The 60948-nt window shown below is 41.2% G+C and overlaps 1 non-coding gene and 3 pseudogenes across 1 annotated transcript; 1 reads left to right on the top strand and 3 right to left on the bottom strand.

Annotated features, from left to right (window-relative positions):
- Positions 1 to 720: 720 nt before the first annotated feature.
- Positions 721 to 16384, bottom strand: LOC114208380 (E3 ubiquitin-protein ligase RNFT1 pseudogene; annotated as a pseudogene).
- Positions 16360 to 17036, top strand: LOC114208379 (ferritin heavy chain pseudogene; annotated as a pseudogene).
- A 20024-nt stretch (positions 17037 to 37060) lies between these two features.
- LOC114208328 (transmembrane protein 92 pseudogene) lies at positions 37061 to 37565 on the bottom strand (annotated as a pseudogene).
- Positions 37566 to 45031: 7466 nt separating this feature from the next.
- On the bottom strand, positions 45032 to 45135 carry LOC114208527 (U6 spliceosomal RNA). The gene has a single exon (XR_003609038.1). It is a non-coding gene; the product is annotated as a U6 spliceosomal RNA (small nuclear RNA).
- Between the last annotated feature and the right edge of the window lie 15813 nt (positions 45136 to 60948).

The following is a 60948-nucleotide window of genomic DNA, read 5'->3' as shown; positions in this document are numbered from 1 at the left end:
TCCATACTGTTTTCCAGAGTGGTTGCACCAGCTTGCATTCCCACCAACAGTGTAGGAGGGTTCCCCTTTCTCTGCATCCCCGCCAACATCTGTCGTTTCCTGACTTGTTAATATTAGCCATTCTGACGGGTGTGAGGTGGTATCTCATTGAGGTTTTGATTTGGATTTCCCTGATGCCGAGCGATGTTGAGCACTTTTTCATGTGTCTGTTGGCCATTTGGATGTGTTCTTTGGAAAAATGTCTGTTCATGTCTTCTGCCCATTTCTTGATTGGATTATTTGTTCTTTGGATGTTGAGTTTGATAAGTAGGAAGAGAGAATCTCAAGCAGACTTCCCACTGAATGTGGAGCCAGACACAGGGCTCCATCTCATGACTCTAAGATCATGACCTGAGTCAAAATCAAGAATCAGACACTTAGGGGTACCTGGGTGGCTCAGTCATTAAGCATCTGCCTTCGGCTCAGGTCATGGTCCTGGGATCGAGCCCTGCTCCCTGCTCACTGGGAAGCCTGCCTTTCCCTCTCCCACTCCCCCTGCTTGTGTTCCTGCTCTCGCCATCTGTCTGTCAAATAGATTAAAAAAAAAAAAAAAAAGACGCTTAACTGACTGAACCACCCCAGGCACCGCTGGAAATATTTTTCTAATTTTTAGCAAAGAAATCTATCCCAGTGACTTTAGTAATAGTCATTGTAACCAAATGCAATTACTATTTTGTGATCTTAATAGTTCATAGGACTTAAGTATGTTTGAAGGTGTGATGAAGTAGCCCCATCTTTCCATTTGGTTATGTGGTTTGAAATCATAGCTCTGACTATTGGACATTCTCTTGATGAAACCATGAGGTAGTGCATTCTTTGGGAAATATATGCTGACGGATGGGAAAAATAATCTTAGGAAATTCTGCTTGACATATTGGTCAGATATCATCTGAACGAGTAACTTTGTGGCTTCGTCATGTAAAAAATATTCACAAAACCTGTCTGAAAGTCCTCATATTTCCAAAAAAAAAAAAAAAGCCAAACAAACAAACTTTAAAACGAAGTAGAATAAAGCTAGTAACATCCCAAGATTCTAGTTATATTACCAAACTCCCTGTGGTTAATAAGGTAATGGAACCAAACAGATATGGGAACAAAATTAATTTATACTGACACAATTCTTCTAAGAATGCATACCAGTAATCCTTGGATTTAGAAGGCATAATGAAAGAAGGTACCAATAAAATAAGGCATTTCAAGGCTATGAAAAAGACTTTCAGAAGGAAGACTGTATTTCCAATAATCCAAAGTACTTCCCAGAAGCTTGAATGACCCAAAATAGGGTTTACAAAGATTAAATTGTAATAAAGTGACTGAAAATGAAAGAGAGCAGAAGAAGATCCAGTTAAGAATACTAGTAACCAAGTGTAGTAAATCTTTGGGCACTTTTTCTTAGAAAAAGCCCGATTTACAGTGCTTTTGTTGGCATGCATTAAAGTTGTTAGAAGCCCAGTTCCAAGAGGAATTACATATATTTCTGAAGCTTGGATTTTCCGCACATCCTTTAGGCATGGAGTTCATCTGGATGGGAACCTCTCAGAGATGAAGGCAAGGCCCTTTTCCATCTTGTTGCAGGAGCACTTTGGGAGTTTGCTGCTGCTGCTGCATTGTCCACAGCTCCTAGAGGGTGGCATGGCCCTTGAATACTTGTACTCTGATCCACGTTCCTTTGCATCAGGACTGTGTTTCCTCTAATGATGAGTGGATGGAAGTCTCGCAGTGGTGTCAGGGACAGTGGGAGACAGTCCTACGTCTTCAGTCAGGGCCCTCACACCCAAACCCCACCACAACTAACTTTGTTAGCCCCAGTGAAAGTAGCAAAGCTAGGTTTCAGTGGGCTTTTGTGTTCAAATGTTTTTTTGCAAAATTGTCTGAAAATTTGGGCTCTAATAGTTTTCATATAGCCTTCCTAGTCAGATCACCAATTTCTGGACACTCAATTGCTGCTTGCAAACTGGCCAATTATTTCCTGAGCTCATTTCTTATAATACTTTGCTTGACATACAAAGTAAAAGTGAGCCCACAGTTATTCTCCTGCCAACCACGTCCCCTAGAGTTACAGTCTCAGTGGGCATGTGGTCTGCTTTCCAAGTTATCCCAGGCAAGTTTACCACAGGTTTTGTTACTGTGTAATTTGGGTGTCCATCTTTACAGCTCTGTGATAGATTCCTTTATAATAAGTCTTGACATCCTCTGACTTTATTTTCCAAAGCTCTTTTGACTATTATATGTTCTTTGCAGCTCTATATGAATTTCAGACTAATCTATTCAATTGCTATGAAAAAGCCTGCTGGGATCAGGAACTGAAGCTGGAGAAGTAGGTGGGAAGGGAGGAGAGGAGAGGAGAGTTGGTGGAGCAGGGAGGTCACTAGGCAATCCTCCTGAAGCCCTGGCCTGGTGGACAGAGCTTGAGGGGTATCTGCTGAAAGGTCCATAAAGAGGATGGTGGAGGTCTGTGCAGGGCTGTGATCTGGTCCTTGTGGTTGCCTCTGTGAGTTTGCAGTTGGGTATCTGGTCATGGGTTGCTGTTGGTCAGCAGGGCAAGCAGATGGGAAGAACAGCTGGACCTTGGAGGCAGAGGAGGGTGCAGAGTGGGAAGAGCAAATACAGATTGGCACCTCTTTGCTTCTCTGCATCTCTTTCTCCTCACCTCTAACCATGATGACCTTTAGAGCATAAAGTGTGCTGCTTCATTTCACTTTCCAAATCATGTGCAAGTTTCTAACCCAGAACCAAACAGGGAAGAAGGTGAAAAAATGTAGTTCCAACTTAGACAGAATAAAACCATTTTCTTTTTCTCTCTGTGTCACTATCTTCATCCGACCAGCCACTAACTCCTCTTGATTCTACATCATTATTTCTGCATTATAAACCATTCCCTTTTCTGCCATTGTTCTTTGTAGTTTAATCGCTCATACATTTTATGTCTGGATTACTGTAGTAGCCTCCTAACTTGTGATTACATCAAATATGGTCATGTAGGTTGTGCACTGTGCAACTTCACAGGTGCCATTCATAGACCAGGCTTAATGGCTCTCCCTAGAGTTGTTCAGGGAACAACATGCAGAACTGTACACAGTTCCATCTCAGGTCTAGTCCCGCTTCCTTCAGTAACTTGGGTCATCCTTTTATTTATTTTTATATTTTTAATTTTTAAAGATTTTATTTATTTGACAGAGACAGAGAGGGAACACAAGCAGGGGGAGTGGGAGAGGGAGAAGCAGGCTTCCCGCTGAGCAGGGAGCCTGACGCGGGGCTCGATCCCAGGACCCTGGGATCATGACCTGAGCCAAAGGCAGACACTTAATGACTGAGCCACCCAGGCGCCTCTGGGTCATCCTTTTAAAAGGCAAAATGGACCCTATCATTCTCCTGCCTAAAATTGTTAGCCTCCCATGACCTTTGGTAAAATTCAGATTCCTTAGCATAGCATACAATCCATTCATGATTAGCAGATGAGCATAGGCTCTGGAATCAGAATTTCTAAGTTGGAATTTTATCCACTTCTACAATATATGACCTTGGGCAAGTCACTTAATCTTAACTGGGCTTCTGTTTCTTTAATTGTAAAATGGGGGAGGAGGGTGAGAATAGTCCTTTCCTCATCAACTTTTGTCAGCATTCATTGAGATGTAAAGATATATTCCTTCTGTAGTGCAGTCTCTCTCCATTGCCAGTGCCCACCCCAACTCTATGTTTGTTCTGCACTGAACTCCTATACTACTAGTTCTCCTTGTTGTGCCCCATCCTGCCTGTGAATCTGAATCACCATAACTGAATCACCCTTTTTCTCTTTCCCTGGCTAGAACCTCCTCATTCTACAGGACTCAGTGACTCATCACTCCCTCCTGGCAGCCACCTCGGATTGCCTCAGCCTCAGTGATGGTTCCCTTGGGCTGTCTCAGTGTCAGTGCTTGATTATACCACAGTGAATTCTCTTTTTCTGTCTCCCCCGCTATACACTATAGACACTCTTCCCTGCTAGACTATAAACTCTAGACCATGTTTTGCTTGAGGGTAGGAACTGTTTTACCTGTCCTTGTATCCTTAGTTCCTAATGTAGCACTGACTAAGTTTTTTTTTTTTTTTTAAGATTTTATTTATTTATTTGAGAGAGAGAATGAGAGATAGCACGAGAGGGAAGAGGGTCAGAGGGAGAAGCAGACTCCCCGCCGAGGAGGGAGCCCGATGTGGGACTCGATCCTGGGACTCCAGGATCATGACCTGAGCCGAAGGCAGTCACTTAACCAACTGAGCCACCCAGGTGCCCAGCACTGACTAAGTTTTTAAGAATGTTTGTCAGCAAGTTCTCAAAAATGTTTATTGAATTAATGGTGAGTGATGAGGGCTCTAACAGGTATTGTTATACTCTATGGAGAGAGATAAAGATGATGGAATATTTTGGGACAATGCATAATAGCAAGAATTTTAGAATTCTGAAGGTTAGTGATTTGGTAGATTTCAAAGTATGTATGTTGCTGTTAATAGAAATTCAAAAACTGGAAATTTAAAAAAAAAATTTAATTCAATTAATTAACATAATGTATTATTTGTTTCAGGGGTACAGGTGTGTGATTCATCAGTCTTACATAATACCCAGTGCTCATTATAACACATACCCTCCCCAATGTCTATCACTCCGTTACTGCATCCCTCTACCTCCCTCCCATCCGGCAACCCTCAGTTTGTTTCCTATGATTAAGAGTCTGTTACGGTTTGTCTCCCTCTCTGCTTTGTCTTGTTTCATTTTTAAGAATGGAAATTTTCTTAACAGAAAGAATGAATAAGGACATTTTTTGGTTAAGGCATAGTTTACTACTATTTGCTCAACATCCATTACTTTAAGACCTCTTACAGATATTGAAACTCACAACTATATGGTCAATTAATCTTCAACAGCGGGAAAGAGTGTCCAATGGGGAAAAGATAGCCTCCTCAACAAATGGTTTTGGGAAAACTGGACAGCAACATGCAAAAGAATGAAACTGGACCACTTTCTTATACACAAAAATTCAAAATGGATTAAAGACCTAAATGTGAGACCTGAAACCATAAAAATCCTAGAGAACACAGGCAGTAACCACTTTGACATCAGCAGTAGCAACTTCTTTCTAGATATGTCTCCTGAGGCAAGGGGAAAAAAAGCAAAAATAAACTATTGGGACTTCATCAAAATAAAAAGCTTTTGCACAGTGAAGGAAACAATCAACAAAACTAAAAGGCAACCTATGGAATGGGAGAAGATACTTGCAAATGATATCAGATAAAAGGTTAGTATCTATAAAGAATCTATAAAGAATCTATAAAGAACTTATAAATCTATAAAGAACTTATAAAACTATATATATATAGTTTTATATATAATCTATAAATCTATAGATCTATAAAGAACTTATAAATCTATAAAGAATCTATAAAGAACTTATAAAACTCAACACCCAAAAATGAAAATCCAATTAAAAAATGGGCAGAAGACAAGAGCAGACATTTCTCCAAAGCGGGCATCTAGATGGCCAACAGACACATGAAAATATGCTCAACATCCCTGATCATCTGGGAAATACAAATCAAAACTATAATGGGATATTACCTCATACCTGTCAGAATGGCTAAAATCAACACAAGAAACAACAGATTGGTGAGGATGTGGGGAAAGGGTAACCCTCTTGCACTGTTGATGGGAATGCAAACTGGTGCAGTCACTTGTGGAAAACAGTATTAAGTTTCCTCAAAAAGTTAAAAATAGAACTACCCTATGATCCAGCAATCACACTACTGGTTATTTACTCAAAGAATACAAAAATACTATTTCAAAGAGATACATTCACCCTGATGTTTTTAGCAACATTATCTACAATAGCCAAATTATGGCAACAGCCCAAGTGTCCACTGATTGATGAATGAATAAAGATGTGGTGTATATATACAAGGGAATATTACTCAGCCATAAAAAGAATGAAATCTTGCCACTTGCAACAACATGGATGGAGCTAGAGAGCATTATGTTAAGTGAAGTAAGTCAGCCAGAGAAAGACAAATACCATATGATTTCGCTTATATGTGGAGGTTAAGAAACAAAACAATTGAGCAAAGGGGAGAAAAAAGAGGCAAACCAAAAAACACTCTTAACTATAGAGAACAAACTGATGGTTTTCAGAGGGGGAGGTGGGTGGGGGGTGGGTGAAATAGGTGATGGGGATTAAGGAGTGCACTTGTGATGAGCACCAGGTGAAGTATGGATGTGCCAAATCACTATATTGCACACCTGAAATTAATATACAATGTGTTGAATTAAAAAAAATTTAGCACATGGGTGAGCATGAATGGGTGGGGGGGTGAGGAACAGGGGGAGGAGCAGAGGGAGAGGGATAAGCAGACTCCATGCTGAGTGGCTGAGTGCACAGCCCTAGGTGGGACTTGATCCCATGACCTTTGATCACGACCTGAGTGAAATCAAGAGTCTGATATTTAACCTTAACCAACTAAGCCTCCCAGGTGCCCCCTAACTGGGATTTAAGTAACAAAAATATTGAATAATGCATTAAAAGTTCTTTGAAGAGTATTCTGTTTGTCAGTGGTTAATTGTATTACCAAAAAACATGAAGTAGCTATCCTTGGGAAATTATGGACCAAAATCCTAGGAACTACCTGTTAATTCTAAAATGTCTGTATGAGTTCAATCTTTTTTTTTTTTTAAAGTTTTTATTTATTTATTTGAGAGAGAGCATGAGAGAGTGAGATCATGAGCAGGGGGAGGGGTAGAGGGAGAAGCAGATTCCCTGCTGGGCAGGGGGCCCGATGTGGAACTTGATCCCAGGACCCTGGGATCATGACTGGAGCTAAAGGCAGATGCTTAAACTACTGAGCCACTCAGGTGCCCCTCAATCATTTTTTTTTTAAAGATTTTATTTATTTATTAGCATGAGAGCACAAGCAGAGGGAGGGGCAGAGGGAGAGGGACAAGCAGATTCCCTGCTGAGCACAGAGCTGGAGGCAGGGGCTTGATTCCAGGACCCTAAGATCCTGACCTGAGCCGAAGTCAGATGCTTAACCGACTGAGCCACCCAGCTTCCCCAAGTTCAATCATTTTAACAGTGGACCTTGCCTTAGTCAGTAGTTTATACCTGATGTTTCTCATGGCAATCTTTTAATAAAGAACAAGTAACACTCTGAGGGTTTTTTTTCTTTAAAATTTCAAATTTTCCATGTACTGAATATGCTTGAAATAAAGTACATCTGTTAATTTTTTTTTTAATTTTTAAATTTCTGGATCAATAATTAGGTTTCTTAAAGTTTGAAATGAAAATGTCATTGTGTGGACTAAGTATCAGAGGATATTAAATCTAAGCACTTCTGTGGGCTGTAGGTGTTGACCTTTTCCAAAAACCTGTCCCTTCTTCAAATAGGTTCTTGATTTGATATGAGGAAAAGTTTTAATAAATATGGAAATGATCACTCTCAACATCAGTATCATGCTTTGTTAAACTTATGACTCTAACTGCTATCCAATGCATCACAACTGTAAGATTAAAAAGAGTGACTTGCGTAAATATTTTTGCATCTTACAAATGAATAAAATCTCACTAAAGAAATGGGCAAAGGCATATCAAAGGAGTCAGAAAAGAAAAAATTAAAATGGCCAATAAATATATGGAAAAATTTTAGCCTTACTAGTAACAAAATGCAAACCAGCACAATAATGAGATACCATTTTAATCTATTTCAATAGCAAAAGGTGTGAAGAAGTGGGTATTTTCGTTCATTGCTATTGGGAGTGTAGATTTGTAGTCTTCTCTGCAATTTGATAGTGTGTGTGAAAGCCTTTAAAAATGCTTTTAGCTTTGACTTGGGAATCCCACTTGTGGGAATTTGTTCTAGGAAAATAATAGGACAAATGCAGAATGGTATACCTTTAAGCATATTTGTTGCAGCTTTGTTTTTGAAATGGCATTGGGTGGGTAACCTGCTTTTGCCTGGTTTCTGTGTGGAGGGACAGACATTTCTGGAAACCTTCTGGAATCCACTGCACGCTCCACTCCAGGGGAAGAGGAGCAACTTGCTTGGTTGTGCTCAGGTTCTGCTGCTTCTGTTCTGGCACTTCCAATCACTCTGCCTGCAGAACATCTGTCCTCATTGGCTCTCTGCCAAGTGCAGCTTTTATGGGGAAGGCCTCCCCACACTGGGGAAGTTTTCCAGCTCTACCTGTGTCTGTCTAGGAAACTCTTGAACTCCAGATACTGTGGTGGGAATCTCATTGGGTTGCACCCCTGATGCATGTCCTCCATCCAACTTTTATAAATATATAAAAAATAAGGCTTATAAAAAATAAGGCTGATATTTTGATTTCTATCTGTCTGACTCCTCTCTAGTGATCAGTTAGTATTGAACCAGAGCTTCCTGACACCCCAAGAAATAAGAACAACAACAAAATAGAATTTGGATATCCAGAACTTGGGATTGATTAAAAGGATATGGCTGTAAAGTTGGAAATGATGCAGCGATTCAAAATAATTCTGTTGATTTATATACTGATAAATGAAGAAGATTCTAATATAGCATTTTGCATATGAACACACTTATTATATATGTATGTACACAGCTCTTTTCCTCTCTTTCTACCCCTATATTTTCTAAAGCTTCTGTAACTACATACAAAGAGATTAATTGCATTTTTGCCTCTGTATAGGCTGTACTTATGGCTGTGTTTTCCGTGTTTATGGGTGGCTGGTGTGTGCTTTCCCTTCTTTTGTTTCACAGGGAGTTTCCCTGATGGGGTGAGCAGGAAATCTGGAATTGGGTCAGCTTTTCCCAGCTGGACACCTTTGTTACATAGACACCCCTCATAGGATGCCTGGCCACTGGTTATCTGTGGCTACTGGCTTCACCCTCCTACTTTCTCGGCAGAGCCTTACCTGGTCAAAAAGGGGCTCACCTGTGGGCCCAAATGAGGCAATAGTGTCATCTTGTTCCTCTACTTCCCTGTTCTGTCTCCTGCTCAGGAAGCTGAAGCTGTTGTCTGAGGAGAACCAGTGCCTCAGTCATCCTCGTGCTGTTGGGGGTTGGGAGGATTCTCCTACTCAAGAGAATAAAACTGTGGATAATACCAAGTCCAGAGTGAGATGATGCACAGAATTACCTCTAATTTATGGAGATGCCAAAATCATCATTTGTAATGGTTCCTGGGAATTGGAATTTTCCAAATGAGTAAAGTTTCTAGATAGCTAACATCTACTCCTTTAAGAGCCTATATTCTTTTTCTTTTTCTTTTTCAAGATTTATTTATTTATTTGACAGAGAGACACAGCAAAGAGAGGGAACACAAGCAGGGGGAGTGGGAGAGGGAGAAGTAGGCTTCCCGCCGAGCAGGGAGCCCGATGTGGGGCTTGATCCCAGGACCCTGGGATCACGACCTGAGCCCAAGGCAGATGCTTAATGACTGAACCACCCAGGCGCCCCTACTATTTTTTTAAAATCATTTTTAATGGATATCTTACTGAAGGGCTTTCAATTTATTTTCATAAACATTCAGCATTTTCTTGATGACTCAGTCTCATCCTTATAAAAAACATTTTATTGTGCTGTAGAATGGTGATGTTCTCTGACTACATTAAGCCATGTAGTCTTGAAGAGCAGCTCCTGGTTGTACTTTTAAGGTCACACCTGTGTTTTTTAGATGGTTGGCCTACTTCCCCCGCTGAAAACTGTTCCATCGATGGTCTGTGTGCTCTGGTTGAGACCCTGCTATGCTGAATTAGCATTTGTTTCGTAAGGGCTCTGATTAGCATTAAGATTTAGTATCTTGTGACAGACACATTTCTGCCGCTGTGAGGCCATTTTCATTTGGTTTTGGGTTTGCTGTTGGGTTTCAGCCACTGTGGTTAAAGTGGTCAGTAATCAGAACTATGGTTGAATGGGCCATTCTTGTATTTTACAAGATATCCATTCACCTTTTTGACAATCCAATTAAAATTCATATTTTCCTTGACAAACAGGCTTCCTCATAGATTAATGATCACTTACATTATAATTGTAGAAACTGTGGTTCAACAAATGAAGTCAATATTCTAATCTTGTTTATAATAAAATTGAAATGTTTATGAATTTCAGGTTCTACTCCTGAGGCTGTAAGACTGGAAATCACAAGCTATTTGTAAGAGAATTCTGAGGAGACAATTGAATGATCATGTTCATTCATTTTAACTCTGTTCAACTTAATTTTTTGAAAGGTTTATTTATTTACTTAGAGAGTGCACGTGCATACTGGAGCACACACGAGCTGGAGGAGGGAGTGGGAGAATGAGAGAGAAAGAATCTCAGACTCCCCGCTGAGTGCAGAGCCTGAGGTGGGGCTTGAGATCATGACTTGAGCTGAAACCAAGAGTTGGACGCTCAACTGACTAAGCCACTCAGGTGCCCCTCTAGTCAACTTAAGAAAGTGATTATTTTATTGGTTTTCCATCACCTAAAGTATAAAATGCAATTTCTTTAACATTCTATCAGTTAGTTTGGCTACCTAAAAAACACCCCAAACGTAGTGGTTTAAAAAGAAAGTTTCATTATGTTTTATGATTCTGTAGCTCAGTGGGCAGCTCTTTTCGTCTGAGTCAGCTTGGCTAGAGATGGATGGTCTAGGTTTTCCTCAGGTATCTGGGGTGGCTGAGATGACTGGGGCCTCTCTACATAAGATCTTTTATCTCCAAGGGGGGCTGGCCCAGGTGGCTCATACAGTGGCCAGAAGGGCTTCCAGCAGCAAGAGAGGGCAAATTCCAGAGCACAGGTAATTTTCAAACTCTGCCTCTGTTACATTTACTGATGTCCCATTGGCAAAACTAAATCACACTCGCTCTAGTGCATGAGTACAGAGTTGTAATTCATCTGGGTCATGACTGCAATGGTTTATTATAGCATGCTCCAAACTGCTATTCTAACCCTGCAGTTCCCAAACTGGCTGAGATGTCTGGAACACCTCAGGGCGTGTTGTGGGACATTTAAAAATTTCCAGGGAAACATAATTATACTCCATGACTGTTGGACATCATGCAAACGATGAGCTAGACGTAGTCCACAGTGTCGACATCATAATGATACATTCCTTTTGGTGCTGTTGTATCTTTGCAAAGCTTGGTTTTTGGTGGTTGCTGTGATAAAAAGCAAGTACAACATGAAAATTACTGCAGAACAGGGAGTGAGGGTGGTGGTGCCCAATTTGATTCCAAGATTGCAGAAGTGGTACAGTGCCAGAAGGTGCAAAGTTCTTATTATTAAGTAAATGTAGTTATTCAAGGATGAAATAAAATATTTTAAAATATGTAAAAGTATATGTGTATTATTATTCAAATTGCTGGGGCATGCATACTTACAAAGTTGTTTGGACCTGACTCCCTAGGAAATGAAACTATTAAGTATTTCTTTTGGTCTAGGGGCACTGTGAAAAAATTAACAAGACACTAAGGATGCTGTGAGCCGGGAAAGGTTGGGAGCTGCTGTTTTAACCTCATTTGCTACTGCTGAAAAAAAAAAAAAGGAAGGAAAGCTAGTTTTGGGAAAAGGTGAATGGATTCAATTGTGGAGATGCTGAGTCTAAGGGCCTAGTGGGCCATTCAGGGAAAGGTATAGAGCTGGGATCCAGGCAGGAGGTTTAGAGCAGAGCTAATTCCATCCCTGAATAGTCATGTGCAGGCTCTCTTTCTGATTGCTTTGGATATTGTATAAACTCAAGAATTGCAAAAGAAAAAGGTAGCGTTCTTGAAAGGGAAGGGACCTAAAAACCAAAACTTGAAACTGACCTGCAAAACAAATGTTCTTGGTTTAATGTTTTTGCAAATGTTAAATGGATGCATTTGAATTTCCTTCTTACATCATGTTTTATTGCAAAGGTTCTATGGGAGAGCCATGAGGTTTACTATAGTAGAGAAGGAGAAGTGAACTCTTGACCTCTTAGCCAGGTGTTGTGCAGATAGGGGGTTTGCTTAATTACTTTATTTCCCATTTAGCACATCACTAGCTGAGCCCAGAAGATCCAGATCGTAGAGGGCCATTCATTGAATACAGAGGACACCCTTATACACACTTAAGGCTTCACAAGATTAGCATCAAGAAGTAGGAGGATATGATGTTAGGAAAGTAAAGACCTCCCTCCCTCATACATGTACCTTTTTTGGCCAAGGAGACTGTAGAATGGAATAGAAAGAGAAGGTAGTGATTTGTGTCTTGTAATTTTCCCCCATGGCTTGGGGGAAATGAGAATAATAGAACAAAGAGGAAAGATATTGCCCATTTCCAAGTTGGGGGCCGTAGAAAGCTCACTTTTGTCCTGTTCACTTGTACCAGCTTGGGGGTATGACCACAACAACTTAGCTATGCACCACAGACAGGAGATCCTATGGCTTTGTTTTCCTATGCTGCTTCCAATTCCATGTTTCGTAGATGATGTGAGGAGAGCTGGTAGGCCTTCCAAGGCACCACCTGCCAACCCTGCCCTGTCAAGGCAGGTGTACAGACAGGCCAGTAGACTGGGTGAGGATCAGAGTAGTCACTCCACAGTCTGTAGCCAACATAGTAGGGGTGAAGCTGAGCTATGCAGAGGTGTTAGAAGTGTTACTTGGTCCTGACCAAGCAAGAGGCCCCCAATGAATAATGGTTGTTGTCTTGAGATCAATAGTAACTTCCTAATGCATGCCAGTGACCCCCATGAGCCTAGGAGGCTCTTCTCTCAGGGTTGTAAAGACCCATCATGATATTCCTTCTCAGATATTCAGATGTCATCTCAGGGAGAGAAACAGGGGAAGGAGGCAGCTGTTGAGGGCCAGCATTGACTACATAATTTTCTGGGCCCAGTGCAAAATAAAAATATAAGCCCCTTGTTAAAAAAATTAAGAATTTTAAGGCTGCAACAGAGCATTAAACCAGGTGTGGGGTCCTTCTAAGAGTAAGACTGTGCAACTGCACAGGTCTCAGATCTATGAAACTGGCCCTGTTGAGAGCCTCAACATATTTTTCCCCTAGAGATTCTCAACACTGCCCAAAGAGATTGTTGAAATTATCAGATTGGATTAAATTTAAACTGCATTGGACATACAGTTAATTCTTTCCCCATTAACCAGCAAATGGGAACCTGGGAGAAATGCCAGATTAGTTTATGGACAATCAAGACATTACTGAGTTCGGTTGAGTTACATTAGTGGCTCTTCTGTAAAGACATCATTTTCTCCTTTCTATAGGAGAAAAGTTTCTGTTTAGAGAGGTTAAGGGATTGCTCAAGGTCATCCAGGTAGGTAGTGGTGAAATAAGATTTAAACCCAGGTATGACCCCAAAATTCAGACATGTTTCCACTCTTCTGATGTGAGAGCTAAATCTGAGAAATTGAACTTTAAAGTGAGATTTCTATTGAAATGTACTTTTTGAAGTACATGAAGAGTATAGCTTATCACCAGTAGGAATGATACTGTCCCCTAGAGAGCATTTTGGAAAATTGAGGGGTATTTTGGTTGTCTGAGAGGATGCTGATGGGCAAAGGCTAGGGATATTAGAAAGTTGCAATTTGTAGGACAGTCCTGCACAAGGAAGAATTGTTTGATATTCTGCATAACTTTTTTCTTTAATTTTATTATGTTATGTTAGTCACCATATAATACATCATTAGTTTTTGATGTAGTGTTCCATGATTCATTGTTTTTGTATAACACCCAGTGCTCCATGCAGTACGTGCCCTCCTTAATACCCATCACCGGGCTAACCCATCCCTCCATCCCCCAATTTCCCCCCCTTCATTTTTCCCTTCCTTCTCCTAATGTCCTCCATGCCATTCCTTATGTTCCACAAATAAGTGAAACCATATGATAATTGACTTTCTCTTCTGACTTATTTCACTTAGCATAATCTCCTCCAGTCCCATCCACGTTGGTGTAAACGTTGGGTATTCATCCTTTCTGATGGCTGAGTAATGTTCCATTGTATATATGGACCACATCTTTATCCGTTCATCTGTTGAAGGGCATCTCAGCTCTTTCCACAGTTTGGCTATTGTGGACATTGCTGCTATGAACATTGGAGTGCATATGGCCCTTTTCACTACATCTGTGTCTTTGGGGTAAATACCCAGTAGTGCAATTGCTGGGTCATAGGGTAGCTCTATTTTTAATCTTTTGAGGAATCTCCACACTGTTTTCCAAAGTGGCTGTACCAACTTGCATTCCCACCAACAGTGTAAGAGGGTTCCCCTTTCTCCACAACCTCTCCAACATTTGTTGTTTCTTGTCTTGTCAATTTTTGCCATTCTAACTGGTGTAAGGTGGTATCTCAATGTGGTTTTGATTTGAATTTCCCTGATGGCTAATGATGAACATTTTTTCATGTGTCTCTAAGCCACTTGTGTGTCTTCTTTGGAGAAGTGTCTATTCCTGTCTTCTCCCATTTTTTGACTGGGTTATTTGTTTTTTGGGTGTTGAGTTTGAGAAGTTCTTTATAGATCTTGGATATCAGCCCTTTACCTATAATGCCATTTGCAAATATCTTCTCCCGTTCTGTGGGTTGCCTCTTTGTTTAGTTGACTGTTTCCATTGCTGTGCAGAAGTTTTTATCTTGATGAAGTCCCAAAAGTTCATTTTTGCTTTTGTTTCGCTAGCTTTTGGAGATGTATCTTGAAAGAAGTTGCTGTAGCCGATGTCAAAGAGGTTACTGCCTATGTTCTCCTCTAGGACTTTGATGGATTCCTGTCTCACATTGAGGTCTTTCATCCATTTTGAGTTTATCTTTGTGTATGGTGTTAGAGAATGGTCAGGTTTCATTCTTCTCTATATAGCTGTCCAATTTTCCCAGCACCATTATTGAAGAGACTGTCTTTTTTCCATTGCATATTTTTTCCTGCTTTGTCGACGATTATTTGACCATAGAGTTGAGGGTCCATATCTGGGCTCTTTATTCTGTTCCATTGGTCTGTCTGTTTTTGTGGCAGTACCATGCTGTCTTGGTGATCACTGCTTTATAATATAGCTTGAAATCAGGCAACATGATGCCCCCAACTTTGTTTTTCTTTTTTAACATTTCCTTGGCGATTCGGGGTCTTTTCTGATTCCATACAAATTTTAGGATTGTTTGTTCTAACACTTTGAAAAAAGTCATTGGAATTTTGATTGGGATGGCATTGAAGGTATAGATTGCTCTGGGTAGCATAGACATTTTAACAATGTTTATTCTTTCGATCCATGAACAAGGAATGTTTTTCCATCTTTCTGTGTCTTCTTCAATTTCTTTCATGAGTGTTCTGTAGTTCCTAGAGTATAGATCTTTTACTTCTTACGGTTTTTGGTGCTATTGTAAATGGAATCATTTCTCTAATTTCTCTTTCTACAGTTGCATTGTTAGTGTATGAGAAAGCAACTGATTTCTGTGCATTGATTTTGTATCCTGCCACATTACTGAATTGCTGTATGAGTTCTAGTAATTTGGGGGTGGAGTCTTTTGGATTTTCCACATAAAGTGTCATGTCATCTGTGAAGAGAGAGAGTTTAACTTCTTTGCTAATTTGAATACCTTTTATTTCTTTCTGTTGTCTGATTGCTGTTGCTAGGATTTCTAGTACTATGTTGAACAGTAGTGGTGACAGTGGGCATCCTTGTCATGTTCCTGATCTTAAGGGAAAGGCTTTCAGCTTTTCCCCATTGAGGATGACATTCACTGTGGGTTTCATTCCTCTGCATAACTTTTGATTGCCTCACCTGTCGCTTGGGTAGGTGAAAACTTGTTTATAATTATGAGTCTAGAACCTAATAACATTTTACATTACCTTATCTTTTGTATGGTTTAAAAATAGGCTGAATTTTCCATAACTAAAACAACTACAAATGGAAGGAAGAGTATACTTGATTTGTTTCAAACTTTATCAAGAGATGTTCTGCATTTTGGAAAACCACATTGCCCAATGGCCGTGTTGCTTTTGGCATTTGGATCGTCAATACAACACACCTTAATTTGTTAGTAGATGTCAACTTTCCATAGATTTCACATGTAGATGCATTGACTGCTTCATTAATCTTTTGGTATGGCTGTGTCTGAGCATACTGGCATATACATTATTTTATTATAAATTCTACTTTTTCTCCTTTGTGTTCTAGTCAGGGCATTTTTTGGTTTTGTTTAAAAATTGTATGTGTAGGAGTCTCCGCCGAGAGTCACCGCGGTTTCCTGCTTCAACAGTGCTTGGATGGAACCCGACACTCGTACCCCACCCGGGCCGGCCGTTCAGAGCCAGCCGTCCGACATTTCTTCGTTGCGCCCTCGGACCGCTCAAAGGCCCCCGCTGCTGCTCACCGCCACTCGCCGCCGCCTTTTCTCAGCCGCCGCCATGATGACCGCGTCCCCCTCGCAGGTGCGCCAGAACTACCACCAGGACTCGGAGGCCGCCATCAACCGCCAGATCAACCTGGAGCTCTACGCCTCCTACGTCTACCTGTCCATGTCTTTACTTTGGCCGCGATGATGTGGCTTTGCAGAACTTCGCCAAATATTTTCTTCACCAATCTCATGAGGAGAGGGAACATGCTGAGAAACTGATGAAGCTGCAGAACCAACGAGGTGGCGGAATCTTCCTTCAGGATATCAAGAAACCAGACCGTGATGATTGGGAGAACGGGCTGAACGCAATGGAGTGTGCATTACATTTGGAAAAGAGCGTGAATCAGTCACTACTGGAACTGCACAAACTGGCCACTGATAAAAGTGACCCCCATTTGTGTGACTTCATTGAGACTCATTACCTGAATGAGCAGGTGAAATCCATCAAAGAATTGGGTGACCACGTAACCAACCTGCTCAAGATGGGGGCTCCCGAATCTGGCATGGCAGAGTATCTCTTTGACAAGCACACCTTGGGAAACAGTGATAGTGAAAGCTAAGCCTTAGGCTGTCTTCCCATAGCCACAAGGGTGACTTCCCTGGTCACCAAGGCAGTGCATGCATGTTGGGGTTACCTTTACCTTTTCTATAAGTTGTACCAAAACATCTACTTAACTTCTTTAATTTGTACCATTCTTCAAATAAAGTAATTTGGTACCCCCCCCCCCCAAATTGTATGTGTAGGTAGGTTACAATTTTGTATGGATTTCATTTTAGGACTGTATAAGGGCACTGAAAAATATTTGCTATAGAAAGGGGTGAGTCTAACAGTTTGAGAACCACTGAGGTGGGAGACATGAGTATTTCAATCAGTAAAGAGCAGAGTTATTTTTGCAAGAAAACCTTGGCATTATTGACTTTCCCTGAAGGGCTTATTGGCTGTGAGGGCAATAGCACTGAGCCTGGTGTGAAAGAATTATTAAATCTTTTAAGAGACTATATTCTGTGTGTTAGGAACAGAATCAAGATATCTGACCTAATTTAACCAAGGAGTAGGGTTTTTCAGGTGACCTCTTTTTTTTTTTTTTTAAGTTAATTTTTGTCCTCTTGGCTGGACAAAGTTGTCCTTTTCATTTGAGGGAATGACCTTGGCAGGAAGAAAAGAGAAAAAAACTCTTTTGACTCAGGTTTATTTTTTTCCTCTTGGGAAAAATATCCCTTTGAAGGTAAAATATCTGTGAGACATTCATACTGCAACTCAAAAGACTCCCTGTTACTAATTGTTATGAGAAGGCTGGCAGCAGGGGGGCTTCGGGCAAAATGTCCCAATCTACTGAGTTTCTTGCATGACCATTGCTTATGTAACTCCAGGATTCTGCCCTTTTTGTAGGGGGGATGTCTTACCACCTATTATTAACAATATTATATACCAGTTAATCATATAAAATTGTTAATGAAAAGGTAAAAAACTATACTTTGAGTCAGAGGGAGTAAATTCTTTGTTTTAGACATTCAGGGCCATGCCATGTAGTGACATCTATTACGGTAATTAGGGAAAAATTTTTCTCTCCTTCTTTTGGACCCTCTCCCTTCTGGAATCCTGCCCCTTCTCAAACTGCCTTCCTGCATGGGACAGTGCTTGTCCAGGGACTTGCGTCTGCTCAGTCTCTGGTCTGGGTGATGGTTATTTGAACTGGGTCAGGAAAGTGCCTCTGGATCTTCTGGGCAGATATCCACCCCAGTGTAAGCTGCTTGGTGTAATGATTCAGAGCCCAGTCTCTGGAACCAGTCAGCCAGGATTTCAGTTCTGGCTCTACGGTTAATAGTTGTCTGACTTAAATTCTCTGTCTCAGTGTCCTCATCTATAAAATAGGAATTATAATAATACCTAATCTGAGGGTTGTGATGATTAAATGTATTAATATGTATGAATGGGAAGCAGGGAGGAAGAAAAACCTCTCTACCACACTTAACACATTTAAACGGAAGAATGTTCTTGGTTGGTGTTTTATTGCAGATTGGTTGAACCTAAATGACTTCTTTGATCTTGTGGATGGTGGGTCTAGGGGAAGAGCTGGATAAATGCAAAATGGAAGGAGTCGTCAACTTGGGCTTTGGATCCAGGAGTGTCACTCTTCTCAAAAGCCACTGAAGTGTCCCCATTTCATTGAGAGTAAAAACCAAAGACTTCACAATGCCTACAGGGTCTTGCCTCATCTGGACCCCTGTGACCTCTCTGACTTTGTCATCAACTGCTTACTCTGCACTCCAGCCAGCCAGACTGGCCTTCTTGCTCTACCTCTGACATGCCAGGTGTACCCCTACCTTAGGGCTTTTGCTCTAGCTGAGCCCTGTGTCTAGAATGCTTTTCCCTTTGACATCAGCATGGCTCACTCCTGCACCTCTTTCAAGTCTTTACTCAATTCTCACCTTCTCAATGAGGTTTGTCCTGATCACCCTATTTGATATCGAAAACTGCCTCTCAACCTCTACTCAGGCACTTCCATTCCCTTTTCTGAGCTCTACTTTTTCCTCATAATGCCATTGATCTTTTAATAAACCATATAATTTACTTAGGTATTATATTTACTGTTTCTGATCTGTCTTTCTCTACTAGAATAGCAATTTAAAAAGGACAGGATATTGCTTTTCCACTCATATCCTTAGAGTCTTGAGTTCTTGGCACATAGGAGGTATGTACTTAATAAATATTTATGGAATGAATGTATGATTCACCCATTGAGGCTGAGGACATTGCTGATCTAATCATACCAGGGTTTTCCTAGCAAGAAAGAAGGGAGAATAGCTATTGAATGGGCAGTTAACAATATCTGATGTGGATTCTAAAATGTCCGGCTGCACATTGGGGAAAATTGGACTATGGACTAATCGAGGAGTATTTAAGTCTTTTCCCAAATCTGGTATGCAATTTAAATGGGAGCTACATTTTATTTCCCGAACTTGTTTTAGTTTTAACAAGAAGAAGAGTAGTGTATTTTCATGGACTGTATGAAAGTGGTTGCATTGAAATGGTTTTAGTCTTGCAGAGATGCCATATTACTAGGGATGGAGTGATGTAGGAAATAATGTGTAAAGACACATGGTTCCTGGCACAAAGGAAACACTCAGGAAAGATCTCAATTTTGCCTAGGGCTATTCTTACCTTTATTTTTTTATTTTTATTTTTTTAAAGATTTTATTTATTTATTTGACAGAGACACAGCTAGAGAGGGAACACAAGCAGGGGGAGTGGGAGTGGGAGAAGCAGGCTTCCTGTGGAGCAGGGAGCCTGATGCGGGGCTTGATCCCAGGACCCTGGAGATCATGACCTGAACTGAAGGCAGACGCTTAACGACTGAGCCACCCAGGTGCCCGAAAATACTTTTAATAGTCCTGGAGATGTTGCAGTCATTGGGATATTTACTCCCTTGACAATGGAGGGTCTAGATTGACAGCCCCTGGATGCTGGACTGTGATGAAGGACAAGGTATTTCATTTATGTTCAGGGTTACATAGGTTTGGGATATAAAGTATTCAACTTGAGCCTTGGGACATACTCATTCAGGGATGGGTCCTGCCTCTTTCTTCACAAAATTTAATTCCAACTGTAGGGAACGTTATTTTCTGAGAATGGTTAATCCTCACACTGTCTTTCCACATGAATAGAGATTATGGATTAATTTTTGGCTAATACAGTATGCCAAAGATAAAAAGCACTTCACTCTGAAAAATGGAAATATAAATTAAAATAATTTAAATTAAAAAATGGAGCCAGGCTTAAAATAATGGAAATCTGGGCGCCTGGGTGGCTCAGTTGGTTAAGCGACTGCCTTCGGCTCAGGTCATGATCCTGGAGTCCCGGGATCGAGTCCCACATCGGGCTCCCTGCTCAGCAGGGAGTCTGCTTCTCCCTCTGACCCTCTTCCCTCTCGTGCTTTCTATCTCTCATTCTCTCTCTCTCTGAAATAAATAAATAAAATCTTTAAAAAAAAAAATAATGGAAATCTTCAGGTGCAAGAAATGTAGAGGAAATGCAAAGCTAAAGTGGCAAGGGGGTGTAGTGGGGAAGCTGAAGGAGAACTTGGGGTGGTAGATCTGATAAAGTCCTTTTGGGCTGTAGTCTGGAATTTTAACACTCATTCAAAGTCAGGAGATGAGGTCTCAGGACTGTACAAGATAGGGAACTGGAACTGAGACCACTGCATGGAGTCAGAAGGCTTGCAGAACTGTGCCCAACCCATTGAATGGGGACTAGACAAATGTGGCTCACCAGCCCAGGAAAGCTGGGAGTAGCATCCTGATTTATCATTCTTGTGGGATGTCAAGTTGAAAAATTAACATAGGGTGCCTGGGTGGCTCAGTTGGTTAAGCGACTGCCTTCAGCTCAGGTCATGATCCTGGAGTCCTGGGATCGAGTCCCACGTCGGGCTCCCTGCTCAGCAGGGAGTCTGCTTCTCTCTCTGACCCTCTTCCCTCTCATGTTCTCTGTCTCTCATTCTCTGTCTCTCAAATAAATAAATAAAATCTTAAAAAAAAAAAGAAAAATTAACATATACACTGATTTAAAAGCTGAATTTTAGCAGAGACAAATGGGAAATTGTTCTCTAGAGATGACTACAGATCATACATGGGACTCCCACAGGAACAACCCTGCTGAAGATAAAAGAAATGGCAAATCCCATAAGGAAAGGTCACCTAGGAGGGGAGCCAGCAGATACAAATAATAGAATTAATACCACAGGAACTGGAGGTAATAGAGCTATCTAAAATAGACTTTATGCTTAGTATATTTAACATTTTTAAGAAGAAATAACAGAGCTGGTAGAAGAACAAGAGAGTATGAAAAATGAACCAAGAGATTAGAAAAAAAACTAAGTAGAACTTTTGGAAATATGAGACATTGGAATGAAAATAGATTAAAAAGGTTAGACATAGGTGAATATAACATTAGTAAATTGGAAGATAGATTTGAGAAAATCATTCAATATAGTATACAGAGAGAAAATCTGAGAGAAACTGAAAACTTCCTACATATATCTAATAAGGTCAAGAAGAACAGAATAGAGAAAATGAGGAAGATGCAATACCTGAATAGAAGTGGTTGATAATTTTTAGAATTGAAAAATAGAATGAATTTTCAGGTTAAAGGAGACTATCAGTCTTGGTCAAGATAAAGCCAAATTTCTATCTGGAAAGCATTGTAGAACATCTGTAGATCAAGGACAAAGAAAAATCTTAAAGGCTTCCAGAGAGAAGAAACAGAGTACTTATTAAAGGCAATTAGACTGAGAGTGACTTCTCATCAGCGTTAATAGATGCCAGAAGGAAATGGAATATCATTTTTAAAATGCTAGTGGAAGTTCTATATATTCAGCTAAACTATAAACTGACAGATTGTTGGAGAGTACCGGTCTCAAAAACTTGATCCATAAATTAAAAAATTTTAATTTCATGGTTTCATCTGGAGATTTGTTTAGCTAAGGAGTACCAACAAGGGGTAGATGACTTTTAAATCGCTTTTGTTTCTTTTGTGTTTCTTATTCATTTGTAAGCCCCAGGGAATAGGATGAAAATAAGAGGATGAACAGAAGCAATTCCTTACAATAACGCAAGTTGCTGTCTTTATTGTAGACAGAGGAACAGATTATTTATATGCATGCAAAAACCACTACTTTTGTCTTGATTTGGGCTATATTTACTCTAAGGCTTAATATTTGTCATTGGGAGGTGAATATGTATGCTTTTGAGCCAGTAATTAACCATGGATGATCGGGAAGTATAAGGCACAATTGCCTCTCACAGTTGTGGGAAGACTCCAAAAACCAGGCGTGAGCTGCCAAAACCTACCTTGAATGGCTGTAAAGTAGTCCCCAGTGATATTCTAGTTTGAATAACTCAGATTTAGGGAAATATTCTGTTGAGTGATTACTGTATCTTACAGTTTACTCAGAGCTGGGGTAGGCGGAGAATTGGAGGATGTGCCCTAGAACAAGACCAATTCTTTTCTTTTTTATTTTTTTGGCATTTTCTCGTATTGTTTAGCTATTTGCACAACCTCGTTGTTTTTAACGGGGTTGGGTGGGGGCATTGTGATTACTGAAACTCCTTGTTCTTTGTCCTGGGGGAAGCCTGGGAGGAGCCATGCTTTTTCAGGAGTTGGTGGAATGGGACATTCTGGCAGTGGGCATTTCATGGAAGGATAAGAGGGAAGAGAGCAGGGAGGTCCCCATACAAACACAACTGCTAGATTTTAAAAAGATGGTGAGAACAAGACCAATTCTTAATGGGTCGAGGATGAGGTTATCCAAAAGGAGATGGAGAGTCTCAGTCTGGGGGTTTATTGAAGACAAGGGAGCAAGATTAGAAACTAGGATGTGACCACTGGGACAGCACTGTGAAGAGTTTTAACTTTTATGCTTTCCCTTTAGGTTTTAATGGCAGTCTTATTTATCATGTGGTTGAAAACATTTACCTTCCACATTATAATTTCCTTTGGCTATACCTAACCTGTTAATAAAGTCTGATCTATCGGTACAGTGCAGAATCCAGAGATAGGACAGTAAAAGGATGTGCAGCCTGTCCCACAGTCAGCCATCTCTGTCCTGAGACCCACTGAAAGCAGTAGCATCCTATCTAGGAGGGCTGCAATTCAACAGTGGTCCCTGCTAGGCTTAGAGCAGAGCAGGGGAGCACTTGCTGTATAGCAGGAGTGGTTGCTAAGTGGATGGCTTGGCTTGCAGGTGGAGGAAAGTGGCTCTGAAGGGCTATTAAACTCTTAGAATGATAGGGGCACCTGAGTGGCTCAGTCATTGGGCGTTTGCCTTTGGCTCGGATCATGATCCCAGGGTCCTGGGATTGAGCCCCACATTGGGCCCCCTGCTCCGCGGGAAGCCTGCTTCTCCGTCTCCCACTCCCACTGCTTGTGTTCCTGCTCTCACTATCTCTCTCTCTGTCAAATAAATAAATAAAATCTTAAAAAAAATAACCTCTTAGAATGATAATTTTTTATTCCAAAAAAAGTAAAAACACAACAACACCCAACAACAAAAAGCACCTTACAGTCTTACCACCTTAACATAACTTTTCTTATATTTGCATATTATCTTCTACTTCTGGACCACTTGTGTCTGTATTCCTAATGAGATGTAATCATATTGTTCATGCCATTTTGCCTTTTGTGTGAACCTGGGTTTGAAATTTTAGGTTTATCAGTTAGTAGCAGTGTGGCACTATAACCTCTTTGAGCCTCTTTCTTTTTTGTAAAATGGGAGTGATAAGAGATCCCACAAAAATATTTTCAGGAGGGGCTAATTGCTGGGGATAGGAAAGTAAACAAATGCAAGCCCTGTCTCATGAGCTTACAGCCTTGTTAAAGGGAGCCACAGTAACTTACTTGTACAACTGTAAAGAGGGCTCTGGAGTGAGGTTCATGGTCCTCTGCAGGTATGCATCACAGGGATTTGACTGAGTTCCTTGACCAGGGAAACTTTCCTGAGGTAGTAAAATTTGAACTGAAATCTGGAGGACAGGAGGAGTTAGACAAAGAGGTGCAGAAGAATGTCCTGCTCCAGAGAACAGCATTAGTGAAGCGCCTGTGTGGGTGGGAGCAGGCAGCATTCGGGTGGCTCTGAGGCCAGTGTGCTTGGACAGTAGGGGGAGCGGGTGTGAGAAGCAGACTGGCATGGCACGGTAGGGCCAGAAAGAGCAGAGCCTGGCAAGAACCTCCTGGCTATGGGGAGTGGATTGAGGGGCCAGTGTGGAAGTAGGTAGGCCAGCAAGGAGCTCCTGCAGTACTCCCCAGCCAGAAGAGGAGAGGCCGTGGTGGAAATGGTAGAAGAGTGAATGGATTCAAGAGATATTTAGGAAGTAAAACCGCAGGAGTTGATTAGAGGGAATGAAGGGTAACAGTTTAATGAAATCCTTTTGTGATAGAATCAGATGGTTCTAAAATGGCACACATGGTTGTACCACCTAAAAAATAGTTTCCTTTGAAGAAGGTGGCTTTGGAAAAGAATGAATTGAACATGTATAGACATTAAGTTTTCTGATATAATTGCAAAAATAATTTTTAAAAACACATCAAGCCATAGCTTCAGAATATGTAAAGTACCACTTTAAAAAGCCACATATGATTCAAGTCAGTTATTATCAGGATTATTAAGGTTTTATCAAATGATAATTTATATGGGTGGGAAAATGAGTAGAAGTGAGACTTCTGAAAATATTTGATTTAAATAAAAACCACCTGAATTGGTATAGGACTGGAAGGGATAGCTTTTTTATTTATAATTATTTATTTATTACTTATTTATTAAGGTTTTTTATTTATTTGACAGAGACACAGTGAGAGAGGGAACACAAGCAGGGGGAGTGGGAGAAGGAGAAGCAGGCTTCCTGTGGAGCAGGGAGCCCGATGTGGGGCTTGATCTCAGGACCCTGGGATCATGACCTGAGCCGAAGGCAGATGCTTAACGACTGAGCCACCCAGGTGCTACCCTGGAAGGGATAGCTTTTTTAGAGCCAGTCACAATGTAATGGAAAAGGTGTGTTTGGGGGTAGTGTTTTTTTGATAGACGACTCAGTTGATAAGAGACATAGGGATATTATGTATTTTGATTCACTTAGCAAATATTTTTGGGGGTTTAGATATGACTTTATTCACCTGATATAACGGCACTTGGCGTGAAGTAATTCCAACATGGACCAAGAGATTTGCTCAAAAGATAAAATGTAGTGTAATTTTCTTTACAAAATGATTCACAACGGCCTTGAAAATACCAAGTTCTCCAGCTGTCCTTAAAATAGGCAATTTATGAACACAAATGTTTTACACACATTTCAGGAACATTCTGTAATGTAAACATCATGGCTCCAGATACCATCAGTAAGCTAATGACTCCTACATTGAAATCTCTAGCCCAAATGATTCCCCTTAATTTGACACTTGTATATCTGCTTAGCAAATATTTTCTAGTTCCTACTAGAAGCTGCTGCTGGATACTATGCAGATTGTGGATAAACAGTGGTGAACAAAATAGCAAGGTTCCTATCCTCATGGGTTTAGTGTAGGAGAGTGTTAAGCAAGTAATCTCACACAGGAATGTATCTTTCTAAAAAGTGCTTTGGTGGAATAGAGATGGGTAGGGCAAGACAGAACAGTGTAGGCGATGGCTTTACATTCAGTGGTCAGGAAAGGCCTTGTGAAGAAGGGAATACTCTTAGGCTGCGACCTGGAGAGTGAGAAGGCAGCCAAGTGAGGAATCTGTTGGGGAAACTGAAGCAGGTGGAGTAGATGAGCTGGCACATTTGAGGGACTAAAGGAAGGTCAGTGTGACGGGAATGCTTGAGTAAGTGGATTTGTGGATATATATATTTTTTAAATGCTGGCAATAAATCAAGGCAGTCAGATGGTGGGGAAGGGGTATTGGGGAGAGGCAAATCAGAGGTGACTTGACACTACATTAGGGAGCCCAGATTTATATATTAAAACTCTGGGTCTTTCTAAAACATTTTTTTTCCCTCATGTAAACTTTGTACTGCTATCTGTCACTTGATCAAGGAAATAGTTAAGTACTTTCTCTAGGTAAGTATTCGAAGATTATCTGAAAGTGAAAATGCTTTCTCTGATTAATCTTGCTCAGTCATCTGATTGTAGGAGAACATTTTGTGTTGCACAGTTATTTGCGTTCTAGTCACTTCTGGCCTGGGTTATTTAATATTCCCGACTAATGAGACAGTTTGTGTGCTTGAAAAAGCAGAATGGGAAACACAATTACAATTTTATAATTAACTTAGATCTTACGTAGTGTTCTTTTGTTCATATAATATTAGGTTTTAAAAAGAATCAGGGGTTCTTGTTTATGAAGCCCAGTCTGATTTTCTTAATTATTTTAAATCTTACTATGATTCATTAACATGTTGTACCATCATTAATCTAATTCATCCAGAGTTACAATGTTTTGCATTGCTATGCCTATCTTAACTGTCATCAAATTCCTTTGACCAAAGGATTTATACCAAGTCTTACTCTTTTCTTAGTCTTAGTGTCTTCTATTTTGAAGATATATTTTTCATTGTTTCAAGAGTATTAGGTATACATGGTAGAGCCCAGTTTTTATGACTACTGTATTATGGCTTAGTGGTATAGTGGAAACAGACATGGGTGTGAATCCCAACCCCGCTATTTACTGAGCTATGTCATCTTTGGTTAGTTACATAAAATTTCAAATCTTACTTTTCTCATTTGTAGAATGGAGATAATTCTTCTTCACAGAACCCATAGAACAGGGTTAAATGGGATGTGTGTAAAGCATCGCATAGTGCCTGTCACTTGGTAGGTGCTCAACTGTGTATGTGGTCTTTGGCAGATCAGATGTCCTCACTTAGAACTGTATTTCAAATAGCTCAGGTAGATTTGCACTGGTTCATTTGTGTTCTTCTCCCCAGTCCCTTTGTGTCCAAGGACACATTTATTTCTCTCTTGGGATAGAAGGAAGTGTTTCTGGGGAGCACAAGCCTGGCTGTGGCTAGAGGGAGCAGGAGAATGTTACACTATCTTGATCCAAAGGCTCTGCAGCTGGGGTTGGCAACTAAGGGAAGTCTAGGCCAGCATTTAAATAAAAGGTCCTAACCTTGAGAAAGAAAGTGTGGTTGGAAGCTAAATTCAGAAGTGCAATCCAGGCTATAGTCAAGAAGTCAGGTCATCCATTCAAAAAAACCTTGACTGAGAAACTGTCATATGTCAGGCCCTATGCTAGCACTGAGTTCACTGAAGTGAACAGAGCATGGTGCCCCAGGGTCTTATGATGTAGAAGGGGAGCCCCACAGATACATTACTGTATGGAAAGTGCTGTTATTGTGGTGCTAAGGAGGGAAATAGTACAGGATCTGAGATTTTGAAGGAGAGAGAACGGTTCCATATTTCTGGGAGAGAGCTGGGAGACAAAGGGTTTCAGAAACCCACACCTGAGCTAAGAATGAAATCAGTAGTTTAACAATTAATAACAAGGATAGGAGGGTAAATTGTGGGTCAAGTAGTAAAGAATACTAACACAGCTCTGAATTGCTGTGTTTCTGTTCCTTAAAGGAGCCATGCGAGGAGCCAAGCAAGCAAGGCAATGAGATTGGTTTTGATAATGCTTGTGGGGTGCTCCTGGGAGGGTCCAGTACTGCTCAGAGAACAGAGAGACCCTGCCTGATCCACCAGGGGAATGAAACCTTGACCTTGTTTTCAGCAGCTTGAAAGAGAAATGGTTTAAACGGGTATGTAGCTTCTGTTGGATGTAGTCTAGAGCAGGATAAGATTTACCTACAGACTAATAAAAATTTCTGCTTGATTTTGTGGGATGAGAGAAATGTCAAACTGTTTACTTTTTACCCTGGAAATTCTAGTGGACTGCTGTGTTTGGGGACATTTTTGAAAATTGGCTAAGTATTCTAAATCTTAAAAGAAAACCTCCCCAAGGCTTTTTTTTTTTTTTTTTTTTTTTGGTGGTGGTGGCTGGGGGCTCAGAGGCTGTATAAATTGGTTTATTCTGTTGTCTGGCAATGTCTGGCTGTACAGATGTAGCATGAACTTGCCTCCAGATGCTGAGATATATATAGGACAGTATATAGCTCATCTGTGGGAGCCAGGAGCTCTGTCATTTGTTCAGTTCTGGTTATCGTCATTCCATTTATCTCCTTTTCTTTAAAATGCACTCTCAGGAGATCCAGCTCTGTGATTATCTGGGGGAAGATGCAGCTGAGAGAGTAATGCTGGAGAGACTCGATGTATTTACCATCTTTCTCTGCAGCCAAGGTTTGTCAGGTTTGATTCCTAGTAAGGATTCACTTGAGAATAAGCAGTAACATTGCCTTGCATTTATACCATGATTACAGTATAACCATGTTCCAAAATTTTCTCGGGTATCATAATTCTGGGAAAGTGAGGATTTATATAGGAAAGACTTTAGTTCTTATTACAGTTTATTCCTATAGTGCCTACAGTTCCCCATAACTAAGTCCATAAAAATCTGGAAAATTATTTGCACAGTGAGGCAGAGGTACTCATTGGTTAAATTATTAAAATCTATGAATGTAATTTAAAAATCATGAGGATATTTTAAAGTCGGCATTTGAGTATATTTTTTCCTTTTGGATAGTTGCATAGAGAGCTCTGTTATCTGGCTTGTTGCTTGAAGACACTGTGTTTCAGGGTGATTTGTTACACAGCAGTAGATAACTGAAACAGTGGATCAAATAGCACCTGGTTCATGAAGGGCAGCTGGGATTTTGCAGAAGCATTTAGTCTCAATTGGGCCCAGTAGCCAAGCTAGGAGTGGTTTCTTAAAAGGTGAGTAGTTATCAGCAGTTGAGGACCCTAGGGGTCTTTGCTGTGATTCTTTTATTAGGGTTTGCCAGAGACTCCATAACATGTCTTTGTTTACCATAGACACTTGAGGTTCTCCTGGATTTACTGGTAATGAGCAATGAAGGGAAGCATGGAATGCATCAAAGCTAGGACCTCCTGCAAGGTCCTCCCCCCGCCCCCTTTTAATCTAACTATACTCACCATGCTATATTCCCAGGACTTATTTATTTTATAACTGGAAGTTTGTACCTTTTGAGTTCCTTTACCCGTTTTGCACACAATGTGTGCACTCCAGCATGAGCTGGGTGAGGGGCAGAGAGAGAGGGAGAAGCAGACTCCCTTTTGAGTGGGGAGCCTGACAGGGCTCATTTCCAGAACCCTGAGATCCGACACCTAACCGCCTGAGCTACCCAGGCACCCCTTCATTCCTTCACATCCTTATCCATGCTTGTTGTTGCCATGATTTAATTATTTTAAAAGATTTTATTTATTAGAGAGAGAGAGAGAGCATGAGCGGGGGGGGGGGGGCGGGCAGAGGGAGAAGCAGGCTCCTTGCTGAGCAGGGAGCCCCACTCAGGGCTTGATCTCAGGACTCCAAGATCATGACCTGAGCTGAAACCACGAGTCAGCTGCTTAGCCGACTAAGCCACCCATGTGCCTCTTGCCCTGCCTTTTAATGTTTACGAATTTATTGGCTGTAAAATAAGATCCCATTGTGGTGGTAATGCATTTTGCTGATTGCTAATGAGTTTGAGCATCTTTTTACATATTTATAATTTTTGTTTTCTCTCTTGAGACATTTGTGAATTTCACCCATTTTTCTATTGGTTTATCTTTCTCACAGATTTTTTTGATGTTATTTATGTATTTTGGGTAGAATCCTCATTTGCTTGCTTACCTTTGGCTAGAAAGAATGGTGAGCTTATAGTGAAGAAGATTCTCTTGTTAAGGGGTATCCTGGGTATTTCCCTGGGGCTGTTTTCCCTCTCCATTTAGTTCTTGCCTCATTGAAGAAATTGGTGAACTTTACCCAGGACTTGGTGACCTCGCCTTTTGTCCTAAAGATTGCTTGAGGAGTGGGGGTGGGGTATGGGGTTGGTGAGAGAACATGCAGGGGGAGGAGACATACCTTGATTCCTGGAATCTTCTATTTCTCTTTGTCTAGTTCCTATGTCAAATGCTGTCTTGAAGCTATGTTCCCTCCTTTGAGTGCTGCTGGTTTTTAACATGTATCTGGTGTTCATTTTGTTAGGTTTGAAGTGGGCAGGGGTCTGCTTTCTTGCTTTTTTCTACCATTTTACCATGGAATTCTCTGACACAACTTTTTAAGGCTGCCCTTGATGTTCATTTTAAACTGGTTTCCTTAGGGTAATTGTATTGGAGAGAAGAGATTATTTTTACCCTTGACTCTGTTTCTCTAGGATGGCCTTGTTTACTGATGCAAAACTCCACTAGAAGATGGTGGCGGTGGAAGTGGGTGCCAAAAACTAGACCGTGTAGAATAAAACCTCTCCCTCTCCCCATAATTGAAAATTTCTAGCCTGAGCCAGAAATCTTTTTTTTTTATTAAGATTTTATTTCTTTATTTAACGAGGCGGGGGGCGGGGAGGGAGAGAATAAGCAGCTAGAGCAGCAGACAGAGAGGGAGAAGCAGACTCCCTGCTGAGCAGAGAGCCTGACTTGCTACTTGATCCCAGGACCCTGGGATTATGATCTGAGCCAAAGGCAGATGCTTAACTGACTGAGCCACCCAGGTGCTCCCTTAGCCAGAAATCTTAATCCAACCATTTAGAAATAAACTCAGGCACTTTTGACATTTTTCTTACACCTTTCAGGTTTTAACTCAGTCAAATATAGGACTTGCAACACCTCCCTCCACAGCTTTTTTTTTTTTTGCCTCTAACATTGCTGCTAAGCTTGGCTTGAGGAGAGGTGTGAATGCCTTTGCAAATAAGTGGGAGATTTCTGTGCCTCAGCCAAATATGTTCAGGTCTTTTTTGCTGTCTCTTGAGAAAGTGCTTGTCTTGCTGAGCCTTCAGTGTCCCCATCCATTCTGGCATCCACAGACTTGTTACCCTTTACCCATCCAGTCCTTCACCTCAGGTCCAATCCCACATCCTTTCATTCTTGGCTGCATGAATTAGTTTTCTGTTGCTATGCAACAAATGACCATAGACCTAATGGTATAAGACAACAGTCACGTGTTCTCTCAAAATTTCTGTAGATCAGAAGTCTGGGCACTATTTAGCTGGGCCCACTGCTCAGTGTCTTACACAGCTGCAATCAAGGGGTTGGGCAGGTTGTGTTCTCACCTGGAGGTTCTGGGGAAGCATCTACTTCTCAGCTCACACTCGCTGTTGGCAGAATTCATTTCCTTGTGGTTATACGACTGAGGTCCTCATTTTCTTGCTAGATGTCAGCCAGGGGCCACTCTCAGCTTCTAGAGAGTGGTCCCTCAGGTGCTTGCCCTGTGGCCCTCTCAAAAGGCCGTCCTCACTGCATGGCTGTTTGCTTGCTCAAGGCCAAGAGAAGACTCTCTTTCATTTCTAATCTCTCCCCATAAGGAAGGGCCTTTAAAGGACTCACCTAGTTAGGTCAGCCCACCCAGCATAATCTCCCACTTGATTAACTCCAAGTCAGCTGATTAGGCACCTTAATTACATCCTCAAACTCCCTTCACCCTTGCCATATAAGATCACCTAATCATAGTAGTAAAATCTCGTCATATTCACACACAGTACTCATACTCAAGGAGAGGAAGCATACGGGGCAGACATAGGGGGTGGGAATCTTGAGACTATCTCAGAAGTCTCAGAATCTTGGGACTCTCAGACTATGCTGTGGGACCCTCAGGGCTCTAGTTCTCTCTGCTGACTTCTGTGTCTCTCTTGGAGTCTGGGGCATGGAATTTTAGATGTTCTGTTGTGTCACCCAGGGACTGAGAGGAACCTCAGGGCTCTTTCCAGCCTTGTCATGCAGTCTGTCATTCCCCTCTGTGGCCACAGGCCTGCAAGGCAGAGGGCTTCTCACAGAGCTCTGTTTCAGATCCTTAGGTTTAGAGGGAGAGCCACTTCCCTTATTTTCCTACAAGTCCTGGCTGAGGTGGGCAGAGAATAGGACTCTCATATCATTTCTAATTCTTTTCTTTTTTTGCCAAATTCTTGCCACCCCCTCCAATCCACAAAACTTTTATTTGCTCTCCTCATTGGCAGATGGGGGAGAGATAGAAGAGAAGACTGGTTAACTACTCTTCCAGGTCTTTTCCTAATGGCAAGACCTCAGCTCCATAAGCTTTAAAGCTAAAAATTAACTTCTTTTGTTCCTATTTGCATATCATCTATGGTCTAGCTTTCAGGTAGCAGAGGCCAGGATTAGTTTACAGAGGGGTGGGAACTACAGGGTAAACAAAAGGATTACAAGGCTATCTCATGGCCCCCCCTTCCCCTATTTATGGGTTAATACTTCATATATAACTGCCACATTAATTTCTAAAACAGTCTCGGTTTTCTAAATCATCCTGAGAATTGGATTAGTTCCATGTGAATTTTTATGCCTCATCTATGTATTCTTTATCTATGAGCATTTTCCCCCTTCTCTGAGCAGGTGGAAACCCCAGAGAAGGGCAAATTGAAACAGTTCTAGAAATTAACAAAATGTTAATTAAGTTTCCCCTTGCTGAGGGAAAAGCTGAACTTGGCAGTGTTTCAGGGAGAATAAAGGACTCATGCTTATACTAATTAAGAGTGTTACTCAAGTGAAATAATTGGAAGGCAATGCAAACCCAAAGCTTAGTAAACATAAAGAATGGTGGTGAGTTGGAATAAAAGTAAATGGGTAGAATGATGTGTCCAAAAAGCCGTTGGTATTTCTCACCAGAATAGTTAGGATAATTTTACACTCAGCTACTAACCACCATTTCCCTCCATCCCCAACCCTCAGTACCCAGGCTCGATTGTCATGTAAACAGTCTGCTAATCTTGTGGCATTAATGCAACTCATGGAAAAATCTCAAAGGAGAATGTAGTGACCTTGGTTGGCCTGTTTCCTTAACCAGATGGGGACATCGTCTGGCTGCTAATTCACCAGGCAGAGCTTTGGGGGGCACTGCTCCTCTCACCTGCCCATTTTCAGTCTTCCTGATTGCTTTCTTCATGTTCTTTCATCTCATTTCCAAAGGAATAGGTTTATCTTGGGCAAAGTCATCTCATCTCCACACAGATCATTTCTGAGTGCTCATTTCCTCCTGATTTTTACTTTACTTTTTTTTTCTTTTGAATTTATCTTTGCTTTGCCTGGATAGTATGACCATTTTGGCGAAGAGCAGATTTTTTTTTTTTTAAGATTTTATTTATTTATTTGAGAGAGAGAATGAGAGAGAGAGCATGAGGGGGGGGAGGGTCAGAGGGAGAAGCAGACTCCCTGCTGAGCAGGGAGCCCGATGCGGGACTCGATCCTGGGACTCCAGGATCATGACCTGAGCCGAAGGCAGTCCCTTCACCAACTGAGCCACCCAGGCACCCGAAGAGCAGATTTTTATCTTTGTATCCCCAGTGTCTAACATGAACAACAGGAACATAGTAGCTGCTCATCTTGTTGATAATATGAGCACATGAATGAAATATTTATCTACTTATCTATCTCCCCATTAGATAGTACCAAACACACTGCCTGGCACATAGTAGGTTCTCAAGCGATGTTTACTGAGTAAATGAATTACAACCAGGGGCTTACTGATGTATCTCAGCATACTGCAAAAGAATAATAAGCTCTGAATAGAATTTGAGAATATACTACCACAGAAGTAGGTAACAAAAGGTTGCCAAGTTGGTCTTCAAACAATTACTGGGAAATGGGGCAAGAGGAATGCAGTGAGGGATAATTTTTAAGAAACTATAGGTGAGTGTTCTTGTGATGCAAACTTTACAGAGTCAAGCACATTTCTGATTTGAAGCAGAGAACAAACACATCATCTCTTTCCTTGAGATGAAATACAAACGCTAAATGCTCTCTTGAAAATCATTATGAAATCCTTTCAACCAAATGGCCTCAGGGAGTTGAAATCGAAGCTGATATCTGAGTCAGACAGTGGAAATAATTTTCATTAGCAGAACTACTTGTGCCACTGCTGATTTGGTAAATACCTCAGAGCACATCCCATTTATTCCCCCAGTGGATGACCTTAATTTGCTTCAGCCAAAATGAACAAAGAAATGATGAAGAACAGAGCCTGTTTCTTTCTCAGTGATATGTTCAGGTTTGAAAATCAGATGAGATGCTGATCTTTTTTTTCTATCTGTGTTTCCCTCAACATTTTCCAAGCTCTTTATTCTTTCCTCCATCTTTGCCCACAGTTTTAAAACACATTTTAATTATCTGGATATAGTCATTTTTCCTGCCATTTTAACCTTATAGAATCTGATTTTCTATTTCTAGATTAACTAAGATGATAATTAAAACAAAACAAAACTAAGGTGATAATTAGTTTGATTCCAGATGTGTCATATTTTTCTTCTTGTTAATCCAGATGTCCAAATTGATAACAACGTATCCAAATTTGAGCTGCATCTCAATTTCTTTGAAGTATTGTTATGTATTGGGAAGACCATAGGTTTCAGGATCAGACATATCTGTTTAACTCCTGACTTTGTTACTTCAAGATGTGTGACCTTGAGTATATTTCTTAATATTTCCTGATTGGAAAAATGTGAAAAAAAAAAAACCAACTACATCATAGGAATTGCTTGAGATTTAATTAAATTAAAAGACCTCCTTAGTAAATGATATTTTTTTTTCCCCAAGCAAACACTTCAACTAACATTGGAGTTTAATGTTGATTCTCTAATCTTACTTTTAAAGAGCCTTGCTAATGACTAGATTTAGCATCAGTAAATGCAGCAATAATTAGCAATAAGAAATTAAGATTTTGTGACACTTAAAAATGATATTTTGGTGATATAGGTCTATTCTCTGCAAATTGAATAGTTGAAAAGAAAGTGATAATCCATATTTAATACAATATTTTATTTTACTAATGAGGAAAGTGTAATTGAACAAGAAGTTGATCGACTTGGCGAAGATCACACAGTTAAGTCTGATTAGATTAATGGATTCCCAGTTAAGGGTTAATATACTACATCCAGTGATTTCTCACTACTGTCCTCCTTCCTTCATATCATCTCCATCCTACTTCAGAACCTCACTACTTCTCACCAAAACTAGATCAAGAACATCTTACTTGGCATATCTGTCTCCAGGTTGCTCTTCTCTCCAACCCATCCTCCAAAATTGGTATGGTCAGATTAATCAGATTGTTACATTATCCTGCTGAGATACCTCTACTGGTTCTCCATTTTCTATTAAGTCATTTCCAAACTCTTTAGCCTGGCACTCAGTGTCCTTCACAATATGGCCTCATGTTCATACATTTATTTGACAAGTGGTATTGAGTGCCTACTATAAGCCAGGTCTAGGTTCTGGGAATATAACAGTGAACTAAACATAATCTCTGCCCTCACAGAGTTTATATTCTAGTTCAGTGGTTCTCAAAGTATAGCAGGGGATCTGGAGGAGCTCTGAGACCCACTCAGGGTATCTGCAAAGTGAAAATTACTTTCATGATGATACCAAGACATTATTTATCATTTTGACTCCCATTTTTTTTTATGTGTATGCAGGGAAGTTTTCCAGGGCTACCTGATATGTGCTATTATAGCAGATTGAATGTAGAAGCAGATGTGGTAATCTAGCTGTCTTTTATAGGTCAGAAATTAAGGAGGATTGCAAAAATATAAAGCAATGCTACTCTTTTAATGATTTTGTTTGAAAACACTTTTTCCATAAAAATATTATTTACATTAACATGTAATGGGTTTATTTTTGTTATTTTAAAATGCATTAATATTTTAAAATTTATTAATTTAAATTCTTTTGTTTTTTCAAAAACAGCTTTATTGAAATATAACTGTTATATAAAATACTTATATGTTTAGTGTATATAATTTGATGAATTTGGATATATGCACATATCCATGAAACCATTGCCATAGTCAAGGTAATAAAAACATATTCATCACCTCCAAAAGTTTCCTCCTGTCCCCCTTCCCCTGTTTTTGTGGTAAGAACAATTAACATGAAATCTATTCTCTTTACAAAAGTTTTAAGTGCAGCAATATAGTGTTCTTAACTACAGGCATTATGTTGTTACAGCAGATCTCTAGAAATTATTCATCTTGTGTAACTAAAACTTACTACCATTTTTAATATAGCAGGTATTTATAGATGTATCCTATATAAACTAAAGCTCTTTGGGGCCCTTAGTAATTTTTAAAAAAGATTTATTTATTTATTTGAGAGAGAGAGAGAGAGAGAGAGAGCTGGCTGGGGGAGGGGCAGGGGAAGAGAAAGAGAATCTCAAGTAGAGTCGCTGTTGAGCATGAAGCCCTATGCAGGGCTCAATCTCATGACCCATGAGATTATGACTTGAGCCACAATCAAGAGTCAGATGCTTAACTGACTGAGCCACCCAGGCACCCCAGCCCTTAGTAATTTTTAAGAATGTAAAGTGGTCCTGAGACCAAAATATTTCAGATTTGAAATTCTAGTTATTCTAAAAATAAGCAAATAACATAGAGCCAGTATAATAGAACGTCAGATAATAACAAAGGTCGTGAAAAAAAAAATGCTGCTGGGAAAGGAAATAGATCAATTGGATGATCAGTAAGGATCACGATCTATGACCTGTGCTCTGGTTAAACTGAATCACCTAACCTTCCCTGAACACAGTCCATGCTTTTCTACTTCCATGCTTTGTAGTGCTGTTTCTTCTACCTGTTTTGTCTTCCTTCCCATTTTCATTTTTTTTTTTTTTGACAATCAGTTAAAATTTAGTGAGGACACGTGTGTGGAGGGGTACAACGGGGTCTTCTCTATTCAGGTAGACCTCAGAGCCCATGCAGTCCAATCTCCCACGGAACAAGAGTGCTCTCTAGAATATCTCAGAGCTGGCTGTCCAGTCAAGATGTGTATACCCCACAGAAACAGGGTTCTCAGAGTAGCCCATTCCACCGTCAGGCACCTCAGGTGTTCACATGTCCCTCCTGGCAGCCTCTGACATGGGATGGGGTGGGGGTGGGAGGACGCTGACCCTCCAGACCAACTCTCGGGACGAGAGCAACTGAAGTGGAACCGGGACAGGAAAAGCAATAAGTTAAAACCAAGAACAGCCCAAGACATGGCAGGATGGGTGGAGGCATCACAGGGGTCCCAAGAGTCTCTGGCTTAATGGAGGCGGCGTTAGAGAGGAGGGGCTGACACTGCAGTTGCAGGCAGGCAGGGGCTCAGAAGGCTGGGTTGTCGATGCCCCTGGGTTGTTGGTGCACCCCAGCATATTCTTCAGGACTGAAGCTGTAGGGAGGGGGTGGTTCCATGGGGGGCAGGACAGGCTTCAGAATAATCTCGCTGTAGGGGGGCGGGGGCTCAGAGGTGGGCATCCTGACCCTCTCTCGGGGGGCAATGGAGGGTGGCTCCGGGGGCCCCTGGTGATCCACTGGGGGGCCCTGCTCCTGTTCTCCACAGCTGCGACAGAACTGCTTAGCCAGGCAGCAGACACACAAAAGGGGCAGAATGATGAGGAAGGTGATGACGAAGATCCTCAGGGGACTGGAGAATAGCTCATATTCTTAGCAGCAGTTGTCACCACAGCATTTGAATCCTTTGGGGCAGGTGAAGAAGAGTCCACATTTGGCTGCAGCCTGTTGGGGGCTGGCCAGCAGGCCGAGCAGCAAGGTGGGTACGAGGCCGGGGACCCAGGTGTCGGACATCCTGGCACGGGGGCCAAGGAGCTTCCGTGTATAGGGGGAGGAGGGCCCCATTTTCATTTCTTAAATATCAGTTCTTTCAGGGCACAACTGAGATGTCCCCTGAGCCATGATTCCTTCTCTCATTTTCTTCTAACGGAAGTGATTTATATTTATCTCCCTTTTATTGTTCCTAGCCTCAATGATAATATTTTGATCTTATAACACTCATAATTTTATGCTTTGTACAAATTTTTAGTTATGTGTGTACCACTCATACCCTTGTCAAGTTTATGCAACTTCTTAAAGTTGGGGACTGTTTCTTTCTTTTTTTTTAAAGATTTTATTTATTTATTAGAGATCAAGCGAGAGAGAAACAGCATGAGAGGGGAGAGAGTCAGAGGGAGAAGCAGGCTCCCCACTGAGCTGGGAGCCCAATGTGGGACTCGATCCCAGTACTCCGGGACCATGACCTGAGCCGAAGGCAGTCGCTTAACCAACTGAGCCACGCAGGCGCCCCTTTTTTTAAAAAAATTATTTATTTATTTGAGAGAGAGAGCATGAGCGGGGGTAGGGGCAGAGGGAGAGGGAGAAGAAGACTCCCTGCTGAGCAGGGAGCCCGATGCGGAACTCGATCCCAGGACCCTGAGATCATGACCTGAGCCAAGGCAGATGCTTAACCGACTGAGCCATCCAGGCGCCTGGGACTGTTTCTTATTTACCTGAGTACAAACCTTCTTTGAACCAGTGAGGCTTAGGTTCAGAAATAACAGAAAACCTCTAAATAATAGTGGTTTCATCAAGATGGAAGTGTATTGTTTCTCATGTAAGTCAGGCAGTGAACAGTTCAGGGCTCGAGTAGTGAGTCTTGGTATAAAAGTCTTTAGGGCTGGTAACTCCTTCCAGCTTACTGCTCTAGTATCCTAAGATTGTGGTCCTCAGCCTCTAGATAGCAGCATCATTGTTTCAGTAGGAAGAAAGGAGAGATAGACAAAGATAAGGGGGCTAACAATATGTATCAGCTCTCTGTTAAGGAAGGTTCCTGGGAAGCTGCTAAGGTGACTCTTCTATTTATACCCCATTGGTAGAGCTTAGTCACATGTGCATACCTAACTGCAGAGGAGGCTGGGGAATGTAGTTTTTTTTTTTTTAAGTTTATTTATGAGAGAGAGAGAGAGAGAGAGAGAGAGAGGGCTCCAGAACGTGTGTGTGCATGTGCATGTGTTGGGGGAGGGGCAGAGGGAGAGAGAGAATCTCAAGAAGACTCCCTGCTGAGCGTGGAGCCCAAGGCAAGGCTTGATCTCATGACTCTGAGATCATGACCTGAGTCAGTTGCTCAACCTACTGAGCCACCCAGGTGTCCCAAGGCTGGGAAATCTAGTCTTCATTTTTAGTGGTCTTGTGCTCAGCTGTGGACAAAGGGGAGAAAAAATATTGGGGGACAACTCTCAGTGTCTCTTACACTCACTTCTCAAAGTGTCTACCATAGGTGCTAATTCCAGTTAAAGGCTTAATATTAACTAGCAGGTAGGTAATACCGAGCTTCAATTTCAGAATTATTTGTTGGAGAATGAATACAGGGGGACTTTTACTCATTATAATTTGCTTGTTTTCTTTAAAGGAGGTATTAGAAGTGATTAAGGAACTCTACAATCTATCTTTTCAAACTGAATTATGACAGTGTTCATCAGTTGCTCAATTGCTACCATTAGGCCAGGAAACCTTTTGTAGAACTCCCACTTTGCTGTTATCACCATTTCACCTTCTGCTTACCCTTCCCAATAGTGATAAAGACTTCATTCAACCCTTTCTTGCCAGAAGTGTCCCCAACCTTTCCTGTGTCACGTGATACCCTGGCCTCAGGTTTTCCCTATAGACTTATCACCCAGGAAAAATACCTCCTAGAGGGCACCTGGGTGGCTCAGTCGGTTAAGCATCTGTCTTTGGCTCAGGTCATCCTGGGATTGAGTCCCATACTAGGTTCCCTGCTCAGTGGGGAATCTTCTTCTCCATCTATCCCTCCCCCCTGCTTGTGATCTCTCTCTTTCTCTCTTGGGTAAATAAATAAAATCTTTAAAAAAAAAAAAAAGAAAAAAATACCTCCTAGAAAAAACCCTGGTGTCTTGCTCAAATTATTAGGCTTAGTATGCATATTTTTCCACATAAAAGTGGATAAAAGAACATTTATAACTTCAAAGTACTAAAAATATTGGAGCATTGAACCTATGCTCTGTATTTGTTTTCCAATTTCTTCTCACTGCATGCATATTTTTGCAAATAATGGAAACTTTAAGTTTTGAGCATGGATCTTTATTTATACAAAATGTTTCACTAGGATCTATAGAAGCATCCTCTGACCACCTCTACCCTCTCTTCCACACCTTTGCACGCACAATATCTACATCTGGTTTTTAGCACTTCCAGGAAGCAATCACTCCTTCACAAAGAAAAGTCTTGAGATTTCTACACCATTGGAGTTGTACTTAAAATGGTCCATCTGGTCTATAGTAATTGTCTGTAAATATAGAAACTTGCAGTTTTAGGATTAACCCAGAGGTTAATTCTTTGAAAAAGTTGAAATAAAAAAAGAGAACTTGTTAGAGATGGCATTTACTGTGCTTGTTGTTAATTTTTTTCTTTTTTTTTTTAAAGATTTTATTTATTTATTTTGACAGAGAGTGAGAGCACAAGCAGGGGTAGGGGCAGAGGCAGAGGGAGAAGCAGGCTTCCCGCTGAGCAAGGAGCCCGATGTGGAACTTGATCCCAGGACCCTGGGATCATGACTTGAGCTGAAGGCAGACACTTAACTGACTGAGCCACCCAGGTGTCCCTTAGTTTTTCATTTGTACATGTCTTATTCTCTTTAGACTATATACTTCTTGAGGACTATGCTGAAAAAGTGTCTGAAACAGCAGTTATAAAGTGAAACAGAGTTGCCATTAGCTGACAAAAATTAAGACGATGATGATGAAATGGAATTTGTTTTACCATGGAATGAAATTTTCACAAAAAAAATGAACACTATAGAGGACGTGTTCATCATCTATCCATTTATCTCACAAATACTTATTGAGGGCCAACCACAGTGCCCAGCACTATGGTAGATACTAGGAAACAGTAGAGAGCAATATTGATATAGTCTCTGTCCTTGTGGTATGTACAGCCTAGAAGAGAAAGACAAAGAAATAAATGTAAAATATGATGAATTCTTGTCATAGAAGCACAGATTGGGAGTACTCAAGGTGAGGGGGCATTTAACCTGGTTGTAGTCTTTATGGAGTTTTTACATACAAATAACTTATATTCTTCTCATTTATAGGTGAGGAATTAGTCTCAGAAATTAGCAAGACCCAGGGCACCTGGGTGGCTCAGTCGGTTAAGCGTTTGCCTTCAGCTTGGGTCATGATCCCAGGGTCCTGGGATCAAGCCCTGCATTGGGCTCCTTGCTCGGCTCTTCTCCCTCTCCTTCTGCCTACCACTCCCCCTGCTTGTGCTCTCTCTCTCTCTGTCAAAGAAATAAATAAAATCTTTAAAAAAATATAGCAAGACCCAATATCCTGTAGGCTCAGACCTGGGCTTGTGACTCTAAACCCAGTGTTCTCATCACTGTCCCACACAGTAGCTAGAGTGCCAAGGGGTATGACATCTGTGGCTGTGCTGTGTCTGCTCCCAGTCTTTTTGCCCTCACCCCAAGCTTATAGCCCCCATTGGCATCAATTAATCATTGGCATCCATCGCAGCTGCCTGGAATCCATGTGGTGTTCTGGCCAGCATGGCCCTAAGTGCTCTTTAACTAGGGCTGGTAATCTAGTGTTCATTCTGGGAGCAGCCCCTGCAATTAGGAAAGGGGCCAGGGGATCTTTCAAGCAGACAGAAACTAAAGAAACTCAGCCAAAAAGCCTTATTAGGATGAGCTATCATGCAGCAGTATGCTCAGTGGTCTGTTTTCCTGTCCTATTAAGTAGAAGTCAGTTGCTTCAAAGAGAAAACAACATTGAAGTGTCCAAGTTCATTTTATTTTATGTTTAGTACTATTGAGTTGGACAGAATAATGAACACTGCTCTTGCGCATTTTCCTTTATCATTTTGAATACTCAACTGAATACCCAACATTCCCTGATTCTTCCAGAAAAACTTCTTTCTTATGAATTGTTGAAGCTCTCAGAAATTTCCAAGAGTCTCTCAGGGAGTAGTGTGCTCTATTAAAAACCTGGTAAAATTGAGGAGGTAGTGATAATTATTTCCTTGATTTGTGGTATAGTAGAAAGACCATGGACTTGGGGATCAACCTGAATTAGCTCTTTCACTTTCTAGTTGTGTCAATTTGGGAGAGTTTCTGGACATCCTTGTGCCTCAGTTTCTTCAAAGGATGGTTGTGAGGATTAGAAGAAAGATATGTAATGTAGCTAGTACAGTGTCTGGAATATAATTGATCCAATAAATGGGAAATATGATGGTTAATCCCCCCCCTTTTTTCCCCTGAGAACTCAGTGCAAATTCTAGTATCTCTCTAAACCTGACTTTTCTGGCAATGCTAGCTCCTCAGGACCTTTTCCTTTATTATAAATTTATTTCCTTTTTATTTATTGAGGTATAATTTTCCTAGAATTATATTGTTTCAGGTATACAACATAGTAATTCAACATTTGTATGTATTGCAAAATAGTCACCACAATGTAAGTGAAATAATGTGGTATTTGTCTCTCTCTGTCTTATTTCACTTAGCATAATACCCTCAAAGTCAATCCAGGTTGTTGCAAATGGTAAGATTTTAAGATTTTATTCTTTTTTTATGGTTGAGTAACATTCCATCGTGTGTGTGTGTGTGTGTGTGTGTGCATATATATATATATATATCTTTATTCATCCATCAATGGACACTTAAGTTGTTTCCATATCTTGGCTATCATAAATAATGCTGCAGTGAACAAGGGGTGCATATGTCTTTTTGAATTAGTGTTTTCATTTTCCTCAGATACCCAGAAATAGAATTGCCAAATTGTATGGTAGTTCTATTTTTAATTTTTTGAGGAAACTATATTGTTTTCCATAGTGGTTGCACCAAATTACATTCTCACCATCAGTGCACAAGAGTTCCCTTTTCTCCACATCCTCACCAACACTTGTTATTTCTTGTCTTTTTGATAATAGTCATTCTGACAGGTATGAGGTGATATCTCATTGTGGTTTTGATTTGTATTTCCCTGATGAGTAGTGGTGTTGAGCATATTTTCATGTGCCTGTTGGCCACCTGTATATCTTCTTTGGAAAAATGTATAGTCAGATCTCCTACCCATTTTAAATTGGATTTTTTTGTTGTTATTTAGTTATATGAGTTCTTTATAGATTTTTGGATATTATCTCCTTATCAGGTACAGATATATGATCAGCAAATATCTTTCATCCAGTAGGTTTCCTTCTTGTGATGGTTTCCTTTGCTTTGCAAAAGCTTAGTTTGATGTAGTCCCACTATTTATTTTTTCTTGTATTTTTCTTGTCTTTGGAGTCAGATCAAGCCCCAAAAACCCAAAACATTGCTAAGATTGATGTCAAGTAACTTACAGCCTAAAGCATCTAAGATGTCCTGGTATGTAAGCAGTGCCTGGTGTTGGGGACTTTGGGGATTATAGTATGCAAAAGTCAAAGCAGACAGTCATGCACAGTAGATCCTCTGCTATCTACATTCCCACTTCCTTTGTAGGAGACTTAGGGAATTAGCCCAGTCATTGAAGGTTTATAGGGTCCAAAACTGTAGTGGTGGGGTTAGATACAGACAGTGTAGATGATTGTAAAACATCAGTGAACATGTGGATCTTAGGACAATACTTCTTAAACTCTCTGTACCCTCTGTCTCAAAATCATCTGGAGGACTTACAATAAATACAGATAACTAGAAAATCTGGGGAATGGATCCTGGGGATATCCATTTTAAATAGGATACCGAGAGGATCTTGTATACTTTAAGGTGAAAGAAGAGTGGATAATTCATATTAGATGCCAGGTTGAGAGCCATATCAGAGTCCTGATACGAAGGATCACTGACCCTGTGAAGAAGTTACCTTTTCCTCACTCATTGAAGAGTGGTTTACAGAAAGCTGGTTATGTGAAAAAGAAATCTGGGACGAGGCTTTTGTCCTGGCAGTAGGATTGCAAGATCTCTGTATGGAAAGAGAGTTGAGGTTTCTGGAATAAGAATCAAGGCAAAAAGAATTCCAAGGACAAGAAATGAAGCAGAGAGACTAGGGATTGGGCAAGATATGACAGAGGATTTTTAACAGGGTTGCCTGTTTACCTCCCACTCTCCCCAACTAGGCTGTGGTCTCCCTGAGGGTGGCATTCATAACTTCTTTATCTACATTTCTTTTGTACTTAATATAGGCCTTAGCACAAAGTAGGTGATTCTGCTTTGAACGTAAGATAGACATTAAATGACTCACTTCAGTCAAACTCAGCAAACATTAGTTGGGTATCTACTCTGTGCAATGGCTTAACAACATGGTGGTGTTGTATAAAGTCCTTGTATAAAATATAGTCCTTGCTCTGGAGGAGACCAAGAGGTAAAAAAAAGAATGACCCAATTACAACGTTATAGGAGATGTTGAAGGGGAAATTATCTCGGGAATTGAGAGGAGAGAATCTTTCCCTGGGACGTAACAACTGGCCAGGATGTGTTCTACAGTAAAGGGCTTTCCAAGTGGAGAAAACAACCAGAACAGAGGTAGGAAGGAATGAAAATGAAGGTATCTTGGGAGGTGGTGTCTGGTCTCTAGTGGGTGAGAGCACAGCGCAGATCATGGGTAGTGGGTTCTGGACCTTGTGGATCATACTAACAAGACAAGGTTTATTCTGGAAACATTTGGATTTGTCAAAGTGTTTTAAGGGGTGGAATCATACAATTCAACTTCTGTTTAGAAGCTGAATGTGGACTGCATGGTCTGGAGGAGGCAGAGAGGCTAGAACAATCTGGGCAGGGCAGCAGAGTGAGCAAAAGTTTAATTAAATGAATTACTGCTGAGGTACTAATAGTAAATAATGGTTTAAGACAGGTACCCTCTGAGTGAGCAGTTTGCCTTTGAATAGGCTCAACACACCGGAGGAGCTGTGAATACTACAATAGATTTACCAGGTTCTAGGAGGGCACTTTTGGTTGTCTGTTATTTATTCTCCCCACTCCACAGCTGGTTCTTGCTAGCTGACCTGCCCTGAAAATGAAATGCAGTGCTATGATCTGGAGGAGAATTCACAGGCTCCAGGGGACAGGTTGCTTTGTGATTTTTAACAATTGACCAGCATGAGCTCTTTCTCTTTACCTTGAAGAGTTCCTCCTCATGTCAAAGCCACTACAAATGAACATTATCTGTCAGGTCTCAAACCACACTGAGTTTTGAGAACAGAGCCAGCAACTTGTCTTTTCCTGAAATGGTATTTGGTCTCAGGACCAGGATTTACAAGCCCAATTGCTGTTATTATATGGATTCTTATTTTTTTTTTTAATATGGAACGCTTCAAAAAATAAATATGGAACACTTCACAAATTTGCGTGTCATCCTTCTGCAGAGACCATGCTAATCTCTGTGTCGTTCCAATTTTAGTATATGTGCTGCTGAAGTGAGCACTGGGTTCTTTTTACCAAGTTGTAGTGTCACATTTTCTCAGCTCTGAGAAAAGTTCTTGTTTGGGGGTCAGTAAATGTGTTAGAAAGTTGTGTGAGTTAAAACAAACTTAAAAAGTTATTAAAATTGTTCTCTTTTTCCATTCTTTCATTCTTTCCTATCTACCCCTTCCTCACGAACCCAACAAACATACTCTCTCTGCAAATAAACTCTGTGTTTAGAGAATAACAGAAATAACACATCATATGGTCTGATTTTGCCTGGATTGTGTAGTATTGACATACGAGAAGGAAGGTTGGATCAAAAATAAAAACACCTGGGTTATGTTTCTTTCAATGGCATTAACTAGATGTGTAACCTGGGGCAGTTTACTTCACTTTTCCCAGCCTTAACTGCTATAATATGAAGGAGATGGATTATATTCTATCTCTATAGTTCCTTCTAATTCTAAGAATTGGGGATTCTATAAGCTACACTGGAGTGATGACGTATTTTTTCATGTGAGTGGGAACATCTTGAGTGGTGCTTTGAAAAAGTTGATTCACTTGTGGAATGCGCATTTTTTTTAAGATTATTTATTTATTTGACAGAGAGAGACACAGCGAGAGAGGGAACGCAAGCAGGGGGAGTGGGAGAGGGAGAAGCAGGCTTCCCGCTGAGCAGGGAGCCTGATGTGGGGCTCGATCCCAGGACCCTGAGATCATGACCTGAGCAGAAGGCAGATGCTTAACAACTGAGCCGCCCAGGCGCCCCTGGAATGTGCATTTGTCAATTGCTTCTTTGGTATCTGTTTTTTCATTTCTACAACAGCCCTCCTTTTTTTCCTTTAGGGATATGTTTTACTTTGGTTAGCTATGCAGCCAGCATGGAATGGACACCATTTCTGACTCCAGAGGTGGATCCTGACTGGCTTAAACCAACAAGTGGGTACCATTCCCTGGGTGATGTGGTTCCAGGATGAGCAACTAACCAAATTCAGAGGGGCAAAAATTCTTTTCAATGGGGGCTCCCAGGAAGGAGCTTCCTTTGTCTTCTGTGAGAGGTGGTGAAGAGCTTTTCCTCTGCTGGTGTTGTGGGAGAAGTGAGATCTGGAATTACTGCTGCCGTGAGAGAAGCTGAGCAGAGCCCAGAGAATCCCAAAAGAGTCAGAGCCTGGTGACTCTGTGAAGTTCTGGGTCAAACCATGCCTGCAACAGCATAGGACCTTTAAAAAGCTTGTGAGCCAATGAAGTCATGAAGTTTAAGACAGTTCAACTTGGTTTCTCTGTTGCCATCAACTCAAAGATTCGTAATTTGTTTCCTTAAGTGAAACTTAAGATTTCACTAAATATATTTCTGAATACTATTTTTTTACCCCCTGAAATAAAGAAAAAAAATGCTTATTTCTGCATTTTTTTACAGGCAGCTCCTAAATCATCAAATGCAAAATGTTGAAAACAACAAAAATTTAAGAGTCAATGCGAGGTACATAGAAATAGCTTTATAAATGCTTATTGAATGAATGAAAGTGAGAATAAATTAGAGGAAAGATAGTATTTCCTGGGTACAAGGGAAAGGGTAGGTAGGAAAGTAGTTAGAAGGTTTTTTGGGGAAGGTATATGGGATGATCATAAAACCTAAACAGCTGGAATTTTCCATTTTCTTCTCTCCTGAGATGTTGCCTAATGTGTTTTTTTCCTTTCATGTTAGAATTCAGGGAGAAAGAAGGACCTCGGGTCGGACCTGGGGAGTGGCTTGGGCTGCAGGGGACACCAGGCCAAGGGCCCCCACAGCTGTGGTAGCTTGTGGGGGAGGGAAAGTGATGCCCGTGGTCTTCCCAGATGAGTTGGAGAACAGTAGTTCCAAAGAACTGCTGGTTTATATTTTAGCTCTTGCCAAAGGGTTATGAAAATAGTGAAGGATGCTTAGACTACTTAATATTCAAATTGCTGTCTGGTTAATCATATTTAGAAGACTGAATTTCTGGGGGCGCCTGGGTGGCTCAGCCGTTAAGCGTCTGCCTTCGGCTCAGGTCATGATCCCGGGGTCCTGGGATCGAGCCCCGCATCGGGCTCCCTGCTCCGCGGGAAGCCTGCTTCTCCCTCTCACAGTCCTCTGCTTGTGTTCCCTCTCTCGCTGTGTCTCTCTCTGTCAAATAAATAGAATCTTAAAAAAAAAAAAAAAAAAAAGAAGACTGAATTTCTGGATATCTCCTTCACTCCTTATCTACTGACCTTTAAAACATGATAGTGCCTGGAAGCCTGGGTGGCTCAGTGGGTTAAGCCACTGACTCTTGATTTCAGCTCAGATCATGATTTCAGGGTGTGAGATCCAGCCCTTCTTGCTGGGTGTAGAGCCTGCTTAAGATTCTCTACACCTTCCCCTACCCCCTCCTCCTCCCTAAAATAAATAAATCTTAAAAAAAACCCATAATGCAAACCTATAACCCTGGGAATCATCTATGAACCTTTAAATTACAGTGATTAATAGCATTTGAAACTTCCTCGGGGAATAAACAATGGCACCAGCAAAAAAAAAAAATTCTGTTTCAGTTCAATCTATTGATTAATCTAACAGGTGTTTTATGAGCACTTAAAAAGGTGTCTAGTTAGCAGGGAAGACTGATAAATCAGTACTAATCACAAAGTTGATGAGTATTATAGGAGAGGAAATATAGGGATTATAACAGAGCAAGGGCTCTAACCTAGAGGAGGGTAAGGAAAGCCTCTTCAAGGAAATGATATTTAAGCAGAGATCAGAGCAGGTGCCAGTCAGATGAAGATGGGGAGAGAAAGAAGAAGAGTGTTGCCTCAGTGAGCCAACGGCTACAGGGATGGAGGCACCTGTGAGGACCTATGGGAAGTTCAGAATGGATGCAGGGAAGAGGCAAATGGTGAGATAAAGCCACAGAGGCCAGATTTTGTGAGTCTCTAGGGGCCAGGTGAAGGAGTTTGGGCTTTAATTAAAAGGGAGTGGGAGGCTGCTGCAGGGTTTAAGCAGGAGAGCAACAGGGTCAGATTAGCATTGAACTTGGACCACATCTGGCACAGGGGCATGAGACCCCCTCCCTCCAGTTCTGTTCCTTTTTGCGTCTGCACTATCACCTCCGCATCCTCACTAACTACTGCCTCTTTCCTTTTAAAACACTGGAAACAAGTATGAAGTGGGCACTGTTTGTTTCTAGAACTGGTTACATCACTACTTTTGTAGCAATTTGTTTTTCCCAGTAAATCAAATCTTCTCTCTCTTAATTATAGTTTGGGTTTTCAGTAGCTCTGACTTCTTGTAAAGCAGCACTGGTTTTCAGCTCTTAATCCCATCAGGCAGGCATGGGTTCGATAGTCTTGTCTGGGACTGGCTTGTACTTGGCAAGCAGCTGCCGGTGAGGCTCATGCCGTGGCTCGTTTTTCGGGTGTTCTTTTTTGCAGCCAGAACACAGTGCCACCTGGCTCTTCTCTCAGCTATGTGAAGCTGCCTATTCCTGCAGATACCGCTCTGTCCTCTCTCCTTCAGTGGCTCTCCTCCTGGGAATCAAATTAGCCTCCAAAGGTATGAGTAAGTCTTTAGTCCCTTCTTGCAGCTGTTGTGTCCACCCCAGGGCAAGTGCATTACATTGCTTGCTTGCTTTTAAAGTGTTGAGCCTTCTTTCTTGGTCTGTTTGTAAATTCATAGAGCCTCTTATTGCTTCTAGAGCTTTGGATACAGTGAGTGCTGGATAACACCAGTAGAATGACTGCAAGAGGAAAGATAGTAAATTCTGAGTCTGGACTGGAGGGTTATTAGAATCAGTGGTTGGCTGAGAAGAGCTGACAGCTGGGTAGAAAGATGTGAACATTCGTGTTTGGTAACTTGAAGAGCACCTGTTGGATTGGTAACCAGAATCACTGCTCTGAAGTCTACTCAGCACCCAACTTGTTGACTGATAAGGATATACTTCTCCACATCGTAGGACACCACTCAACAGAGAAGGCTTTCACAGGTCCTTTACTGGGCAGTTCCTCCCCCAAATCTCCAATATTATGGAAAGGTTCGAATGAGATAATCAATATAAAATACTTAGAGGAATGCCAGGTATGGTTGAGCAATCAGGCACATGTTATTCTTACTATCGATGTTGCAGTCACTATACAGAGCAGCTTGGCTCTGTAGGTGGAGCCAGGATCACTTTTCCTGAAAGCCTATAATCCTTTCACTTACTTGCTGAGCCACTGAATTATGCAACAACTATTTACTGAGTGTTTCAACGTACCAGAAACTAATGCTACCTAGTTGAAACAGGTGCATAAAATTTGCTTTGTTTTCTGAGATTTTGGTTTTCTCTTGAGGCATGTCATTCGTTCAAAAAATAGTTACTGAGTATTAATGGTGTGGTCACCTGCTGTCACTTGTGAATCAAGGGCAAGGGGAGTTGATATTGATGGAGTAATGCATGTTTTTCTGCTTTATCTTAAGAAACTATCATCTACCATGTCTCTGTTTATTCCCATTCCTTACTTGATTTTTTTCTGTAGCACATTGCACCATCAGACATATATATTTTGTATTTTATTAATTTAGTTGTTTATTTTCTGCTTCCCTGCACTACAGTATGAGCTCCAAAGGGAAGAGTTTTTATCCATTTTGTTCTATGCTGTACTCCCAATTCTGAACAGCGCCTGGCATAGGTGTCCTGTGATTTTTGAGTGAAATCTGCCCCGCTCTGAAAGCTCTGTCTCATGCTCTGCTTTTGCCATCTTTTCCTTAGACTCTTCTCTAATGGCTGGAGTTGTCTGGTAGAATATCTGGCTATTTTGACTGATGTTGCCTTGCTCTGTAGTGCTTTGCTAATCACACTATCAAGGTATCCAAGTATCTTGGAAAGAAGGCAAAGTGGCACCTGGCCAGTAACTTACTAACCATCTTGAAGATTGGTTTATTTCAGAATCCATCAGGAATGATTCTCACCTGGAAATAATAACTTTTATTTATTTATTTTTAAAAGATTTATTTATTTGAGAGTGCACGTGTGCAAGTGGGAGATGGGCAGAGGAAGAGAATCTCAAGCAGATTCCCCACTGAGCAGGGAGCCTGAGGTGGGGCTCAATCTTACCACCCATAAGATCATGACCTAAGTCAAAACCAAGAGTCCGATGCTCAACTGACTGAGATACTCAGGCACCCCTGGAAATAATAGCTTTTAAACACATGCTGGGCACCTGGGTGGCCAGGTTGTTTAAGTGTTTGACTCTTCATTTCAGCTCAGGTCATACTCTCAGGGTTGTGGGATCATGGGATAGAGTCTTGAGTCAGGCTCTGTGCTCAGCATGGAGTCTGCTTGTCCCACTCCCTGAGCTCGTCCGCTGCTCATGTGCTCTCTCCAAAATCAATCAATCAATAAAAAATCTTAAACACATGCTTACTATATACTGTATCAAATGCCTTACCTACATTTTCTCACTTAATCCTTACAACATATCTCTGAGGTCAGTATTAGTATCTAAATCTTACAGATGAGAAAATCAAGGCACAGACTGGTTAAGAAAATTGAAGGTCACACAACTAATTAGTGTCCATGCTGGGATTTGAATCCTAGTCTTCCTGACTACAAGACTCATGCACCAACCATGAGGTTACCCCTATTCTCTGTTTGGACTTGCTATTATGGGCTTCTGTTTGTATATTTGTACCAATTCGTTGATCTTAATGGAGGCAACCAGACTGGCTTTCATTGATTCCCGAGACCAGTAGCTATTCTGCTTTGCAGACATTCTTCATCTTAGTGATAACAAGAGCATATTTTAAATAACAAACAGTGGTACGTAAGATTTTATTTTAAAGATCACTATGTTAAAGTAATAGTTTCCAATAACTTAATTGATCAGATAGACACATAATACATGTGAACTTGATAGGTGCCCTTGAGAATATTGCATAGAGAATTTGGAATTGTTGATTGGTCCTCAAGATAAGGAGACCAAAATCTCCAGCAAGGTGTTGTGCAAGACTGTGGGTGCACACGTATATACTTTTGTGTGTGTGTTGATATGTGTGTGTGTGGCATGCATAAAGTATAATGATACTGATTTATAGAGAGAGATGAAGATGACTTCACTACCTCCCTGGAAGAGTAATTTTAATCAGTGCGAAAAGACTTTCTGAGCAGGTTATTTAAGCTGCCACTTAAATGTTTTCTGACATGGCCCACGTTAGAGCTTTTATCAAGTTATTTGATGCACCTACCTTTTATGGGTGATTTATTAAAAAAATGGAGAGAGCAAGATTGCATTTAGTCTGATGAAGAGATGCGGCAATGGTGGAAAAAGAATCCTCCCTTCTATTTGGGAGAGTAATAGGATCAATGCAGGAGACTGGGAAGGTGGCATCGAGAGCCTGGAGAGGGCAGCGATGAAGGGCATTCATGTTAGTGTGGTGGCCTCACTGGCAAAACAGGGCAGCTCATCAGGGGCTGGTGAATGGCATGGGAAATGACTCAGCCATTTCAGTAGGAGGAAGGCTCGGGCTTGGATCCTTCAGTCCTCCCAGTGGTAGCTTAGAGCCCTGAAAGTCAGGGTCTTGCCTTAATAACAACAATAACTCTTAGTATAATACTTACCGTGGGCTAAGTCTTTATCCAAGTCCTTTGCATGTATAGCACCCAGGTTAAATTATTTGTCCTGCTTGCCTTAAAAAGTGGCTGAAATGGGAATCGAATCCAGGTAAACATCTGAGTCAGTGTGCATCACTGCTGTGCCATATGGCTTTTCTCCCATGCCTTAATACTAGTTAGGTTTCCTTGTTCAAGATGTGTAGATCACATAGGTGAGACCCTCACCAGCTGCTTTTCAAGTACACACCGTTATTAATTGGTAGGGTAAGCGGACAAGATTACTATAGATATCTACTTGCAAAGTGACTCTGAGAGAACTCTCTCGCTCATGCCAGATTCAGAAGTTATTCCAGACCTGTTTACTTGAATGAGGAATGAAAGAATTTTGCTTATAATCATTTGAGGACATCACCTTTGAGTACTGTGCACTTGAACAACTCATTCTAATGACAAAAGTGAGAGACCATTTATAGCCATAAGCTGAACTGCGTAACGCAGGCTGAGAAAATGAAATATTTCATATCACAGCCAGGAAAATAAGGTTTCTTTGAAAAACAAAACAAAGCAAAACGTAACGATATTTTGTTGAGAACCAAAAAAGTCCAGACCCCTCACATTCTCCTCCTCCTCAGCAAAGCCAGGCTCTGCTGACACTCCTCTGATTGGTTTATTTTAGTACATTAATAGTTCTTAATGAACCACCTCTCCTCTGCTTCCACCTTTAAAGAACTCATGTTCCATTGAGGGAGAAAAATAAAGCAGTTTACTCACTCTCCCTGATTCTCAGAGCTTTCTGGTACTGATTTCTCTCCTTTTTGCTAGAGAAAATAAGATGCAAAAGTAGAAGCTGGTCCATGAGGCTTGGAAAAGTGGGATGCTTTCTGAAAGTTAAGCCAGCAGTCAAGAACCACCCATCAGAAGATGAAAGAAAGAGCAGCTAGCTGCCTGGTTGATGGTTGTAGCAGTTCATATCCATGCAGGCCTAGACCCCCTGTCTTACCTGTGGTCAGGTCTCCCACCCACCCTGAGGAGACTTCTATCTCTTGGCCCTCTTTGGGCCACACCTCCCCTTTCTGCACCACCAGGGCTCCACCAGGAAGGCAACTGTAGTGTGTCTCTTTGAAAGTCAGGAAAGGGGCGCCTGGGTGGCTCAGGCATTAAGCGTTTGCCTTCGGCTCAGGTCATGATCCCCAGGGACCTGGGATGGAGCCCGGCATCAGGCTCCCTGCTCAGCGGGAAGCCTGCTTCACCCTCTCCCACTCCCCCTGCTTGTGTTCCCTCTCTCGCTGTCACTGTCTCTGTCAAATAAATAAATAAATAAACAAACAATCTTTGAAAGTCAGGAAAAATACATAGTCAAATAAAAGAGATTTAGATTGCATCAGGGTAATAATTCCACTAATTTATTTGTGTAGCTCTTAGTATAGAAAACAGATCTGAGTACAAACAGAAAGAGGATTAAAGAAAGTGTCATTAAAATTGGTTTTTAAAAAGATGTCTGAAAACGAAGACACATTTGTAGTAAGATAAATAACTGTGTCCTGGATTCATCAACAAAATGAGCTGTGGAATCCACACAATGTTATTTACTGTTTTCAGGGGCACGCGTGGTTTCCAATTGGTTTCTTGCCTTCAGTTGTCCTTGCCATTTTGCACTGAGGGGCATCTGATTGTCTCCACCACAGCCTGAGTCTAAGCAAAAGCTTATGGATGGACTGATTGGTGTTCCTGATGTCCTTGAGAGTGGACATACTGGCGGCATGGGGAAAGTGGGGAGAGTCTCATGAACACTTCATTTGTTCTAAGAATTCCAACTCAAATGCAGCTTCTGATCATGCAAACAGGATTGCTTTAGGACAAGTTAGAAAGAACGTGTGTGTGTGTGTGTGTGTGTGTGTGTGTGTGTGTGTAGGGAGCATAGTCTATCCGTCTCTCTCTGTCACACACACACATACACACACACGTTGTGTTGCTGCTTTGTATCATTTTTACCCTTCAGCCTGAGAATAGAAACTATCAGGATTTGTTGATTCATGTTGCCGGTGATATAAGGTAATGGGTGAGTAGGGGAAAAGCTTCTAAGTGTGTGGGAACGCAGCCTTTTTCTTTTTCAGATGTCCCTTCCTTCCACACTTTGATTTTGAAAAGCCTGGAGTTTGTTGAGAGAGGAACTAATCTTTAAAGGCTCTCCATGTGTTCAGTGATACTGTATTGTGAGTAATTCTCTTAGTGAAGCTAAGCTTCTAATGAGGCTGTGGAGAAAAGAAGTAAATCCCAATCCAGTGATGCCTTGTTGCATAGTGCCTCAGAAAACAGCTAAGGACTCAAAACAGTCACTGCTCTTTTTATTTTAGGAAACTTTGCATAATAATACTAATAAAAAAAGTTTCATTCTGAACAGAAAACAAAGAATAAAACCAGAGCCATTTCCTATCCAGCCGATGAAAGGAAATATCAGGTGCCTCTTGGGGCTCCTCCCCCCCTCTTCCTGTAGACACCTGATTGAGGCAGAGACCAAGTCCCATTCTTCTACCTAGGCCACAACTTGTGTCAGATCACTCCATTTTTACCATGTTGTGGTAACTCCACTTGCTTCCCCTTACCCCTTTGGAACCACGGGTGGAAATAGTTGTCTGCTATTGTGAGGCTCTGCAAGCTTTATCATTTTGCGATGGGTACTTTACCTTGCTCACTCTTAAGTAGGACCTTTCTTTTTTTTTTTAAGATTTTATTTATTTATTTGACAGAGAGAGACACAGTGAGAGAGGGAACACAAACAGGGGGAGCGGGAGAGGGAGAAGCAGGCTTCCCACTGGGCAGGGGGCCTGATGCGGGGCTCGATCCCAGGACCCTGGGATCATGACCTGAGCCGGAAGCAGATGCTTAATGACTGAGCCACCCAGGCACCCCTGAGTAGGACCTTTCTAAAGAATTTTCCTTTCCCCTTTTGAGTGTGTCATCACTTTCTTGCTGCAGTCCTACCTCTATCCTGCTCAGGCAAACAGAGGCACTCGCTATTCCCCAAACATACAACTTTTTCTTCTCTGTGCCCTTGTGATTTAATTTTCTTCATCTAGTGCTAGGGACTCTCAGGTTTGGAGGGTCCTATTTAGTGATTCGCAAGTTGAATGTCAGACCCTCCAGTCCTGTCTGTATATGTCTGCAATTGTCTTGTCTTCGCTTAAATATTACTGGTGGCAGGAATTCATTGCCTTTTAAGGCAATAGTATTTATTCCTACAGTTCATTCAGTGAACATTTTTACTGCCTAGCATGAGCCAAGTGCTGTGTATGGTCTTACCCCTCAAGAGGCTCATAACGATGAGAGATGAATGTATGAGTAAGCAGTTATGGTATAGGATGCATGTTACTTTAGAGATATAGTGCTGTGCATGGACAAGTGATCACCCAGTCCTATGTTATGCACACAGGAAAATCTTCATCAGCAAGGCAATGCACGAGTTGAGACTCTGGAGGATGAATAGAAACTCTTTAAGCAAACAAGAGTGAGTAGGACACGCCAGAGGAAAGGAACAAGATGGGAACATGTACGGGCATTTAAGGGAGCTTTGTGTGCTTGGGCAATGACAGTTGGGTATGGCTGATGAGTCAGAGAGTGGCAGGAGAAGAGTTCTTTCTCATATGTGTTCAAAATCTATCAGCACAAGGGGTGCCTGGGTGGCTCAGGTGGTTGAGCATCTGACTCTTGGTTTCAGCTCAGGTTGTGATCTCAGGGTTGTGGGATCAAGCCCTGCGCTGGGCTCCATGCTTGTCTGTCTGTGCCTCCCTCTCTGCCCCTCCCCCTCTGCCCCTCCCCCCTGCGCAGTGCCTGTGCTCTCTCTCTTTCTCAAAAAAATACGTAAAATCTTTTAAAAAACCAGCTCTCCCAAATCTACCAGTACCATACTTATACAGAATGAGTCTAATGCATCTTCCACCTGAAGATATTGTATTTCTTACTCTTTAGTTACTTCTTGGCAGTTTTGCATGATTGCCCCTATTTTAGAGATGAGGAAACTGAGGCTTATCAAGGACACACACAAGTGATGGAGTTAGGATTACAAGCCTGCAGTCTGATTCCAGTGCCTGAGCATGAAGCCACTGTGCCATGCTGCTGTACTCCTTCCGCACTGATTCAAGCTCCTATGTTGTGATGGTAATTATCTTCAGGTCACTCTCTAGCTTGTCAGTGTTTGGTGGAAGAATGTCCAGAACTGATAACGTCCTAGCATTAAAGGAGTTGTTTGGCCAGTGCAGTTTCAAGTGGTACCAGTGCCTCCATTGTTGCAGAGATTGTTCTCATAACGATGGAGACAGAGACTACATGGCCTCTAGGTGGTCATGTCTTACAGGTAAGTGACGATCAGTTCACAATCAACCAGCATCACCATGTCAACTATTCCCCAGCTTTGCCTACCTAAATACTTCCAGGTCTCAGTTTAAATGTTACTTCTTGACCCTCTAAACTAGTTTGGGTCCGCCTGCTGTATGTTCTCCAAGTGCCTCCTACTTTCCCACATGTGAGGCTTATCACAATGCATGGTAGATACTTATTTATTAGTTTCTTAGTCTCTAGACTATTAGTCTCTGTTTTCTAATCTCTTAGATGATTTTTTTAGAAGATTTCATTTTTTTAAGTAATTTCTACCCTCACCATGGGGCTAAAACTCACAGCCCCGAGATCAAGTGTTGCATGCTCCACCACTGAGCCAGCCAGAGCCCCCTTCCCTGGTAGATTTTTAAGCTACTTAAGGACAGGGGCCTTGTCTTGATTGCCATGGAATTCCTTTTAGTGTCTGATAGGCATTCAGTGTGTAATTGTTGAATAAATCCTTTTTCCGATATACTGTTGTTTCTATCCCTCTTTGACCCTAAGGGTCAACACTCTCTTGACTTTATCTGGCAGCACTGACTTAGTTTGCCTATTTTGAACTTCGTATAAGTGGAATCTATGAATTCTTTTGTGTTTGGTTTCTTTCGTTCAACATGTCAGGTGTATTATTTTCAATCTCTGTCACTTCCTACCAGAATTCTAGGATGGCCTCCCAGACTTTTTACCCCCGCCCCTGCTCTGTATGTTCTGCCTAATTCTCCAGATGGAATTTGTTGAATTTTATTCCTGTGATTAGGTTATGTTATAGAGCACCGCTGACTTTAGAAAGGGAGATTATCCAGGCGGGCCTGACCTACTCACATAACCCTTTAAATGCAGAGTCTTCTCTGGGTTGGCATCAGCTATCTAGAAAATGGCCTCAGTTCTCCAACTGCAAGCAAGTGAATTCTTCCGACAACAAAAGTAAGCTCAGAAGTGGATTTTTCCTCAGAGCCCCAAAGAAGGTGGCCAGCACCTTGATTTCAACCTTGTAACATTGGGAGTGGAGAACCCAGGAATACCATGCTGGACTTCTGATCTACAAAACTGTGCTTTAATGAGTGGCATTTTTTTAAGCTGCTAGGCTTGTGGTCATTTATGACTCAGAAATAGAAAATTAGTACAGTCCTCCAATTCTTTACTAGTCTGTATACAGTAACCTTATAAAACAAGTTGCTTCGTTATATACACATTTTGTAGTTACTTTATTACACGGGACTCATCAGGAAGTTGTATTGCTTAAAACCAGAAATTTTATGGATGCTTTCCTAAGATTGCCTTCTGGCCAAGAGGTGCTTTTTTTTTTTTTTTTTTTTAAGATTTTATTTATTTGACAGAGAGAGACACAGCAAGAGAGGGAACGCAAGCAGGGGGAGTGGGAGAGGGAGAAGCAGACTCCCAGCTGAGCAGGGAGCCTGATGCGGGGCTCCATCCCAGAACCCTGGGATCATGTCCTGAGCCGAAGGCAGACACTTAACAACTGAGCCACCCAGGCGCCCCCAAGAGGAGCTTTTGACTACACTAGCTTTATTAGATTTTAAGATGATAACAGTGTTTTGTTTTTTTCTTTTTTCTTTTCTTTACATCCAGGCTATTAGCTCAATTGCTATCAAAAGCTCTGCACTGGGAGCCTGGGTGGCTCAGTTGGTTAAGCGACTGCCTTCAGCTCAGGTCATGATCCTGGAGTCCCGGGATCGAGTCCCGCATCGGGCTCCCTGCTCGGCAGGGAGTCTGCTTCTCCCTCTGACACCCCCTCTTGTGCTCTCTCTCTCTCTCTCATTCTCTCTCTCAAATAAATAAATAAAATCTTTAAAAAAAAAAAAAAGCTCTGCACTTACCTGGCAATATATAAACAATGAATTCTAGGTACTCATTAGTGAATTTGAAACCTGGCTCTGCCAATTATTAGTTGTGTGCCATGGACAACTTACCCCCTTGTCAGCCTCAAACTCTTCATTTTAAAAGTAGGCTTGAGTACTTACCTGGTGGGCTGTCTCTGAGGCTTGGAGATGGGGTGGGGGTGTAAAGTGTTACTTTACTTCTTCGCTCTCTCTATTTATGCTTGCTCCTTTATCCCTTTCTTTTTTGAAGGTAGTTTTACTGAAAGACATTAAAAATAAAGGCAACAGTAAGAAACCTTTTCTTCATTAGTTTCTTTTGTGAATTCACTTGCCTATGCAGGAACTTGGTAACGGAAGAAACACCAAGAAGAATTATTTCCTGCCCTCAGGGCCTAACCCTCAAAAAGAGATAGGGTGGGCTCACGTACATAATTTTCTTATTTTTGTGTTTCCCCAGTATTCTCTTTTTCTGATCACAAGGGTGTGGTTCCTTTAGGAAGTGGGATTGCTCTAGTGCTTTTTATAAAACGAGTGAAGTCATCTTTCCACTGTGAGCTATCCTTGGAAGGGAGAAAGAGAATGGGAGGGAGAGATGCATTATTTCAAGGTAGTGGCCCATGAGTGACAGCGCTCGCTGCTCGTGATGTGCAGGAATGTTTCTGTAACAGAGCATATAAACACAACATTCATGACTAAGTGTGTTGTAGAATGGAAAAATCAATGACTAGGAAAGAAACTGTCATAAACAAATACCATGACTGGCATTGGTGGCACAGAAGGATCATAGGCTTGATGTAAAAGGTGGAGAAGATGCTCAAGTTATTAGAAAGAATCTAAGAAAATCAGCTGGAATTTTCCTAATTGTTTACCAGAACATATAGATGAGAGACCTAGTCTGGTGTAGTTGAATTTGGCTGCTGTTAATAGAAAATTTTACAAAGCTTAGGAGATCTTTACTATTTTTTCCCCCCTAAAAACCAGTGGAATTATAATGTTTCACTTGGGAATTGTGTTTGAAATCTGAATACAGATGTGTGTGTATGTTTTAATTTCCCATCGACACAATGTTTACTTCAGAAAGACAATCACTCTGGATGCTTCCTGGATTCTCACTAGTTTTTCCACAAGAACATTGTCTTGTATTATGAAACAGAGCAGCTGCTGGGATCTTTAACAGTTTTTGGAAAATTCTTTAACTTTTTTTTTTTAAAGATTTTATTTATTTATTTGAGAGAGAACATGAGCAGGGTGAAGGGCAGAGGGGGAAGCAGACTCCCCACTGAGTGGGGAGCCTGATGCAGGGCTCGATCCCAGGACTCCAGGATCGTGACCTGAGTCAAAGGCAGACACTTAATTGAGACATCCAGGCGCCCCAACTTTTTTTTTTTTAACAAGGGTTTCTACAGGGGTGAGAATTTTGTTTTAGTGTTAGAATCTCTTCTCTTTGAAGGGAACCTGGTTAACTTGTATGGGTTGAGGGGTAGGAATAAGAGAATAGAAGTAGAAGTAGAGGTTGTATTGCTGACATACATTGCTGTCATGGTAAAAGGGGGATGAAAATCAAAATAATGAAATATTCTTATTTTGCATTAGAAAGTTAGACTCCTGTCAATAGACCAGGTTTTCGGTATCAGATGACCACAAATTTTATACTATACCTAATTCACGATAACTGAGACACAATTCTAATCTGTACTGTATAAAGCTTTCTTCTTCATTTTTTTAGATTATTTATTTGAGAAAGTAGAGCATGAGCAGGGGGGAGGGGCAGAGGGAGAGGGAGAGGCAGACTCCCTGGTGAGCTGAGGGGCTCCATCTCAGGACCTTGTGATCAGGACCTGAGCCAAAGGCAGACACTTAACTGACTGAGTTACCCAGGCACCCCTGTGTAGACCTTTCTAAACTCTTAAGTAAATCAAGTAAACTGGGCACTCTATAACCAGTCTTATAGCATTTGACTCTGTGTAATATAGGATTACACTATAGTTTTCAGATATTTTTATCATTCCCTTTTTTTATATCAAGGCATAATTTATAAAAATAAAATATTTGAAACTTTTAAATGTTCAACAATATCTATATAGTAAAATGTGGTATATGCATTACATGTATTTTAGAAGAATATTTAATGACATTGGAAAATTTTCCTTATACATTAAATGAAAAAGAAGTGTTCTAAGTATATGTGTTTCTTTTTTTCTTTTTTTTATTATGATGTTCAGTTAGCCATTGTAGAGTACATCATTAGTTTTTGATGTAGTGTTCAATGATTCATAGTTACATATAACACCCAGTGCTCATCACAGCATGTGCCCTCCTTAATACTCCTTAATACCCATCACCCTGTTACCCCCTCCCCTCACCCCCTTCCCTTCTGAAACCCTCAGTTTGTTTTCCGAGGTCCATGGTCTCTCATGGTTCGTCTCCCTCTCTGATTTCTCCCCCTTCAGATTTCTCTCCCTTCTCTTGTGGTCCTCCATGCTATTGCTTATATTCCACATATGAATAAAACCATATGATAATTGTCTTTCTCTGCTTGACTTACTTCACTTAGCATAATCCCCTCCAGTTCCATCCATGTCCACGTAAATGGTGGGTATTCATCCTTTCTGATGGCTGAGTAATATTCCATTGTATATATGTACCACATTTTCTTTATCCATTCATCTCTCAAGGGGCATCTCGGCTCCTTCCACAGTTTGGCTATTGTGGACATTACTGCTATGAACATTGGGGTACATGTGCCCCTTCTTTTCACTACATCTGTGTCTTTGGGGTAAATATCTAGTGGTGCAATTGCTGGGTTGTAGGGTAGCTCTATTCTTAACATCTTGAGGAAACTCCATACTGTTTTCCAGAGTGACTGTACCAGCTTGCATTCCTACCAACAGGGTAAGAGGGTTCTCCTTTCTCTACATCCTCACCAACATTTGTTGTTTCCTGTTTTGTTAATTTTAGCCATTCTGACTGGTGTAAGGTGTTATCTCATTGTGGTTTTGATTTGTATTTCCCTGATGGTTAGTGATATTGAGCATTTTT

This window comes from Eumetopias jubatus, unplaced genomic scaffold (genome assembly GCF_037043125.1).
Source record: "Eumetopias jubatus isolate StellerSeaLion01/CBP00866 unplaced genomic scaffold, mEumJub1_p1.0 scaffold_4, whole genome shotgun sequence".
NCBI lineage: Eukaryota > Metazoa > Chordata > Mammalia > Carnivora > Otariidae > Eumetopias > Eumetopias jubatus.
This window is presented reverse-complemented; position numbering and strand designations above follow the sequence as displayed.